General features: G+C 44.0%; 3 protein-coding genes across 4 annotated transcripts; 1 reads left to right on the top strand and 2 right to left on the bottom strand.

The window, feature by feature from the left end:
• Window positions 1-14,737: 14,737 nt before the first annotated feature.
• Window positions 14,738-28,207, bottom strand: SNRNP40 (small nuclear ribonucleoprotein U5 subunit 40). Its single transcript, XM_054999339.1, has 11 exons — window positions 28,153-28,207; window positions 27,108-27,497; window positions 25,250-25,379; window positions 24,311-24,404; window positions 22,558-22,723; window positions 21,569-21,691; window positions 20,767-20,887; window positions 19,378-19,460; window positions 18,895-18,956; window positions 17,327-17,430; window positions 14,738-15,169 (listed from the first exon to the last, which is right to left on the bottom strand). The coding sequence occupies exons 2-11, from the start codon at window positions 27,252-27,254 to the stop codon at window positions 15,120-15,122; spliced, it is 1,080 nt and encodes a 359-aa protein (XP_054855314.1). The 5' UTR covers window positions 27,255-27,497; window positions 28,153-28,207; the 3' UTR covers window positions 14,738-15,119.
• Window positions 28,208-28,541: 334 nt separating this feature from the next.
• Window positions 28,542-44,619, top strand: ZCCHC17 (zinc finger CCHC-type containing 17). 2 transcript variants are annotated; one of them, XM_054999748.1, is made up of 8 exons: window positions 28,542-28,744; window positions 32,676-32,827; window positions 33,189-33,246; window positions 33,451-33,551; window positions 36,065-36,156; window positions 37,150-37,250; window positions 39,187-39,323; window positions 42,299-44,619. In XM_054999748.1, exons 2-8 carry the CDS (start codon window positions 32,786-32,788, stop codon window positions 42,479-42,481), a joined length of 714 nt encoding a protein of 237 aa, XP_054855723.1. In that variant the 5' UTR covers window positions 28,542-28,744; window positions 32,676-32,785; the 3' UTR covers window positions 42,482-44,619. The 2 variants fall into 2 exon arrangements, with proteins under 2 accessions (XP_054855723.1, XP_054855724.1); XM_054999749.1 differs by lacking the exon at window positions 28,542-28,744 and adding an exon at window positions 28,759-28,944.
• A 565-nt stretch (window positions 44,620-45,184) lies between these two features.
• On the bottom strand, window positions 45,185-56,737 carry FABP3 (fatty acid binding protein 3). Its single transcript, XM_054999334.1, has 4 exons — window positions 56,531-56,737; window positions 49,134-49,306; window positions 45,650-45,751; window positions 45,185-45,474 (listed from the first exon to the last, which is right to left on the bottom strand). Exons 1-4 carry the CDS (start codon window positions 56,601-56,603, stop codon window positions 45,421-45,423), a joined length of 402 nt encoding a protein of 133 aa, XP_054855309.1. The 5' UTR covers window positions 56,604-56,737; the 3' UTR covers window positions 45,185-45,420.
• Between the last annotated feature and the right edge of the window lie 13,946 nt (window positions 56,738-70,683).

The following is a 70,683-nucleotide window of genomic DNA, read 5'->3' on the forward strand; positions in this document are numbered from 1 at the left end:
TCACCAGGCAAGAGCCTGGCACACTTTTTCTGAAACACAGAACAGTGGTCAGATTGGAGAAAAGTGCTTAAAATAAGTCATAACAACACATGTTACTGTGGCATTATGAAGAGCCACATGTCCTGGTCCACTGAGTGAGTATCACTAGTCTGGATGTTGCAGGGATTATGGGGCCATGACTCTGTTCATTCGACATATTAATTCATTTAAAAGACTTACCAGGCTCATTCTCCATCTCAGGAATCCACCTGAAGACTTCTGTAACGTTCTCCTGTGATCTAATTGGCGGGGGGGGGGGGGCAATTAGAACATTGGCATTATACTTCCAGAGAAAGAATAAGAGGATCGCCTTTTAAGACAGCAATTACCACAGGATGTTATTGACCTCCATGCCATGAAAAACTTCAGCTGCCCATTTCTACTCGGTGAACCTCCATTCAGGGGACTGGACACTTTACCCTTGTCCCTTTGGCAATCTTACTCATCCATCTTGCTTGCTGGGTGAACTCAGGCCAGTCGCACACTAAGGGCCAAGCTACAAGTGACGAATGACACTTGAACGGCAAGTGGCTCGAGTGGAGAGCAAGTGGAGGGCAAGTGAACAGGGAGGAATACACTTGCTGTCCCAGTGTCACTCGTCACTTGTAGTTTGGCCCTGAGAGCCAAGCTACAAGTGACGAATGACACTTGCTTGGCAAGTGAACAGACTCACGTGTATTCTTCCCTGTTCACTTGCCATTCACTTGCTTTCCACTTGATCGAGTGGAGTACAAGCGGAGCGCAAGTGAACAGGGAGGAATACACGTGAGTCTGTTCACTTGCCAGGCAAGTCTCATTCGTCACTTGTAGCTTGGCTCTCATTCTCTCTCCCTCACCCAAAGCTACAAAAGGGAACCTGCCCCCTTCTCAGCAAATGCTTTTATTTATATTACGTGGTATAAACCCAGATTTGAACCCCTGCTCTGCTATGGAAGCATATGGCAAGCTTCTGTGGGAAAGTGGAAATCCAACCACTATGCCAAGCTGGGTAGCAAGCCCTGAACTTCCTGTGAGGGACTGTATAATGGGGGTGGGGGGGAATAGTCAGTCACTGGCTACTCCAAGCCACTCTCGAGGAGGCGAGCAGATAACAGCAGGCGGGCTCTTGAGGAAGCCGCTCTGAGCAACGCGAGCCATTTATGTCGATCCCTGGACAGATTTAATTTATAGTGGGAAATCTCTTAAGCAAATGCCCCCTTTCAAAGAATCAAGCTGTTTAAGAAAACAATTTTCTCTGCGCCGGGATTATGCATTGAACAGTTTGCGGCTGTATTGCCCCTGGAGGTTTCTGAGCTGCTGTTTGGGATGACAACCAAGACATATCTCTCCTCCCAGGTTGCCAGCTCGAACGTTGCTCCTTCGCTCCAAGCCAGAGCTAGAGGAAGCGGCTTTTAAAATGGACAAGCCAGAGCGGATGCCCATTATTCTGAAGAGATGGTGGTCCCAGGAGAGGGCTGATAAAATGGAAACACTGACAAGAAATCCCATCAAGAATTTAAATGATAAGCAAAGAGTCTAATCCTGCCTTTTATCTACTCCCACGCGACCTCCTCCCACTGCTCCAGCACCAGAATAACTCATGCCAGGCACACAGGCTTGATGTTGTTTAGGGGAGTCATAAGAAAACATCTGCCCACTCAAGATCCCGATAATTGCCCCTGTCTTCCGAAAGACCCTCATACATTCACCGCGTAGGTAATAGAATATCTTATCTCTAGTTGAGAGCCATTAAAAATCAATTGTCCTTTTAACATGAGGTCTGTGGCAGCCATTCTCGCAAGCATGAACATGTTTTCTGGAGATTTAAAAAAAAAACAGGAAAAGGGTAAAGCATAGCTTGTGAGCTTCAAATAAAATTGGACCACAGTGTCAGGAGGCTAAGCAATTGTGGATGCAGTGGACAAGATGGATTTTGGGTCAGATGCAACAAATCTTTTACATTCTTTTACATTACAAATCTTTTTTTTTGGAATTTCAAATATTTTCAGTTTGATTGTTATGCATAGTGCTGGGAGGGAAGGGAGGAAAATGTAATTACTGATGAATTCAGTCAAGACTGAAATAACATTGATTTGCAAGTCTTGCATTCATGAGTGAGCACTAGGGTTGCCAGCTCCAAGTTGGGAAATTCCTGGAGATCTGGGGGGTGAAACCTGGAGAAATCTGGAGAAAGTGGGGTTTGGGGAGGGAAAGGACCTTGGCATGGCATAATTCCATAAGTCCACCCACCAAAGTAGCCATTTTCTCCAGGTGGACTGATCTCTGTGGCCTGGAGACCAGTTGTAATTCCAGGAGATCTCCAGCCACTACCTGGAGGCTGGCAACCCTAGTGAGCACCCTGCTAGTAGGATTGCTGGGGATTGTCCCTGCCCTCAAATGTTCCTTGGGGTTGCCAGCCTAAAGAGGTCAATGTAGAGATCAGTGTAGGTGTCAGAGTAGCTTCACCAGCTAGGCTATTCCGTAAGTAAGGTGGCACTGTAACTTCTCCTTGTAGGGGTTCTATGGGGCTTAGAAAGCAAACCTTCACACTAATTTAAGTTAAGAAAAAAATCTTTTAAAAACCTTTTAACAATTCATATAATGCAACTTAAAAAAAAAACTAAACTCATAAGTGCAACCATACAGAAACTTTAAACCAACAATGTCTTTGAAAAGGTAAACAGTTCAACTTGTCTGATTCCACCAAGTGACAGAGTCCTTTTTCACTATCCTTCCAGTTCGAAGCAACTGCAGCCCAGGCTTCTGTCCTCTTCTTGGGGAATTACAGCCCTGCAAAAATAATACAGTCCCAGTAACACCAACCAAACACAACACACATACACCACTTTAAGTCATATTGTTCACATGCAACATTTGATTACCTTATTCAAGGTGATAGGGGCGTATTCATTATTATTCAGCTCCCCAGCAACCAACTTCTTCCTCAGGTGCCTGGCTCTAGGTACTGACTCCATCCTACTGGGCCCAATTACCTCATAGGGGTTACAGCGCCACTGAAAAAACTTGGTCTCTGGACACCACCTGCTTTCTCTCTGAAGGTGGAGGCACCAAGCTTGTGAGGCAGATCTTAACTGTGGGCTGGGCAATATGAGAGGAAGCAGTCTGGGGCTTTAACGGTAAGAACCATCTCTTTGAATTGTGCCCTGAAACCAATCGGCATCTAGTGCCCATTTATCCATACAGCAGGTGGCTACTGAAAGATTCCACCTTTTAGAAGCTACAGTAATGGCTTCCAATCCTATGGATCCTGTTTATATCTTCAGCCTATGCTAAAATGTCATGAGCTCAAAGCTTGACTACAGCCTGTGAGGGCAGCTCTTGAAGACTGTTCAGAGGTCTCGATGGCCATAAGTCACAAGCCTGAGCTCATAGCATACTCCCCACTTCTGTCGATAGTGGTCCCTCCACATTGCCAGCAAAGGTTTGATTACCTTGGGCTGCTGTGTATGGATAAACCACCTTTGACTGGGCCTTACCTGGTTGTGCCACGGATGCTGTGAGCACTGGATCTCCAGGGACTCTTTGAATTAAACCTGCCTCTCCAGCTCAGCAGTTAATTACTCCTGCAGTCCCTGTCCGGGTGATTTAATTAATAAGATGCACACTGTTCACATTTATTGTTTGGTTGTTATATTTTTATATCAGGTAATTACTCGTAAAGGCAGCTGCCTTGCAAGGGCACAGTCACAAGGGAAGGATTCACTCTCAAGGGCTTCTTTCTTCGGCAACGGCTAATAAAGCCGAAAGATGCTGCAGGCAGAGCAAATATTTCACCGGAGTTTAAAGTCCCACCCAAGAGTGTATAAAGGGGATATACAAGGACAGAGGGCTGAATATTCCTGAAGATAAAATTGGTTGTATAAAACGAACTGTCCCTGTAACACAAACCATTTTTAGGAAACATAAATAGGCAGAAGGAAAAAAACACAGCAGGCTTCTTAAATCTGGGGTGTGTGCGTGTATGTTTGCAACATCTTGTTGATAAATATGATGGCCTCCTACTCATATGGGGAGGGTGGAATCTGTGGCACCATTCCACGGGCTTTTCCCAAAATGGTTTTTTAAAAAACTTTTACAATCCTACAGCTGCAATTTAGAGGAGGCTGGAGTATCTTTCCCCTTGCCTCCATTTTCTTAGTGAAAATTGCTTCCCTTGGGCAAAATTTTCTCAAATGTATAGATACTTGAAAATCTGCAAATAATAACCTAGTAGGGGTTCCTGCTGATATTCAGCCTTGAGAAAGCGTTTGTAGCATGCAAAGCACTTCACCTTGTTCTAATCTTTAAAACATTCCTGTAAGGTAGGCCAGCAGCATTATCTCTATGCTACAAAAGTAGGACCAACAGGGGCTCATGAATCTATCAAGCTGCCTTCTACCATGTCAGACCATCTATCTTAATGTCATCTAATATGACAAGCAGTTTCATTGCAGGTGGTCAGACAGAGGAAGGTCTCTCTCAGCATCTTCAACCTGAGATCCTTTGGTTATAGACACAAAGGATCAAACCTGAGAATTTTTGCATGCCAAGAATGTGCTCAACCACTGAGCCATAGTTCCCCTCTGATAAATAAATCGTTATGTAGGCCCCAGAAACCTAATTAAAGGATTCCATGTTTGGGCCGTGAGCAGAGTCTATCGTATGGCACAGGAAGTGTGATCATAGGTGGTTGTGAGCTGGTTATGCTGGCTGGTATGTATGCAGGAATGAAAATAATAAAAGCATACACTTGGTTTATATTTAGAAAAGAAATGAGAGTTCTTTATTGCAGGAACTCCATACTTTGATAGGAAAGGAGGAGAGACAGATCCTAACTACCTATCTAGTCTAAGGATGGGCATGGATGGCAAGGCAAGGCCTGTATCCATGCTGCTAAGATGAAGGGAGGAGAAGATAGGTGTTGCCTGGAACAATGCCAGGAAGAGAAGAGGTGAGAGGGAGGAAGTCAAGAGGAGGAAATCCTGAGAATAGCAATCTGCATATTAAACAACAGTCAGAGCAGTAAACAATAGTAAACAATGAACAGAGTGCCCTGACCTCTCTATCTTTCTAACTCTTTAGTTTGTCCCCTTCTGAAACCTGAGGAAAGAGACAGGGCTGGATCCTCCTCTTCCAACACCCGCTCTCTCCTGCTGCCCTTAATATTCTGAAGAATACAGGATGTTGCTAAGTTTTTCCCAACTCTGACGGTACGACCCTCACTCTTGCTCCCTAATCTCCTTTGGCCCCAAAACCTTTGCTTGAGTTAATGTCAACTTGACGTCATCAGCTTTCTCATGAACGTATGAAGCTGCATTCTGTTGACTCAGACCATTGGTTTATCTGCTGCAGCATCGCGTTGACTCTGATTGGCCTTGGCACTCCAGGATCTCAGACAGTGAAAAGTCTTCTGCAAGACCTGTGTCTTGAGATTGTCTAACTGGCACTACTTGGACTTGAACCTGGGACTTTCTGCATGTACTTTACTTTCTGCCAAGCATGTACTTTACTGGGAGCCCAGAAGAGAGCGATGCAGCAGTAAGCAGAACAAGAAAAGGCAAAAAAGCAATTGGTGCCGTGGGAAAAAAATATTTTTGAAAAGAGTATTTTCTTCTAAGCTTGGCCACCATGGGAACATTCAAGCATCATTACTATGCAAGTTAGCTATACTTTTTGTTTAACTTATGGTCCCTCTGTGAGACTAGCCTTTATTTCTAAGTACTGTGATTCCAATAATATACATTCTAAAGCATGTTTTTATAATAGATCTGTGAAGAAATAGATAATGATTTAATGCAATGTGCGTTGGTTTCTGGCTCCCAGGACATCATTGTAGTAACTATTTTTTGTTCACAAGCTCAGTCATTACTGTTTTTACAGAATTTGTTTTTAAACATGTTTTTTTAATGATACGTCTTTTTTTTAAGGTTTGTCAATATTTATATGGTGGTGGAAAGTGCCGTCTAGGTGACTTATGGCGACCCCTGCTGTGGTTTTCAAGCAAGAGACTAAAAGAGATGGTTTGCCATGGCCTACCTCTACAACCGTGGGCTTCTTTGGAGGGCTTCCATCCAATTATTAACCATGATTGACCGTGTTTATATATGCCATGACTTAGATAGCTCAGGCAAGCCTGATCTCAGAAGCTAAGCAGGGCTGGCCTTGGTTATTAATTGGATGGAGACTCCAAAGTAAAACTAGGGTCTCTATGCAGAGGCAGGCAACAAGCCACCTCTGTTAGTCTCTTGTCTTGAAAACTCCAGCAGGATCACCATAAGTCTTTTATGACTTAATGGCACTTTCCTCCTCTCATATATTTAAATTGTGCAGGGGATCCTCGAAGTCTAATTAATTTTTTTCCTACTGCAACAATCACTTTTTGCTTTTAATTTATGCTCCAGCTCCAGCTCCTTCCATCTGCAGTCTAGGGTTTCCTAATAAGCTCATGGAAACAATGAGTGACAAACCAGGGGGTTCCTGACAGGTAGCTCTTTGCCACCAGCTGTGGTGCCAACCTGGCCTGGAGATCTCACAGAATTACAACTGATCTCCAGGCTACAGAGATCAGTTCCCCTGGAAAAAATGGCTACTTTGGAGGGTGGAGTCTATGACATTATGCCCTGTTGAGGCCCTCATACCCCCAAATGCCACATTCATCAGGCTTCACCCCCAAATCTCCAGGAATTTCCCAACTCAGAGTTGGCAACCCTACCACCACCTCTCATTTTTCACTCTGTCCTCCAATTCTTTCTCATCTAAATCTATAAACAATTTTACATGGGAAAAGTATAGTTTCAACATGCCCTTGGAAACTTTACAGAGCAACGTAATAAAGGATGGAATTGGGCATGCTAGTTTATCTTCACAACAACCCTGTGAGGAAGGTTATAGCCAAGAGTGTTTGATTGGCCTAATATCATCCAGCAACCTTCCATGGCAAAGAGCGGATTCAAACTCATTTCCCAGATTCTAGTCTAACACTCTAACCACTACACAACACTGACTTAGGGGAAACAGGTAGAGCTCTCCTATTGATCAGAAATGTATGAAAAAGTAATATTAGAACAACTCTGTTCTACGGTTTCTTTAAAGCAAGTTTTCCACAATTGGGATGGAGGAACATGTAATAACAATCCTTATATAGTCGCCATGACTTCATGACAAATTGTTTCCCTCAGAGCTCTGATCTGCCCTCTCTCCATTAGCATAATAAAGATATAAATATTGACAGTATCTTATGGGATTTATTTTGCTGGGGAAACTATAACTTATCTTGTACTGGAGGAGACTAAACGGTACATACCCAAATTCTTCCTGATGAAGAAGCAGTCAAAAGGACGGGAGAGTTATCGATCAACAGCTTGTCGATATTTTCAATTACAACATCCTCTCCTCAGAAAACATGGCAACTGAAGAGCGAGAACTTATGTCTGAAACCTTAATTAGTAGCAAATACATTAGGGCATCGGTAAATAAGCCCGGTCAATCTCATTCTAAAAGCTAATGCAAGGGGTTACTGATAAACAGAAGTTTTGGTTAGAAGGAGATAAGGAATTACATGAAGCTATTCTGAGCACCTCCAGTGTTCTATGGAAATGAGTCATGAATAATCTTTCTGGTATGAATATTAAAGAAAATTACTTTGTAAGTATAATATCAATAGTGAATGAATGTCTCTGGCAGCTGGTAGTGATAATGTTGCAGTTCTAACTTGATGTATTCTAATTCATGTGTTCAATTATGTTTTAAATTGCATGTGTTTATATTTTGTAAGCATTCCCCCCCACCCAAAGGGGGAAATAACTAACAAACAACACACCAAATGGTAATCCAGAATGGTAGAGGAACTGATAAAATCTGCTACAAGAAGATATATGATCTCAGTAAAACAATTCTGCCTGAATAAACACATGTTAAAACTCTGATCTGGATAGCCCAGGTGAGGCTGATCTCATCAGATCTCAGAAGCTAAGCAGGGTCAGCCTTAGTAATTGGATGGGAGACCTCCAAGGAAGACTGAAGTTGCAGAGGCAGGCAATGACAAAACACCTCTGTTAGTCTTTTGCCAAGAAAATCCTGCCAGGGGGCGTCATAAGTCAGCTATGACATGAGGGCACTTTCCACTACCACCATATAAGTTAAAAACATAAAATATAATACAAACCAAAGCAAGCAAATATTTAGATTAAGATCATGTCAACCAAACATGTTTCAATGAAATAGTGTTCAGTAGTCTCTAAATACTGATATTTATCCATAAAGTATATATACATATACCTTAAAATATCAGAAGTATAAACAATACCGTGTTGGACTAAGCTCCTTCAGGCTTTGTTTTGGAAAACCATGATATACTATTTCCACTGCATAATATATTTACAAGGTAACTAAAATGTTATTGATAGTTGGTGGAGTATGTTGTCAAAAAGGTAATTGCCAGCTATATTTAAAACAAAGCAGTGGAATTAATGGTACTGGAATAGCCTGTAGGCACTGAAGAGTGTATACACATATCGTAAGTGCCACCAATTCAAAACAAACGTAATCAGTTTAATCAGGTGTAGTCCTTAAAGGATCTCAGTGCTAGTACATTATTTGGGATGCTGGCTGCTTGACAGTGTGAAGAGAATCAGGCATATGAGGAAAGCATCCATCCTCCCTGCTCCCAGTAACTATTGGCATCACAGTTTTGTAAGTATTTTGGATAGCTACAGCCACCCATCATGCTGACCAAACATGTACCCCCATTGAGTGGTTTAGATATTTATACCCCACTTTTCTCTTCAGTGGGGACTCCAAATGGGTTACATAGTCCTTGTCTCCTCCCATTTTATCCTCACAACAAACTGTGTGGTAAGTTATGCCTGAGAGTGAGACCAGCCCAGGGCCACCCAGAACGCTCCACAGCAGGGCAGGAATTCAAACCTGGGCATGCCAGATGCTAGCCCAACCAGTACAGCATAAAATTAATTTCACTGGGTTGTTGCGAGAATAAAATGGAGGCGGGAACCATGTCAACTGTTTTGAGTCCTCGTAGTGGGGAAAGGCAGGGTATAAAAGAAGTAATAAACAGCCTGTGTGGTGTGGTGCTTAAAGACTAGACCCAGGTTCGAATCCCCACTCTGCCTGGGAAGCTGGCTGGGTGACTTAAGGCAGTCACACATTCTCGGCCTGACCCGCCTCAAAGGGTTGTTAGAGGAGAACTATGAAGGAGAAGAGAGCAATGTGTGAATTTGTTGATCCTCTTGGATGAGTGTTTCTGTGTGTGTCGCACATTGCTATAAGTAGACAGATGGTTATTAATAGCAATACAGGCACTGTTAATTACATTTCTCTTAGTTACTGGCATTCTTTGCTGACATGAAAATCTTCCGTACAGAAACAACGCTTCAGCAGATTTGTGTGACGCTGTCACCTCTGATAAAGATTAAGCAGATTTCCTGCACGTTTATCTACTGGTCTGGAACCACAGTGGACATCTTTAGGGCATATGCCACTTGCCGCTGATTGAGGGTAGCTCTGGGAAACCCTTGGTTATTTCCTCCTAGGATTTTTCTTATGGGAAAAAGACAAGACATCTTCATTAAACTCTTCCACAAAGCTGCAATTTGGGGGTGGTTTTTGAATCTCTCATCCTTGCTGTTCTGTTTCCTCCAGTCCCAATGTTGATTTGGTGTCTGTTGTGCAACCTGAACTTGTGATTTGTTGTTTTGGTACCTACTCCCATAGGAAGCTATACGACCTCTAAGGCCATTTTCAGGGGCCCTGCTCCAGCCACCCCTGCCACCTGAGGTTAGACAGATGGCAACTCAAGAAAGGGCTACCTTGATTGTGGCACCGAAGTTACGGAATTCCCTCTGCAGGGAGATGTATCCATTCCCTTCTACCGTCTTTCACTGTAGACGAAGACTTTTCTGTTTTGTTTGGCGTCCCGTCACTGACACTTCTTTCCTTTTGTGTTTTGTTTTAAATATGTATGTAATTTTTTAAAAAAGAAATGTTTTAATGATTTTGAGTGTTTGCCAATTTAAAGGGCCCTAAGTTGGGTGGAAATGTGGCAGGAAAATATTTTAAATACGTCACTTTCCGTTTCATGTTGACTTCCCCACAAATGTGCACATTTTTCCAAAGGTGTTTGCGCATTGATAAATCTGCGATACATATGACACTCCAAAACACTGTATTAAATGTATATAAAAACCAAACACACACACACAAAATAAATGAATCCACAAAACCAATGATAAAAGGTGCAGATCCAAAAACCCTTCACAAAAAGATAAACGAATATGTATTTTTTGTAAAAGGACTGCTTATTCTTTCTGACTGCTTTCAGACCAATATTCCTTCTTCTGCAGCTGGCTCCTATTCACTATAAAGAAAGAAGGCACAAAGATCAGAGCCGTGGAAAACTCTGTTTCGCTCTGATCAATTGCTATTTGCAACGATTAGCAGTTTTCACCAGGGACATCTTAACTCCATTGGCATAAGAAGACACATCCAACAAGTTCCACCTTGACGACCATTATGACAGCATGGAACAGGCAATCCTGCTTCCAGCCATGGGATTGCCCGACATATCAGATCAAATATGAGTGCCAGATGATAGGCCTTTATTCTGATCAGCAAGAATCCCTGCCTCTAAGGGTAACGACCATAGCAGAACCCCTCCTTAGCACTAATAGAACAAAGCCACTGGAGAGAATTGTGCTTTCGTTGGAAGGACAAATATTTGTGCCTGCCAAATATGCTCCACTCATGCCCCGGCCTGTTGTGGAAGTCTTGTAGACAGGACTGGGGAGGCCAGCAGTCTTTGAGAGCTTTCTCAGCCGATTCTGATCTTTTATCTGGACCGCATGCAAGGCAGCAAGCAATAAACAGAACCTAGGATCTATGCCTTCTTTCTGAATCTCAACGGTTCATCAGCCCCAAGGGCCTCTGACTTACAGGCAGGACTGCTGCAGCTGCTTCCTGAGCAGAAAACTAGATCTTTCTTATCTTTCTAAGAGGGGACTGTTGAATTCCTTCTTCGGAAAGGTCAATTAAAATCCATCTTCTACATTCCAATACAGCTGCCCTGGATGTGTGATCAAGTGGAACATAAGAGGATGCCTGCTGAATCAAACTAGTAGTCCACCTAGTCCAGGATGCTGTTTCATACAAACATGGCATGGAAGTCAAGACGGTCTCCTGATGCTGCTTCCTCATACTGATAATTCAGAGATTTGCTGCCTCTGGACATAGAAGTTACCATGGCTAGGAGACACCAATAGCTATCTGCTCTGTGAATCCAATTTCTTCTTAAAGACATCTGTGCTTGTGGCCATCAATACACCCTCCGGCAGTGAATACAATGTTGCTAAAAATCCAGAAATGTTATTACTATCTTTACATTTAGATGATGTTAATAGAAATGATAAGATATTGTTGTATTATATGATAGTAGCAGCAAGAATTTTATATGCTCAATATTGGAAAAAAGAAGAAGTACCGAATATTGAAGAATGGACAAGGAAGCTGTTGTACATGGCCAACATGGACAAATTAACTAGAAATCTGAAAGAGCAAGGTCCAGAAATTTTTCTGGAAGACTGGAAGTAGTTTAAGAAATATTTGGAAAAGAAATGCGATGTTAAAGGACAATTGTGGTCTTTGGAGGGATTTTAAATTTTATTAAGTAAGATTTTAACGAAGGGAATATATATAAGATCTCTACAATAGGTAACATAATATAATTGTATTATAGTGAAATAATAATCTCTATGAATAAACGGGGGGTTCGAGTGTTGTTGGAAGTCAATAGAGAAAAGGGGGAGGGGAGGGGGTGGGGTTATATATTTAGAAAGGTTTAATTTGGGTAAGTTGTACGTATTAACCAACTATTTTATTTCACCTCATCCAATAAAATCTATTTAATAAAAATACACCCACCGGCAGTGAATTCCACAACATAATTACTTGTCAAGCAAAATACTTCCTTCTTGAACCTACCGCCTGTCAAGTTTGTTGGGTGCCCTCGAATTGTAGTATTCTAGGAGAGGAAGAAAAAGTTCCTGCTATCCACTTTCTCTACCCCATGCATCATTTTATAAACCTGTCACATCCTCACTTAGTCATCTCCTGTTTAAACTGGTCTTTAGCTTTTCTTCACAGGAAAGGTGCTCCAACCCCTTAAAAAGAATTAAAATCTGAAAATATATTATATTATGTGGTGTAGTGGCTAATTAGGACCTGGGAAAGCCAGGCTTGAATTCCCATTCTGCCATGGAAACTCCCTAACCTTGGGTGTCACTTTCCCTGCTTAACCTGTGATGCAGAGTGGTTGTGAGGACAAAACGAAGAAGGGCAATTTTGTAATCTGTTTGGGGTAGAATTATCTAAACAAATATATTGGAGTCAAAGCCAATTGCTCTTAACATTAGGGCATTTCAAAATCCTTCAGTGAGATTTAGAGTAAAGATAGCTTTGCCCATCCCTTAACAAGAGACTCAAAGGGTTTGGTAGATTCACTTATACTATTAATTTAAAATATTTATATGCTGCCTCTGTAAAATTGTAACCAAGGCAGCTACGATGATGTTCACAAACACTTTAAAGGATGTTCCATGTCTAGCATCGGGGCGGATTGCGCAACATCACGGGGCCAGGTTTTTCTGTTTAGGGGCAAGGCAAGGACATCATCAGTTCTTTTTAGGTTAAGCTGCGTTGGCATCATTTGTGGTCCTGATTAGAGGAGACGAACAGTATCCCCGAGCCTCCAAGGGTCAGAGCACTGATTGCTCAGTACAAGCGAAATATCTGCAAAGATGTACCGGTGGGGAGAACAATCTGAAAATCTTCTCCACCAGGATTCTCTGAGATGTCAGCTCCAGGTTGATTTCTCCTCATTCTTCCTCCCCCGCCCCCCGCTACAATGACTCTAATCTACTCTCAATAAATATGCTCCTAGATCTTGCATATATGGTTCTGCTGCTTTTGTGATTGTCACAGGGCAGCCCCTGAATATGATCTGATGTTATCCAGAGATCTGTATAAATCTATGGCTCTGCCTTCGCCCATGCTGCAATCTCTCTTCCTTATATAATACTCATCCATAAACATGATCCACTCTCCATTCTGAGGCATATAAACTGAACTTTCATATGCTAACAAGCAACCAACATGTTGATACAGCTTCCTACTCGCTTTCCCATCTCTTTCCATTAAAGAACACACATCCCCACCTGACACTGTTTGGCAAGTTACTGAAGCATCTGAATACTTGGAATATTCATGAACATTTCATAACTCTTCATCAACTGAACCAGTGAATAGGAAGAGCTCATTTGACATACTGAAGCTGATGGCATGAACGCTTAGAACATTTCAACCTAAGTTTCTTTCTAAGGGTTTAATTGTTTCATCTTATTTAGGGGCAAATTGGTAAAGGCTATCTTTTATGCAAGTCCATTTACACTTCTTTTGTATCTCTTTGGCCACAACAGTACACTTCATTCTCAAAAACTCGCTTTGGACATTACGAATAGATATCTATATATCTTCCTCTCTATTTCACAGCATGGAAGAAGAGGTTCTTGCTTTCCAAAAGTCTAAGTATCTTCAAAGGACAAAAAGCTTCTTACCCTTAAAAGCCAATTGATGAAATAGATTGTTCACCCTGATAAAATTGATTCACCTCTTAAATGGGACTACGTGATGTTTCATGAACAAGAGACACAGAAATACGATGGAGCACCGTCCTCTCAGAGTGCATCTGTGAATCATTACTTAAGTGAAGCACGTCCACTTTTGGATGTGAGCTTTTTCTATTAAAAAGAACTGCGCTGGCTCTGCCAAGTGGTTTCTGAGCCCTCTGAAGTCAATGTGGGAAGCTCTGCCCCATATTTCCATGACTTTCAGCAATAAAAGCAGGAGGCTGTGAAGGGCAGAGCTTTCTCTAGCTGCGGAGTAGCACCTTTAAGACTAACCAATTTTATTGTAGCATAAGCTTTCGAGAATCAAGTTCTCTTCGTCAGATGCCTGATCAGGCATCAGACGAAGAGAACTTGATTCTCGAAAGCTTATGCTACAATAAAATTGGTTAGTCTTAAAGGTGCTACTGGACTCTTTTTGATTTTGCTACCACAGACTAACACGGCTAACTCCTCTGCATCTAGCTGCGGAGTATCTCCATATCTGTTTGCTAAGTTTTTGGCATCAGATCACCTTTTCACCCCAAGCATTTTGTGGGTGTGTTTTAAACTGCTCCGGCACCTGCTCTTTTCTTCCAGGGCCATTCCAGCTCTTTTGTCTTCTGCTGCCGCTATTTTTATTGACTATTTACACTACTAACTTTAAGTTATGACACTTTTTAAAGCCCTCAGATTGAGTGTGTTTTACTTTTGTGTATGTTTGCAGTTATTATTGCGAAGCATCTCAAAAGCTGAGAGGATAGGAGACAAAACGAATGAATTAAATATTACCAAAATTGATGTATGTAGCTATCCTTTAGGGCTCAGTTTTTATACCTGACTTAAAAAGATCTTTGTGCAGTATCAGAGATGCACATTTACCTTGTAGCAAATTCCCATTTGTGTATACCCTTTTATACTGCTCTCTCTTGTATGATTATCTTCCATGTCATATTCTTTTGTGCAACGTACAACTATCCCTCTGGTGCAGACAGCCATACAAAATGTCAAGCAGCATATATAAAAAAATTTATCTACACAGCTTTTTTGTAAAAGATTTCATTTTTTCCCCAGTTTATAAAAAACAAAAACAAATCGACTTGGAAGGAAGCATACAATATTAAACGCCAACATTTTATACTTGTCAGGTGATTTCGATAGTGACTCCAAAGCATGCTTTCCAGTAGAAATAGGAAATCCATTCAAGTTCATCTTGTAAAGCCTAGCAGTTCTCAGACTCCAAACCATTTATCTTTTCTACGGCATGGTCAAGGAGGGACCCTCTAAAAGGTAGCAGGTTAACTCTTCATATGAAGTACTTTTCTTGCAGTCTCTTCATCTTCTGTTACCATACAGAGAGCAATCCGAATTGGTTAGGGAGCAATCCAATTCTGCACACCCAAGGCATAAACATCATGGCCATCACCTGCTTCACTGGATCTCTCCCATATACAGCCTTTTGTCACTAGATGCCGAAAGAACTGGCAGGAAGAAATAAAAATATGTTTTCAAAAAATCTGAAGGTTTAGTTACGGCCATTCTGTTCTTTTAGATCTCTCTTGCTTTGATCTTTCTTAAATTAACTTCCTAACAAACCTGTCTCATATAGTACAGCTGCTAGGAAGATATGTCACCAGTCAGTCGTTATGGTGATGTAAGGCTAGGAATGAGAAACCCAGATTCAAATTGATGATTTGACATCAGCTTCACTGGGTGATCTGAGGTTGATCATTCCTTAACCTTAGAAATCTGTTGAGAGAGTACGGAGGAGGAGGGATGAACCATGTATGCCACCTCGAGTTCCTTAAAGAAAGGGCAGGATAAACAAAAGCAACCTCCACAAAATCAGTCCATCCAAATGCAATCACAAAGTGCTCATACACAATTCCAGAAGAAACTTACCGGTTTTTCCTCACTCAAGCTGTAAATGCAGGCAATTTCACTATCTTTGCCCACTGTATGAACGTTAGTGTATGTTTTTAAACAACGCTATGACCTTTTTTTTTTTTTTTTGCAAAACCATGTTCTTAACAATGTTACCCAATAGAGGGTACAATTTCTTCTAAAGCATCTTATGCCAACAAATGAAGGAAGAGAGGCGACTAGACACACAATTCCAATTCATGACCCCCCCACCCATTTAGATTTATGACTTGAAGCATACAAGTTTCTCAAGACAGAGTCTCTATACACGAAATGAATTGCACAAGGATGCTCAAGTGAAGGGAGACGCAATGTTAGCCTGGAATCGTGGTGTAAAAAGATTAGAAGGCTCTGTCAATTTCACCTCCCCTTGAGGGAAGCAAAGAGGAAATAAACCCTTTGAAGACTGATCTTTGCCCTGCTGGCTCTAGAGTGGTGAAAATGAAAGCGCCTTCCAATCTGTCTTTTTACGCTACGATTCCCAGCTAACACTGTCTCTCCCTTCACTTGAGCATTCTCATATAACTTGTCTCATTTAGAGACTCAGTTTCAGGTGGAAGGTTGAGTTGGTCTGCAGAAAAGCAGCAAGATTTGAGTGCATTAGTACCTTAAAGACCAACAAGATTTCCAAGGTATACGCTTTAGAGAGCCAAGAACCCTTTGTCAGATATCTGATGGAGCTTGACTCTTGAACACTTACATCCTGAAAAGCTCTCAAGAATGAGCAACTCCAGCACTGGGACAAAGTCCATGGCCAGGGGGGTGGGGGGGGGGGAGAATAGGGGCAAAACTGCGTACTGGCCTTCTCTGACTACAATCTACACACCCTTAACCTTGGAGAAAGCCTTGTTGAACTCAATGGGACTTGGGTCTAAGTAAATATGGACAATTCTGCAGAAAAGCAAAGAATGGCTACTTGCTGAAAGGGAGTTCATCCGCATGCATCAAGAGAACCAAGGCTAGTGCTTAGCAATGAGAAAACAACTGAACTCAGCAATGTGCTGTATTAAGAAGTTATTTTTAAGTTATTTTATTTAATACTGATACTATCTTATGGCAAAAGGGTAGACCAAAATGTCTTTGAAGTATGACTGCAATTCTTATACTTGGCAATGGTAGTATGCTTGTGCCAGGTGGCACATCTAAGCAGTGTAAGGAAAAACCTGCCAGAAGCATTCAACTACTATTGCAGTGATGCAAGAAGACACCTGGAAATTGGGAAACCCTTCAGAAGTCTAAGTGCAAGATCTTAGGGGGTAGATGCAACCCACTTGCTGTCGGCAGCAAACAGTCTCAAAAGAGAAAAGAAAGCAAATAAAGACAAACAGAAGGAAATCAAGAGCCTTGTCCCTTCTGCCCCATGAGACCCAATGCAAGCCTGGCAGGAACATTTAACATGGGCATGGCTAGAGGCACAAGCCAAAGGGCACTCAGATCATGGCTCATCACCGGTGGCCACGAGTAAGCTGAATTCATGAAACCAGTACTAGCTCGGGATGTTGGAGCATCAGGATCAGCCTTGGTTAGTAATTAGATGGGAGACCTCCAACGAAAACCAAAGTTGCAGAGGAAGGCAATGGCAAACCCCTCTGTTAGTCTTTTGCAATGAAAACCCCAGCAGGGGTCACTAGAAATCAACTATAACTTGAGAGCACTCTCCACTACCACACGTGGAAAAGGAGAGTGCAAATGTTTTATTTAAAAAAATGACTTACTGATTGGTTCCTCTGGATGAAAAGCCACTTCGTTTATTGAACCAGCGTGACCTGGCAGCTTGTAAAGGATTCTTCTGGAGGTTGTATCCCACACATAAACGAACCTGCAAAAAGGTCCTGGCATGAGAAAAGTCTTCCTATTCAAAGCTAAAAGCCAAGATACAGCTCCCATCAAACCCAGTTACCCACCCACCCCCTTTCAAGATAGACCAATGGCTTGGTTCAGCATGAGGCAACAGCCTGATTGCAAAGTGATGGGTTACCATGGCCACAGTGCCCTTAAGCAAGAGGACAACGCAACGTCTGGCAAAAGCTGCATTTTCCAAACAGAGCAGAGACTCAAACATTACTAGTTTGACCTATGATGCAACTATGTCCAGATCTGTAAATCAAACTCCTCTGCTCTTTAATATTCCCTTCCATTGATATATCACAACTAGAGATGGGCACAAACCGAAATACGAACCAAAATTAAGCACGAACCAGGCCGGTTCGTGAACCACGGTTCGTCAGACCCCATTTCTGACGAACTTTAGGCTGGTTCGGTTTTTGGTTCGTGACTGCAGACAGCCTGGTGCCAATCAATCAGTTTCCTAGGCAACAGGGGATGGACTTCTTGCAGACCTTCTGCTGGCCCGGAAGTGACCTTCTGCTGACCCAGAACTGATGATTTTCTGACCTGGAATTGATGATTTCACGAACCAAATGAACCGGTTCGCGAACCAGGGGCAGGTTCGTGAAAGTTCGTGGTTTGTGAAATTTGACGAACCACATGGTTCAGTTTTTTTCCAGTTCGTGCCCATCTCTAATAACAACCAGCAAAGGCTGTTTTGCAATCAAGCTTTCTTTTATACAGATGAATTAGTCTCAGAAGAGTTGTTTTAATTTGGTCAGTTAAATAACTCTAGCTATTGAACCAATCCACAGAGCAGGAAGAGGCCCTTTTCCAACTTGGAACTATGCTTACAAACTCAAATGAAAAAGAAACACACACACAACTTCTAGCCAAGTGATTTTGCAGACAACCCAAAAATATGATACGTTCTGGGGCACAAAATATATTTTTCCTCTTCCTGTACTAGGTTTCTGTTACTCTCCAACACATTTGTAGATGGATTTCATTTGTTCTTGAAGATTTTGATACTAATGATAAGTAACTCATATGGCATCAATACTTAAAAGTATTATTATACAAGGAAGATGCAATTCCCAATTGCACCTTATTAACACACACAAAGCTGCCCACTGAATCAGACCATTGGTCCATCAAGGCCAGAATTGTCTACTCAGACTGGCAGCAGCTCTCCAAGGTCTCAGGTGGAGGTCTCTCACATCATCTCCTACCTGATCCTTTTAACTGAAGATGCTGGGGATTGAATCGGGGACCTTCTGCATGCCAAGGAGATGCTCTACCACTCAGCCACAGCCCCTTCCCTGAGCATATAACAGCAGTCTGTAATACATGTGACTGTATATTTAACTTTCAGGGCTACTACAAGCTCTAACTGTGTTTAATAGTGGCTTATGGTTTCAGATGAAAATAGTTGGACCGTAAAGGGTATTTTTACCTGTCTGCCGATCCAGCCGCTATTTTGCTTCCGTCTGGTGACCAAGAACATCGCAGAAGATTCTGATGAAAAAGAAAGCACCCTGTCAGTCCAAAACAAATCTTCATTTCCTCATTTTGTGTGAAATACAGTCACCAGAAGCTTTTCATGTCAACAGTAGTGCAGCAATGTTTTTCTTCTGGAAGCTTAGTCTGCAGTTATACGGCTTTTTATTGCCCAAAATTTCCAGTATCTTGTAATTTTACACGGAATAGATTGTGAATGTCAAGACACTTAATTTATAGACAATTAGAGCTGCACTTGGGGGGAAAAAAATCTTGTTGCAGCAGCTTTAATTGGAATTCCACCTCACACATTAATCTTAGGTGCAGCACTTATTAAAGGGTTTGCAGGGTTTTGAAATTTTAAAAGCCATTTACTTATAAATTAATTCTCAGCTGCCGCCCATAAACAAGGAGCATTTCAGCAGGCAACCGCACTCACCTTTTCAAAATTATGCACATTCCCTTGAAGTATCTTCACACATCTCTCTTTAGGGGCGAAGGGCCGGACATCCCAGATGCGAACTGTAACAGGGCACGTAATAGCAGTTAAGCGTTGCTTTAACTACATGATATTAACGAGGAATTCAGTAGAGGTGATGTTCAGTGAACCACTAGAATTTTTATTTAATGTTAGAGTCATCTAGCCACAAGTTACAACTACTGCGGGATAATAACTGACTCTCAACAATTTCCAGGATTATACCTTGTTACAAGGATAATTTAACACCCAAAACAACCACTATCAAAGAAGGGGATGCTTACTCAAGTCTACAGGACCCCTCTCAAGGGGCAGAAATTTCAAGTTCATTCATTGTAAAGAAAACAAAAAACCAAAACCAGTGAATAAACCAAACAGTGATCCCCCCCACATCACTATTTTGAGGAGCAGGACGAACATTTTAAAGATGGGAGGTTCAAATCAAAGGCATAAGCAAATGAATGAATTTCGACTGATGCTGCTAATTTACCATTCGATAGACAACAGCTGCCAGATGTTTTCTGATCACTGGTTGTATCTTCAGACTACATGTTCACAATTCTCAGTGTAAAAATTTCCTTTGGCATTTCAGTATAGGTTACAAGCAACTGAAGGACTTGCTATCTATAGAGCGCTATGACTATGGTAGTGAAGCCTCAGATAACTGATCTGGCTGTGCAGACCTGGCAAGGAATGTTCCTCTGTTGAGGCCCAGACTAATGCACAGTCCAGCTCATGTGGAACTAGGGGAAGTTGTCCATTTGGCTGGGATTAAAAACCCAAACAGGGGATGGCAGAAGAAACATAGGGAAATATAGGGTCAGGCAGCCCAGAGACAAGGAGGCTGTGGGAAGTGTGCAAGACTGGAAATAGACAAAAGAACCTTGAATGTAACTTAAGGGAGGAGACCAGGTAGACGGAGAAATGAGGCAAGGAGGAACTAATTGGATAGTGGACCTAGAAAATGGCAAAGCGTTTAAACACAGGGAAGTGATGAATCCTTTGGAGGGCAAAGAAACAGGTCAAGAGATATGGTGGGAAATACTGCCAGTTGCAGCATCTAAGGTAATTGCCAAGATAACCTAAGGGGGCAATGAAAGTCAAAAAGCAGTGGGTGGGCAGGCAGTGAATTTTATACATTGATTTGATCTAGCCAGGCATTTTTTTCCCTTCAAGCTTCTAATTCTGATGCATCATATCTTGCAGTTTGAATAAGCAACTACCCGAAAGCTTAAGCCACTTGGTTGATCTCTCCTCAAACACACCAATTTGTGACCATTGACTAGAAACTTCTGCAGACTGCCTCTGTGCTGTACATGCTCCTTCTGTTTGAACAGAGAAAGAAAATACCTGTATTGTCCATTGCATTGGAAAGCAAGTAAGATCCTTCTGAACTGAGACTGAGTCCGGTGACGGAGTCAGCATGTCCTCTCATTGTATACGTTAGCTTGTTCTGTCGAAGGTCCCACACCTGTGAATGCATAGGAATACTAGTACAGTAGTGCTTAGATAAGATACACGCACAAAAAACTGTAGAATCACTTATTTAGACCTCTGGAAATTTCAGCTTCCATTCTGCACATGGAGCAAGGCTTACTGCTCTTCAGACTTACTGGGCACTTTGCAATGGGTTACCAACACTGGGCCTGAAAAACAACCATCACGTGCCTAGCAATGAACTCAATCATACAGTTAGACAAGAAAGACAGGAAGAGAGTGCCCTGATGTTCTGTCTGCAAAGAAACCTTTAAATGGCAGCAAGCAGTATGCCTGAAAAGGTATGCAGCCAATGACACGTCCTGGAAAAGACAAACCTCAGAGCCAAATCGAAGCGTTGCACGTTTTTTATAGGCAAAACACGAAACTGCTTTGTCATGCCTCCTGCTTTTACAGGGGGACAGGTGCCCCATTTCAAGTTATTCCCTGTTCCAGAAACTGCCGGCTCACAGCCACCCCTTGCTTCTCTTCCTCAGAAAAAAAAACCAAGAAAGCCACTAGACTTCTTGTTATTTTGTCTGGCAACAGCTTTCTAAAACAGCAGGGGCAGGCAAGTGTTAGGGCTCTTTAAAATCAATTTGCGTTTAGTGCAAGAACTCCAAGGAAAAATGAGATTGAATTATTGTGGGACTCTCTATGATAAACGTCAGGTTACCTTGATATCGTTGTCGATGCCGCCAGATATTATCTGGTCACTGGTATCGTTGAAAGTGACAGCTAAAACTTGGTAAGTATTTTGAAAAGTCTGAACAGCAGCTTTTTTTCTGATGTCCCATAGCTGGGGGGAAATAATGAAAAAAGGGAAGTATAAAGTAGTAATTAACAAAAAGTCAATGGGGAAAAATTAAGAAATGCACAGTAACAGTAACTTGCAATAGTTACTAAAAACTAAATTTTTATCCTAATCTTCACTGACCAGGCTCATGGAGTAGAACAGCAGCCATTTAACTACTGGGAGCTATGCTTGCTGCCTGCTCCACGGATCCCACTGAATATTAAGTACCGTCTTCACTAAAGGACAATGGAACACTGGAAAATGGCTTTCATTCATAAGAGACAATAAATGCTGGACTAAATGGGACAGTGCTTTGAAAGATAATCTCTCTGTACTTTGTAAGGGACAACATGGGATTCTGCTTTCTTCTCCAAATCTGAATGAAAGACCAACCATCTGCGGCATTCTTTGCAGTTTACTTCTCACACCCCTTCTCCTGAAAAAGGTGCTGTATATAATCTAATCCAATAAACATTTTTTCTGAAAAAGGTGCTGTGAATAGCCAAAGCCAGAAACAAAATCTGAGCTGGAGCCAGACTGAATGGGCAATGTCCACGGATTCCTCCTTCCTGCTGCAGAACGCACACACACCCCATTCATGTCATTGCTCAGGTCCCCTATCCACAAATATTTCATGGAAATCTGTGGGCTGTTTTTGGAGGAGGGAGGCAGAGAAGTTCTATTCTACCATTAGAAAATTTAGTCGGAATCCAACCCCCTGTTTGCATTAATATCAGAAAGGTTGCATGTTTGACCTAAGTTAACATTACAAAGGAGCCAGGTTGGACAAAGACAAGCACTTATTAACTATACATGCTCATTCTCCGTTTTGACAGTTTTATGCTTTTGTAAAATTACTCTGTACCAACCTTTACTGTCCCGTCATCGCTGCCTGTGCAAACCAACTGAGGCCCACGCCGCGCCGGATAACAAGAGTTCACAAACGATGTGTGCCCTTTGAGCCTTTTTACTCTCTCGCCTGTCTCACTATCCCACACTGCTACTGTTTTATCCGTGGAGGCAGAGAATAGCATGCTAGGAGAAGAGACAAAGATTATGAGGTGCTGAAGACAGCTACTTCACAAGCATCGGATCATGCTCAGTAATAAACTAGGCAAGGCACAGTTATTAGAGACCAATACAAAAAGATGGCAGACAGTACCATTGTCAGACAGAGGTTTGAACAGCTTCTTAGGCAATAACTTTAGTATTGGAGACATCAAGAGGTGCAGAGGAAAGAGCGCTGCTTCTGAAACTAAGTCCAATTGCAGCACTTGGTCCAATCACCTCAAAATACCTCCATGAGTTTCCTGCAGAGTGAGTGGAGCATATGGAACAGAACCCACAAACACTCGGCCACTTTAGGAACACAGGCCTAGAAAAGCTGTATCTCCCGCACTCTCAAATGATACTGCGAGCTAGCAGGTAGATTTCTGAATTATTTCATATTTAAAGTTAGGATTTTTGGGACTTAATGTACATCACCTTGCATTTACATTCAACTTCATTAGCTACTTCGTGGTCAGCTCACCTGCTCTGCAGTGATCAGCATGCAGCTCTTCAGTTACACGGGGCAGAAAAGTTTCCAACACTATATTTTTCCACGGAAAAATTTCTGCCCCACATATGTAAATATTTACTGCTATCAGGGCTAAATATGGGATACGGAACATGGACAAAGCCCAGTGCTTCTTCTGCCAACATTATTTAAATGCTATGAACACTTACATATTTACATTTATATCTGAACTGGAAAATTTTCCATTTACCTGGCCACCATGCTGCTCTTCCCCAATTAGAGATCATTCCTGAATTAAATAGTGCCACTCCCAGCAGCTTGTTCTCTCCACTGCAAGAACTGCTCATTTACTCTCATATTTCTGTGGTGTAGCTGATTTTTAACCCTTAATAGGACCTGTCCACTCACCCCATGCAAGTTTACACAGGAACCTTGGGTGAGGGACCTTGTCAAGAGCTTTTTGGAAACCCAAGGGTATGATGCCTAACGAATTAGCCTTGTCCACATTCTTTTTAACCCTCTCAAAGGACTCAAAAACTGGCAAGACAGAACTTTCCTTTGCAATGCTGATTCTTCCACTAAGTGGGCCTTGGTGCAATTTATTAAGAGGTAAAAAAAGTAAAGGTAGTCCCCTGTTAAGCACCAAGTCATTACTGACCCACAGGGGGACGTTGTATCATGACATTTTCTTGGTAGACTTTTGTTATGGGGTGGTTTGCCATTGCCTTCCCCAGTCATCTACACTTTACCCCCAGTAAACTGGGGACTCATTTTACCGACCATCGGAAGGATGGAAAGCTGAGTCAACCTTGAGCCAGCTACCTGAACCCGGCTTCCGCCAGGATCGAACTCAGGTCGTGAGCAGAGCTTGGGATGCAGTACTGCAGCTTACCACTCTGCGCTACGGGGCTCTTGTGTTTAACACATCTCCCTGGATCCCTTTTTGAAAACATTACTGAGAAAGACTAGAAGAAATGAGCAATAAGCAGAATACCAACAGCCAAAGTTCCATCCTGTACACCCGGTGAGTCATTCCTAGATAACTAAATAGAGCAGGAAGTCCATGAGACAAATGATAGCCTACGGTCCTTTGCAATACCAACCTGCCATCAGTGTTGTAGTGCAGCTCCATAACAGCTCCACTATGTCCTTTCAGGGTGGCATAATTATCGCAATCACCATACACATTCCATAGCACTGAAAACAAGTCAGATTGAGAAAAAATACTAGTTACTACGTCACGTTTGCAGAAAAGCCTTTAATGCCTCCTTTCCTAAAGATAAAAGTTTTGTAAGGGGCAATGGAAGTCTTAAAATAGCTGCAGCCTTCAGAAACATTTTTAAAAAAATCTTCCGCATCTAACAGATACGTGACCTGAGCAATCTTCCTTCCTGTACCAGTTATAACAGAAAGAAATGCTCAGTGATCCCAAACAGAACTGTATTATGGTCATGCACATACCCAATCTTGCTTGTCTCTGGTATATCAGTGTATGCCATAAATAAAAAGGCAAGATCACAGGCCAAGAAAGAGGAGGGAAAAAGAAAAAAAGAGATACCCTATTAACCCAGTAAATCACTAGGAAAACATAGGTTGAACACAAAACAAAACAATAGAACATAGCATACGAAGTTACACCACAAACGAGGAACTACAGAAATTCTCTGGTTCAAGAGCCTCTTTTGCCATTCCAATCTGATGTGCCTTTTGTATTCACAGTTACAACAGTCTTACACAACTTCCATTAGACATTACATGCTGCCCATGGTAGCTTTTGGGGGGGGGGGGATACAGCAAGCTGAACACAACCAGCTCACAGAGTACGGTCTTCATTCTTCCAGCTGTTCTTTGTGTCTGTTCAAGCACAGGTGGATTTTATACACAACAATCCTGACATGGCACCAACCACCTTATGAAAGGGTTGCTGGCTTTGTATTACACAAGGCTACTAACTCAGACACATGCAAAAAAAGCTGGAACCAAGTCACAGACACAGCAATTTCACATGCAGAAATATCAAGGTTTTAAAAAAGCAAACTTACAGATCAGCCTGTCAAATCCAGCTGATGCTAAGGTGGCTCCATTAGGATGAAACTTGCAACAGTACACTTCACCTTCATGCCCGGAAAGCAACATGATGGGTGCCTGGAGGGAGGAACATCTTGGTGGACCCTAAAACACAGGAAATGCAAAATATTGAAGAAGATGTAACCAAACATCTAAGTGCCAAGAAGACTAGAGAAAACTGTTCCCTTTACATCGAATTAAACTAGTCCACTACAATTCAAAATGCCTTCAAGGGGTATAAAGACACTTTAGCTAATCTCTGAAGAAAAGCAAGCATTCTAAAATTAAAATTACTTCTGTGCTGTGAACCAAACCTAAATAGGATAAAAACTCAGAAGTTAATGCAAAACTATGCTGTTTACCTAGAACTCAATGCCCATTCTTGAATCCCACGTGTTACCAACTTTGCCAACATTTATAAGACACACTAACTTAGCATATGCAACCGTGCTCTTGAACCTGGAGAGGATGGTTAGGCAGGAGAAGAGATTGCATATGGCATGGAAACATACAGGCAAGAAAAAGGGAGCCTATACTATGATTCTTTGCATGCTTACCTGAAAACAAGTGCAATGGGACTCCCTCACAAGATTACACCTTGAATTTTCTGTTTTCTTATTTTAACAGATCAGTTCAAAAGTTAAAATTTATTGAAAAAGAGCACTTTTTTTTACAGAATCATTCTCTTAGCCCCCCCCCCTTGTGTTGCTAGAAGTCACTCTGAACACCTGCTGAGAAGCAGGATTCAAACATGTTTTTTAAAAAATACCATTTCAGGAACACAAATAGCTAAGGAAAAATAAACAACTTTAAGCTAATATGCACACGAAGAGAAGGTATGAAATTGTAAAACTTTCCAAACGTGACAGCAACAGTAAACGCACACTTTAAAGTATTTTATAGATGTCATACAATTAAAGCATCGCCTCCCACCCATTTATTGCTACAAACTACACTGAACACATGCAGGATAGAAAGATATATGTATTTTTAAACCCAATTCTAGAGATCAGTTAACAAGGGCTCACATGCTGAGATCTCCTTGATTATAACTGATCTCCAGATTATAGAGATCAATTTGCCTGGGAAAATGGCTGCTTTGGAAGATGAACTCTAAGGCATTATACTCTGCTAAGGACTCTCCCCTCTCCAAAACCCACCCTCTCCAGACCCCATTCCCAAATCTCCAGGGATTTCCAAACCCAGACGTGGCAACCTTAACCCTGCAAGGTAGGTTAGGCTGGCCCAAGATCCTCCAAGGAACTCCCACGTCAAAAATGAGGATTCAAACTTGGGCCTCCCACATCCTAACCTGAGCCTAACCACTACACAACGCTGCTGCTGTTCTTAAGTTCAGGCCAAAAAAACCCCAGCACAGAAAGGAATTGAAACGAAACTTGAAACAATTCTTCCCTGCTGAGCTGTTTTTCAAGTGGCAGGGAGTCCCTCGTGCAAAAAAATACTTTTAAGAGACGAAGCCCTGCAATTCACAGTCCTTCCCACTTGGCCTTACTACCTAAAGCGGCCAAGAACTTCCTCAGTAGAACTTCCACTCTTAAAGGGTTGCTAGGTCCAGGTTGGGAAATTCCTGGAGATTTGTGGGTAGAGCCTGGGGAGGGCATAGTTTGGGAAGGAGAGGGACGTCAGCGGGGTACAACGCCACAGAATCCACCCTCCAAAGCAGCCATTTTCTCCAGGGAAACTGATCTCTGTCTCCTGGAGATCAGTTATAATTCCGGGAATTCTCATGCCACCACCTGGAGGTTGGCAACTCCAGCAGAGACAGAGGCCCAGGCCTCCTTCGCAGGCCGGCCAGGAGCCTCCGAGACTCACCGTCTGCAACAAGGCGCCCGGCGGCGGCTGCCCTCCGGCGGGTCCCGCTCCCAGGATCAGCTCATGGCGGGGCTTCTTGGCCGCGGACGCCGCCGCTACCAACGCCATCTCCGGGCCGGGCGCTTTGCGCTTCTGCGGGTCGATCATCGCTTCGCCCCCTCAGACACAGCAACAGGCCTTTCTCCAGGCCTCAACGGTCTGTGAGAGGAACAAACCGAGCTCTGCTGCTTTCCGATTCGCTATCTAAAGCGAAAGCCCCGCCCACTCTCTCCGTTACACCAATGGAAAATCGGGAAAGAAACTCAGCCGCGTTCCTTTTCCGGACCATCAGCAAGAGGCGCTCTGATTGGTTTTTCACGCTTGCCGAATGGCGGCCAAAGAGGGCAAGACCTAGAGATAGAGGATAAAAGAGTGATGGTTAAACTTCCGGGGCAAACTGGAACCCTGCTTTAACATCCTGGGTGGAATCCTTTTTTGTTGCTAATCTTTAGATGTAAATAGAAAGAAGCATTTCACTGGTTAACGGCATGAGCCGAATCTGAGTCAACAAATCATTTTCAGTGCAATCCTATACAGAGTTACTCCAGTCTACGCTTGTAGAATTCAGTGGGTTTAGACTAGAGTAACTCTGCATAGGATTTCACTATTAAAAAAGGAATCAATCGTACTCCCCAATACAGTTGTTTGTAAGAGGAATACTGGAAACCTTTAATTTTTGCAGATATTAAGATGTATCGCATTTTTATTAAGATTTTAAAGATAGCCTATGGGAGTTCTGGGGAACCTTTAAAAACTGACAGCTTAAGATGTCTCATATTTTCCTTAAATGAAAGTTTACTACCTCCTGTGAGGTCTTGAAAGACCGATGGTTTTATTGGAGCCCACAAAAGCTTCAAGGCATTTTTTAAAATTAAGATTTTGATTTTTCCCTCGCAGCCCACCCCAGCATGTCTTTGCAAATTATCAACCCACAATAGAAAAGCCAGAAATGAAACACCCCACACTCCCGCCCAGCGCATATGCACATAACCCTTAAAGAACATACGTTGGAAAACAGTGCTGGTGCACGCGCGTCTCACTTCGAATAGCTTCTGCTCTGTTACAGCATTTCTTCAACTCTATTGGATTCCTGCTGGTTTTAAATCTTTGCACATTTGCATTTGTAGACCCTATGCCGTTGTTCATGGAGATGCCTTTGAAACTGACTCACTGAAATTGACTCTGCCTTGAATCTCTGTGAGAAAAGCTGTAAATTGCAGTACAGGGATTCCGATAGGGCGCTCTCAAGCAGAGCCATCGAAGGGGGCGGGGAATAAACGTCGGTTTTAGCCGGACGTTTAGAATGTAGTTTGAGGTCTTTTTTAAACCGTCCCTATGATTACTGGGGGGGGCAGTGACGCGGCGCACGGCACGATGGGTAAATAACCCCAACGGTTCTTCCGGAGGCGGTTTTTCTTCCCCGTTGGCCGAGGAAAGCTGGAAGTTTAATGCGGGGCGGCTGGCTTGGTTCGGGCCTTCGTTCCTCTGGACGTCGCCAGCCGAGCCAGCGCCTGCTTTTCGCTCTCCGTTGCCTGGAGAGGAGGGCCGCGTCTCCTTCCCCAGCCGGCCCGCTCCGCTCCGCCTGTTTGCTGCGGAAGGTGAGGCGGCGGGGGCATCTCGTAAGGTTGCCATCCTCCAGGGCGGTCCTGGAAATCTCCCGGAATAACAGCTGGTCCCAGGCGACAGGGGTCAGTTCCTCGGAGGGAAATAACTGCGTTGGAGGATGGACTCTACGGCATCACATTGCTGCTGAGCTCTTTCCCAAGTTTTGCCCCCAAATCTCCAGGAATTCCTCAAGGTGCAGTTGGCAGCCTTGGCTGCAGTGGCATCCTAAGCGCAGCTCTGCCTAGTCGGACTTAGTTGCATGGAAGGGAATTTTTTTTTGCCTTATTAATAGATGCTTAATGGGTCGCTGTTGATCAGATGATGTGGTTTATCTCCCTGCTGTAAAAAGCCTGCCCATTTCCACACATTGACAGTGCAATCCTAAGCAGAGTTACTCCACTGACTTCAGTGGGCTTAGACTGGAGTAACTCTGTTTAGGATTGCACTGCAAGTTTCTGTCGAAGGGACAGGTTTTCTCCAGGCCTCTTGGCGGCCCTTCCTAAAGTCCAGCATCTTTCACACAGTGGCCAATCCAAATGCCACCCTCCTGCTCCTGAAAAGCAGCCCGTTTTGCACCTTTGTGCTGACTTTCTTCTTGTAGGCACTGTTTAAATTTTAATAATAACAACAGCAACAACAACATTCAATTTATATGCTACCCTTCAGGACAACTTAACATCCACTTCGAGCGGTTTACAAAGTATGCCATTATTAATAACAACAGCAACAACATTTGATTTATATACCGCCCTGCAGGACAATTTAATGCCCACTCAGAGTGATTTACAAAGTGTGTTGTTATTATCCTCATGACAATCACCCTGTGAAGTGGGTGGGGCTGAGAGAGCTCTGAGAGAGCTGTGACTGAACCAAGGTCACCCAGCTGGCTTAAAGCAGAGGAGTGGGGAATCAAACCTGGTTCTCCAGATTAGAGTCCTGCTGCTCTTAACCACCACACTAAACTGGCTGTCAACATAGGGAGGGAGATATTAAAAATGCCCCATACTGTAGTCTGAAGGAGGTCCTTTCTGTCACATCAAAAACAACGCCGTCACTCTGACATGTGTATATCAGTCTTGAGTAGGATCATCTTGTAGGATTCTTCTGGGGTTTGAGGATCAATGTGGCTATTTCTTTTTCATTTAGTATTTTATGCTTTTTAAGATGCCCTGGTCCTCTTCTAGAGTGTTTTGAACATAAAAGGCCCTGCTGGATCAGACCCAATGGTCTGTCCAACGTTCTGGCTCACCCTGGTCAACTAGTTACTCTGGAGGAGCAATAATAGGGCCAAGATCTTTTCTCTGATGTTGCCTCCTGAACCGGGATTCAGAGGATTATTGCCTCTGGATGTGGAGGTTCTCTTTAGTCCCTGTGGCTAGTTTCTGCCTTGCAATCTTTTAAAAAAGCACATCATGGCAAAAAGTATCTTTAAGAATGAAGAGAAATTTTGGATTCTTTGAATGAGTGTTTTGGGCCTTTATACAGGAGGAGCCCTGGCAATGTATCCCTCCTGTCCCAGATTTCTTTACAGGATTAGGGAAGGATGTCTGTTTTTGAGTAAGGCTTTGCGCTTGACATGCCCCTCTGTCCTTCGCATCTCAATCAAGCAAGCAAGCCTTTATTGGCATATATAAAATATAAAATTTATATTCGCGTCTGATTTCTCTTTGTATCTTCAGGCATGTTACATGTGCATGACATAAACCACGCATATGCAGCCATAAACCACGCATATGCAGCCCTAACTGTTAGTTCTGATTAAAAATAGCATGAGTCTGACATAAAACTTGAAGAGTAAAGAATTTCCTGTTAGAAGATTTTTTTCCATTAAAGAAGCCAGCTTTGAAGTGCATGATACTTTTTAAAAAACAAGCCATAAATATAGTACTGAAATAAAATGACTGGGAGAAAACTGGGCTCGTTTTTGTTGTGAGCTGGAAGTGAGGGGTGACCTTACTGGGTGGTTGGCAAGTACTTGCTAGCTAATTGTTTGCAGTCTTGTTACAAAGTTAATGTTTTTCTGGAATTATGTGTCCGGGGTCTGGGTCCCAGCCCCCAGACTTGGTAGGAGGGAACAGCAGGTCAGCCGGGCTGACAGGCAAACAGAGGGGGCAGCCAGCAGACAGCAGGTCAACTGGTCAGCCAGCTGACAGCAGGTCAACTGGTCAGCCAACTGACAGCAGGTCAACTGGTCTGACTGGCAGGCAGAGGGGGCAGCCGGGGGACAGCAGGTCAACCCCTCCCACAGGCAAATGGAGCCAGAACCTGCCGGTGCCAGGGGCAAGGGGCAAAAGCCCAGGGCCTCAGGAGGCAGGGGGAGACAGAGAGAGGCCAGCGAGTCCCACTCCCCTAGGGAAGGAAAGGGGACTAAGCAAGGCGGAAGGGGGCAAGGGCAGAGGGATTGGGAGCCCAGCAGTCACCCACCCAAAGACCTTACCTGAGGAGGAGAAGCAGCAGCAGCCCCAACAACCCAAAGCCACGCCCCAGCTAGAAAGTAGTAGCCTGGCCCAGGAGTTGCCAAAAGCCAAGCCACTCCAGGTGGGGCTATTGGAGGCACTCTGCAGGAAGCCCTGGGCAACCAGCCAAGGAGCCGCAGCTGGACCCACCTTCAGCCATCAGCTCAGCCAGGGAGGCCGGGCTGCTAGCCAGGGGACTGCAGCTGGACAGGCCTTCAGCAATCAGCCAAGGCAGGGAGGCTGGGCAGCCAGGGAACAAGGCACAGCTGGTGCTGGTCAGTGGGGCCAGATCAGCTACCCCAGCTGCAACTGCTTGGTGCAGCCCAAGACCAGGCTGGAAGAGGGGTGGGGCAGTAGAAGGAAGCCCTATAAAAACTGGCTGGGAAGAGCCCTGTGGTGGTGGGTGTGAGTAAGGAGTGATGATGTGGCGTGAGAGTGGTGCGATGCAAGCGTGGAGGTTTGGAGGAGAGCTCTGGGAGGAAGGCGTGAAAGAGGATGCAGAGGGTAAGCAGGCCAGGTTGAGCAGGCCAGCGAGTGGACTGAGAGGGAGTCTGGGTGAGGTATACTGCCCCTCCTTCCACAGAGCAGGGTCCTGCAGAATCCCTGGCCCCCCTATGATGTCAGGAGCAGACCGCCCAGTGCCACGCCCAGCGGCAGCGGTGGCAAGCCCTGACATTATGTAGTGCTAAAAATGTGTAAAATATTGCCCCCAACAATAAATCTCACTTAGACAATGTTAAAACAACATACCTGATCTTTTTGGATTGGCTTCTGACAGCAAGTGTAAACAAAACTTGAATCTGAAATCTAGTGAAACTGAGCAGCTCAGTTGGATTTCCAAAGGAAGGGATTTCTGCACCTTAGAATTCCACCTGATGTACCCTAACATTGTGGTTTAGCACTAGACCACTGTTTCCACTGAATCCGAAAAGCTACATTGATGTATGGAAGGAATTGGTTTTTCAGATATCTGCAGTCTAAACCATGCACACTTTAATAGATTATTAACACCTCAAATCATGCTTGGAATTGTTCTTATCGCAGTGATGCCATGGCTGGGTTTATTAGGTGCATGTCTGGGACCTTAACATCTTTGACCTCTTTACAGAGAACTGCCAAGACAATCTTACTTAATAAATATTTACATTTAATGATACAGGAGTCATTGCTTGTTGAATGAGGCTTTCGTTGTTTATAAACAGAAAATATTTTTAGCTGTCAAGTAACAATCTAAATTCAAATCTTGGAATTTATATGTAAGTGTTATGGTTTACTCTATATTGCACCCCAGTATGTAAATAAACAGTGTGTGGTTAATTGGAGGCCTTGTAAAACAACTGGGACTTCTGCAAATTTTAGCCTAGGAGAACTGACAAGTATTTGAAGTATGAGCATGATGGTAATGACTCAAAAAAGCTAGCTTAAAATAATTGTACTATTTTTTTCATTTAATGTTGCATAATTTCAGTCATGAGAGATATTTGTTGCTGAGGGTTAACAAAGCGTCCGGAAGAAAAGCTGGCCAGGTGATTTATGTGACACAGATCTTCTTTCAAGAAATCTGCATAATTTAAGACAATGGAAGTACTTCCAGAACTCTATGATATTTTTCAAGGAGAGGTATGTGTTGAAATTACTTTGTTTTCAGAATGATAGGAAGATGCATAGTATAGATTTTTGTTTCTCACTTTGAATTTCACAGCTTCAAAGTCATGATAGAAATTTATTCCTCAATAATCCCGTAACCTGCAGTTGGATAGTTCTGAAATGGTTTTCTCTTAATTCGCCTAAGCAAATTAAACGGTTCTAGCTTGTTTCCTAAAGTCCAAGTATGATGATAGCTGTTGTTGGCCAAATACTGTAATTTTCAACACAAACTAAGGAAGAAAGGAGTCGGGTGATGGCAACCATAGTACAAGATTGGGAAAGGGCTCAATGACCCTATTTTTCAGCTGAGAAGTGTAACTACTTATCATTACAGGTTGCCTCTGTGACAGAATATGGAGCATTTATAAAAATTCCAGGATGCAGAAAACAAGGTTTGTTTATCTTATCAGATTAATTGCATAGTGATTCCGTTTATTCATCTAAGTATCCTAAGTGGTAGAAAACTGATCAGACATTAAAACCGATAAATCTGGGCACTCCATGTTAACTCACTGTTGGGTAATTCTGAAACTTTTTTCTTGATTTCATCTGTCAGATAAATATTTAGCAAATCTACCCTCCTTATTTCTTCTTAGGTCTTGTCCACAAAAGTCATATGTCAAGCTGCCGGGTAGACAAACCGTCAGAGATGGTGGATGTTGGAGAAAAAGTATGGGTGAAAGTTATAGGAAAAGAGGTAACGTTGCTGCTACCTTTTTAAGGGCTGTAAAGAAAAATTATTCAGTAGTCCTAAACATTTTGAGTTTGAAATGGCTCCCATGGAATGCAGTCAAGGTCACTATAGCAAAAGCATGCAAGCTGGGAAACTAAATTCTCTTGTTTTGTATATATAGGCTGTATTGGTAATACGGCCCTAACCTGGATGGCCCAGGCTGGTCGAATCTGGTCAGATCATGGAAGCTTAGTAGGGTTGGCCCTTGTTATCTCTTGAATGAAAGACCACCAGGGAAGTCCAGGGTCACTGTGCAGGAGCAAGCAGTGGCCAACCACCTCTGAATGTCTCTTCCCTTGAAAATTTTCTGAGGTCATCATATGTCTCTGTGACTTGATGGCACTTTACGCGTACATTGATAATGCAGTCCTCTGGATGATGCTGTTGAATGTAAAAACCCCACTACTATTACAGGTCTTTCAGATAGGAGACTTGGATGGAAATCCCAACTTTAAATACTACAAAATCCTGAATTAATAGCTATTTATCATTGACTATCTTGCAGTGCTTCAAAACACATTGTGGTAATTGGTCTGGAAATCCACCTCCAGAGTTTGGGCTTTGTATGGAGGCCGTTTCATCTGTCTGAGAGTTACGTTCATAGCATTAGGCAGGTCTACAAATTTCGGCTTGCAACAGGGGCCAACTCTTATTTTTGTTGCCACTAGCCCTCCCTGAATCCTCTGGTGAGAATTTGTTGGCAAGGCTGAACTCTTACTTGGCATGGGAAAAGTTAGAAACTGTAAATGGCTCAAGTTCCTCCTAGCCTTTTAAAATATCTTTAGAGGGTGGGGTGGGTTTGGTCTTAGTTTGTATATAGTGGTTAGGAGGAGAAGGTTGGCAAAATGGAGTCTGTATTCATGACCTGATAACTGTTTGGCTTTGCTACTCAGCTTTCCCCATACTGCTAAGTTATCCCTCCACATCAGGAGGTGACTGTTCACAGGTTGAAACCTATCTGAACAAAGAGGAGAATATGAAGCTGCTTCACACTGTAAACAGAAAGCCTCTACACTGCCATATGAAGCATTGTGTCGGCAGAATACGTGGCAAGCTTATCCTAATGGGATTTTTACCTTCTGAAATGGCTCTTATCAACCTACATTTTGCTGAAGCAGGGGCAGCAGTAAAGATTTTCTGCTGCTAGTCATAGATCCAGAGGAGGTAGCCGTGTTAGTCTAGTTGCAAAATAGTAAAGAGTCCAGTAGTACCTTTAAAACTAACCAACTTTATTGTAGCATAAGCTTTCGAGAATCACAGCTCTCTGCATCTGATGAAGAGAGCTGTGGTTCTCAAAAGCTTATGCTACAATAAAGTTGGTTAAAGGTGCTACTGGACTCTTTACTATTCTGCTGCAAGTGTAACTGTATTTTAAAAGTGATCTCTGCTACAGCTGGGTATATTGAGAGTCAAGTTTACTGCAAGCCACTTGCCTCCAGGGAGTTTTCTTGTCTGCCTCACTTCCTATCTGGGAGGTTTGTTTTGGCAAAATAGAAGAATATGCCTATAAGTTGCTGTGTAAATTGAAACCTGCTGCGCTGCAAGTTAGTGGAGCCCTCAACAAAATCAGTGAGAGTTGTAAGTAGAGCGTCATGGACCCAGTTGGCTCCATTGTTTGTTTTGTTGAAATATTTATACCTGACCTTTCCCACCATTGATGGTGACTCAAGGCAGTTAACTTAGGAACTCACACTCTGAAGATGGAGATAGGAAAGCCAAGAGTCTTTGCAGTTTAGCCATTTCAGCTTTGTGGTTTCCAAATCCCAGTACCCAAATCCCTAGTTTTTTCTGTGGAGCCATTTATTATTTGAGAAAAGTCTGTGGTTACTGTGGAAGCTAATACATGTTCTTAGTTGTGTGGCTATTCTATTGAAATCCTGCAAAGAAATTCAACTGAGAGGTCACAACACAACTTCTACAACTAACTTGGGTAACTCAGCCATGGAGTTGGTAGCACATCAAAGCAGAATCATAACCCAAGTAACGCACAAAAGCAGAATCACAACCCAGGTCCATTGCTGTCAACTGGTATGCTACGTGCCAGATGAAATAGACATGGGATCCTTTCTAGAGGTTCACTGCCACTCATTGCTCCTACCATAACCTCTGCCCCCAAACGGTTTGTTGGTGAACACAGCATAGCTATTCAGCTTTGGATCATATGGGCAAATGCTAGTCTGAACTTCTTTATCTAGCTGGCCTTTTGTGGTATGTTTTGGATAATAGTTTTGTTTTTCATCATGAGGTGCTCGATCTCTTATGTATGCTAATGTTGTAATTAAGGGTAGAGATCTGCTGAGGCAGTACAAGAGGTGCCACTAGCTTGACCCTCAATCTGCACTTTAGTTTTCCTTCCCTCTTAGTAGTTCTGTAACTTGCCCATCACAATCCTGCAGTTGATTTGTACCATGAGGTTAGAGAAATGTACAAAAACATCCAAGGACACAATACTTAACTACATTTCCATTTTTTTTCAGAAGAAAGATGACAAACTGAAACTGTCTCTTTCCATGAAAGTTGTTAACCAAGGAACTGGAAAGGACCTGGATCCCAATAATGTTGCCCTTGAGTAAGTGATTTTTTTTAATGCAGCAGTTAGTTAAAAATGTCCTTTTTTTATTCCTTGTCTTTGACCCAGAAGTTCTCCCACTGTGGGTAGTAATGCAAAGGGCTCTAATGTTACTTTCCTCTAGGTAGAAATCTAAGCTTTTGCGACACTCTTGCTTTGTTGAAGAGATGCAGGAGGTAGAGCGATAAAATCCAGATTCCTAGTCAATTTTTTTTTACTTTCTTTCCTAGCAAAAGACTGTATTTGTGATGGAACTAGACAAAATTTTCCAAACGTTTTCAGGTCTGGCACAAATTGCATTTGCCTTTCGTTTCCTGATAAACTATGAACTGTTTTAGTTGTTCATTTCAGGATAATGCACTAGAACAAGGAGATGGTAAAAGTCAGCTGTTAAACATACTTGGTGTTCTGTAGTAGAGAAAGTTGGCCTGCTTATGCAAAAGAAATGTAATGCAGTGTCCATTTTCTAGCTATGGCTAAACCCTGCAGAGAAAGTGTTTAAAAGAGCCATTGTATGGGGTATGGAATCCTATATAAAATGGGACTCTTGTGGCAACTTAAGTCTTAACAAAAAATTGTCCTGTGTAAGCTTTCTTAAGTCAGAGCTCACTTCTCCAGATGCATGGAAGCGTATATCCATTAGGTTGATATTCACAACAGAAAGGGAAGGAGGGAAAGGGTAAAATATCTGGCATTATCATGTTTGAAATCCTGTTTTTCAAGGCAACTACAAGCAGTAGTTTGCTAGTTCAAATCCATTGGTTTGCCAGTATATTACGGCATCTAATTAGGTTGCTATGCATGAAAAGAAACTCAAGGGGGATGCAGGAGTTGCAAAATGAGCCTAGGGTTTCTTTCAAGCAGCAACATGTAGTTCACTGTTATATCTGAACCAAAACTTGTAGAATTTTCTCATCAATTTAAGTGGAGTTTCTCCCCATTGTTATGGATGGCGATGTCTGTGATTGACAATTTTCTTGTGTCTGTGTATAGTCAAGATGCACGGAAAAAACGTTCATTCAAAGACTACACCAGTCAGAAGATCACTCTTGAAGCTGTTTTGAACACAGTCTGCAAAAAGTGCGGTTGCCCAGGTATGTTGAGACTATTCCCATTTAAATAGTGTTTCTGTTAGATGGCATTTTGATTATTTATAGAAATTTCTCCCCCAGTCCGTGGCCCCTAAGAGAAACATGCAATAAATGAGTTAAAAGAAATCATAACCATAAGACACATACATATACATATACATATACACACACAAACACACACTTTTATATATATAAGCACAGAGTAAAACATGAACACCTGCACTTTTAAAATATATATATATATATATATACACATATACATATATATACACACACACACACACACTTTTATATATATATATATATTTTAAAAGTGCAGGTGTTCATGTTTTACTCTGTGTTTGTGATGGAGAGAACAAAGTGGTGTTATATAGCCTGCGGGGGGCTGAGCAAATCCCCAGTCATCTGCACAAATGGCCAGGTGACTGTCGATCCCAGCTAACTCCAGTGCCCTTTGAAAGATAAAAGGGAGAGGTGGAGAGAATGTGGATGCTGCCCAGCAGTTCTGAGTTTTATATTTGCTTAAGGTGATATTTATTACTGAGAACATCACTGAATTTATGGTCTCTGTAAACAAAACAAAGAATTGGGAGTGGGGAGGGAGACTTGGAGTTTGCTGTCAAGTCTTTCTGGACTTGTGATTATGAAATTAACTGTTGCACAACTCTGGGTGCTTGTTCTTGAACAGAGAAGGGAAGGCCCACAAGCTCTTCTGTTCCCGCTTCTGTCAACCCCCTGCTCCCACGTCTCTGATCTTTGTGGTTGCAGAGATAAGTTTGGAAACATGGCAGAAGCTTTCAAAAAACCCCTGCTGGTTCTTATATCCTGTTGTAGGGTTAAAGCCCCCTCACTTCCTACTTCGGGTGCTGAAAACAGCCACACCAACAGTCAGGCAGGAGTGGAGCTTGACCCTCTTGCTTAATTTGTGTTGAGCTCTGCCTTCACCGAGGTCCTGACTCTCTAACCCTTGGGCTGGTCTTTGGGGTGTACTCATGTCTCAGTGAGTAAATCCAGACTCTACTTGAATAAAATATATTTAATTAGTTTTTAGAGAGTATTGCAAAGCATGAAAGCATACAAACAAATCAGGCAACAGATACAAAACAACTTTACTGTTATCAAACTAAAATCTGTCTATCTAAACCTTTAAGAGCTGACTAGCTTAAGCTTCACTGGTTGGCGTCCAGCAGCTGTTCATCTTACCCATCTGGTAGCAAGTAGGCCGTCTCCGTGTTGAGTTGGTGCAACATGGAGGCTTGCGAAGGTGAAAAATAAAGAATGGTAGGTGTCTTATATGTCGTCAGAAGCCATCTTTGTAACCCTCAGCACATCACCAGGCAATATGGGAGCTGATCAGGGCAAAGCAACTAATTGGCATTACTGCTATGAGGATATTCAGGGAGGATAGATGGAACTCTCTGAAACTGGTCTTCGAGGCCATTTCACTAGAGACTCGGAGACTGCTTGCAGGTGTTGTTGATTAGCTGCACCAGCATGTTTCAGCTAAGCTTGGGCCTGCAAATATTTACTACGTTGACCCACATTGAACCAATGTTCAGCCATCCTTGCTGGAATCCCATGGGTTAGGTCCAACGTCCACACACCTTTTGAATCCGTTCCAGTTCTAGAATTCTAAAGCAGTAATTATGTGAAAGAAAGGATGACAAATATTCAAATATTTATTTCATAACTAATTTTACTTTCAATCTCATCCTTTCTTCAAGAACCTCAGAGTGGCATACATAGTTTCTCTCCCCCCAGCCACACGGCAATTGATATATTAATATTTTACAGACTGTCTGGAAAGATGAAACACAATTTCAGACTTGAAGTATTCATCATAGGACAAAATGATTTATTTTACTAAACATCTGGTACAAGTGATTTAGGATTGCCTTGTATGTGTTTTTAAAAAGCAATACTAATTGTTTTGCCAAAGGTCATTTTGCAAAAGAGTGTTTCATGCAGCCAGGAGGCACAAAGTACACTCTTATACCAGAGGATGAAGAGGAAATCCCTCCAGGAGACGAAAAGAAAAACCTTCAGTCTGAGAATTCTATAAAGAAAAGAAAAAAGGTAAAATCCTAAGTATTGCAGGTGTGACCTCTCAGAGATGGTTTTATCTGAGCGGTTAATACTTTGTTGCCTGATTCTTGGAGGCCACAATTTAAAAGGCACATGAAGTGTGTGCTACTTGTTCTGAAGCCAATGTATACAGAGTAGTTTTTTTATCATATTGCATAGTAGCTGCAGATTCAGAAGGGTCCCTGTGTGTGCATGCGTATTCATGGGCTTCCAGACCCAATAGCAGGCAAGAGCGGTTACTTTAGTGCCTTGCTTGTGGATGTTTCCTGGAAGCCTCCTTTGAGTCCCTGGAAACAGCATGCTCAGCAAGCAGTCCGTCAAGGGTACTCATATGTTTTTATGATTTTCCAGACTGAGTCTCTGCTGCGCTAACTTCTTCAGCCCACATCCTTGAGAGCAAAATAAGAGTCTGTGTAGCTTTTGTAGTCAGGTGCTTCAGTCCTTCGATAGGAGGACAGAGGAATCTACATTCCTGTATAACCCTTTTTCTCAGGCAGAACCAGATGTAAGATCCACATTTCAGATTACTGGTGCTAGTAATCAGAAGGATGAAACAATTATTTGCTTAACCTGTATTCTTTTTTACTGTCCATGTTAATAAAATTTAGGGGTATGACTTACAATGAACAACTGTCCAGCATACAGTAAACCTACAAAAGAAAACTACTAGTACTTCTTTGCCCTTTTCCTGCTTTGGAGTAGACATGGGCACGAACGGGAAAAAAAAAACCCCGAACACCCTGTTCGTCGTTCGTTGCCATCCATGAACAACGAACATGGACGAACATGAACTGTTTCTGGACATGTTCGTTGTCATGGGGGCCAGAATCACCCCCCAACCCCCCCACACTTAGCTCCCTTCCCCTCAAACCCACTTACCTGACCCTTTAAAGATCCCTTTAAACTATCAGCTGGCAGGGGGCGATTCCCCCCTGCTGCCTTCCAGCTGATAGTTTAAAGGGCCCTGTCCTGGCAAAAACAGCAGTGTTTGCTGGCAGCTAGTTTGAGGGGTTACAGACTGACCTTCCTAATGTCCAATACCCACCAAATTTGCAGGGAACACAGTCCTTACTGTCCTCTGAAGACCCCCCAAGTTTCAGAGAGATTGCACCCCGGGAAAGGCATTTTCTCTTCACAGTGGCAAAAACGGGACTCTGCTGGAAGTACTTTAAAGGTTTAAAGCCAGAAGGAAAGCCAGAAGGAGTTCAGACAGAGTTCAGTCCCTCCCTGCCTCTGGTTGCCAAGGGGATTGATTGCAGGTGCCAGACTGTCTGGCTTGACAAATGGTGAAACGAGGCTTGCAACGACCCCTGGTCGTTTAGGATGGGGCCTCACGAACAGCTTGTTCACGAACAGCAGATTGGGCTGTTCGTGGGTTTTTTCTGTTCGTAATGCTGTTCGTGCCCATGTCTACTTTGAAGTTTGTTTCTTGTAAGCAGAATGTATGAAGCCCCAAGAAATGGGAGGTGGAATTTGTATAGGTATCCTCAGAAAGGATACATCCTTAATTAGAAATCATCCTTCTGAAAAATAATCTGCTGAAGTATAGTGTTACTGAATGATTCACTGTTGTGCTTTGACTGTTAGAATCCGATGGACTGCGTTGATAACGGTTTCATGAATGGCTTTATTGTATTTTCTAGAAGCGTAAGCACATTGCTTTAGAAAGGTCTGGTTGGTCTTCTGATCTGTTAGCTCTGAAACAGTATATTCTGCATCTAAAACATTCCCAGTGTCCGCATCTTGCCTGTTTTTTTCCATCAACACTGTTGCAAGAGGATATTCCATAGCCTCCCTAAGGAGCTTTGAACAAAGTTAAAATAATGTTTGTAGTTACTGGGGGTCATTTCACACATGACTTTTTAAAAAAAAGTTCTTGTATAATATTTTTCTTCTATAGTGAAATGCTTGATGTGTTGATGGAACAAAAGTACGCCTTCAGTTATATTTATCATACCCACACAGGGAGCTGGCATATTTACCACAGCTTCTTGCTGTGTGTAAACACATGGTGAAGTAGATCTTACGAGGAACATGGGACTGGGAGTGAAATTACTTGAAGAGTACATGCATAGGAAGGAAAGAATCTAGATAGAGGTGGACTCCTTAATCCACACACTGAAAATGATCAGAGCGGCCTTTCTTCCAGTTTTTCAGACAGCTTTTGAAATTAACCAAGTTTTAGACTTCTGGCCTTAAAAGGCTGAAAGAGAAAGGCAAGCCTCAAGCTGCTAGGCCTCAAGCTGCTAGCAAATAAGATTTGTTCTTTAAGTATAAAAAGGCAAAAATGTATCATGATTTCTGACGTCTTTTGCAAAAGCGACTCCCCCCCCCCTTTCAAAACAGTCTTGTATCCTGACTTCATGCATGTAGTTTGGCATCAGTTTCAGGGTTTTCTCTCTCCTTTTCCTCCCTATCCATCTTCCCTTTTTTTGTGGTCTCTGGGATTCAGTGCTCCACATTGGTCTGAAGAAGGGAGCTCTGACTCTCAAAAGCTGACACTCTGAAAATCTTATTGGTCTCTAAGGTGCCACTGGACTCAAATCCTGCTGTTCTGCATGTCACCAGTTGATGAAATTTGCTTTATTTTTGGAGGAAGCAGGACTGAAGTTGGTTTCTGTTCAGGTACTTCAGAAACCCACTTAAATCAGAGGGCCTTACCTTCTAATTGGAACCAGAAAAACTGGAGTAGCTACTTAAGCAAACCTAGCCAGAGGGCAGCAGGTACAGCAAAATTAAAGATTGCTCTAAATGTAGCTAGGTGGGCTAGATTTTTATGGTGAGCAGGATTTGGGTTCTGTTGCGCAGTACATTAGACTGTGTTGCAAGCAGCTGTCTCTGTTTTCATTCAGTTAACACACACACAAAAAGCTTTTGCTATAACATGCAGTTCTTATCTTAATCAGTGAGTATACAAAAACACTTCCTATTGCATATGGTTTTGATTGACGGACTCCCTCTGACAGGAAAAGAAGAAGAAAAAGAAGCACAAAAGTAAAATCCCTTCTGAATCAGATAATTCTGACAGCTGTAATTCAGACACCGGTGGTGATCAGCCAGCCAGGAAGAAGGCAAAACATATTGAAAAGGCGAGCACCTCTCAGAAGAGAAAGAAAAAGAAGCACCATAAGAAAAAGCACAAAGAATGAGGAGCAGATGCTGAGCAACAGGCCCTGCTGATACAGCATGCCCCCCACCCCCCTTTTCCTCTTGGCTTCCCGGACTCATCAGTCAGAGAAATGAACAGCTGAGACAGTGCCTCTTGCGTTAAGGCGAAAGGATTTTCCTTCTCTGAATAGCAGCATTGTTTCCTATGACATTTCACAAAAGCTGTCTCTTTTTCTGCTACAGAGAAGGAAAGGGGGAGCCGGTTGCGTCTGAGCATTCCTCAGCCCAGATGTGCTTATTCATCTGGAGCTCTTCTCATTCCGTAACGTGTTTCTGCCAGGCAAGATGCCAGGGCTGCAGCCAGTCCTTTGGAACAACCCTGAGACATCTACAAGGAGCGCGCAAGGCATGAGCGGGCAGCATGGCCCCTTTAGACGAGATGACAGCTGGGTGTCGATTCAGCATCTAGCAGCCCCTCCGCATGCCATTAGAAGGAGCTGTGGACACATCCTCTGAGCTGACAGTCTTAGGTGCGGGCTGATTGGTGCAGAACAATCACTCCACTGCATTTGCCACGATCCCATTTGTCAGCACTACTGAAGGGCGGGGGAATTCATCACCCTTCTTATGTAGAGACAATCAGGTTTTTTAAAAAAGAGTCACGTGGTTATTGCTAACAATTTAAGTTATGAAATAAAACAATTTTTTGTTTTTGGACTCAGTTCTTCTGTGTGCCTTATTCTGGGTCATAGCAGAAGTGGTTAAATTAATGAAGGGCTTCCTTCAGTTGGGTTCAAAGTATTCTTTTGGAGCGTACCAATTTGCCAGTTGCACCCCCTTTCCCCCTGTTAATCTGTCATTTCTGTGGTATTCAACAACACAGCAGATTGAGCAGTTGCTTTCAGTGCCAAAGAACTAAGATTACTGAATTTGACGTACGCTCATGCTGTGAGAGAATGATCTTTGACGTTTTCCTGAGGAAATGTTTTGCTATTATGTAACCACATCTTCCATTATTAGACATGGCACCCTCGGGGATCTGAGCCTATGCTGTGATGCAGCATGATCTGAAGGTGCCAAACTGTTTTATTCGCTTTTTGAATACAAATTGAAATTTTTTTGCTAGGCATGAGGGTCAGACAGTTTAAGCTTGGCAACTTACAGTTTAAACAAGGCCATGTACTGTTTGTGTTTACCCAAAAAAATAAATAAATCTAAATTTGGAACCAAGACTGATTTTGTTTATGTTTTGCAACTTATTCTGTGCTATTCAAAAATAGGCAGGAATATATGCAGATCATTTAAACCACACTTGAACGAATGGAAACTTGATTTCCCATTTGCATTTGATGCACCTTAGGTTGAAAAGTAATCTCTGCAGCCAGTCTCCATAGCCATCTCTGTATTGCAACCCTGGACTTTCTTGGTGTTCTCCCATCCAAGTACTAATCAGCGCTGATTTTGCTTAGCTTCTGAGATCTGACAAGATCAGCCTAGCCTGGGACATCCAAATCAGAGCCATGAGGACTGTAGTCTGCAACGGTTACACAGATAATTTATGCACACGTGCGTGTGCACGCATGTGCATGCGTGCACCCCCCCTCCTTTCTTTCCTCCTTAATAAAAACTCCATCAACCCCTACTATTTGAGGATAGTAGCTTTGCCTTCTCTTTGAGCACTGTATGGGAATAAATGGCAGTGTTGCCTGAAATTGCTGAATGTTAGAGCTTTAATGAAACCCAGATGTTTAATATCTTCTAGTAGCTTCAGAGGCCTCATTTTGACAACCTAAAGTTGGATTTGCAAATAATACATCACTGTTAGTATCCATTTACAAGGTGTAGCATTTCTTGCCATCTTGTGGTGTATAAGTTGAAAGAGGAAGATTAAAACTACATGCACAGCGTATGAGTATATAATGTCTGTCTTGTTTATGTAGCACAAAGAATGAGGGAGGATCCTTAATTAAAGTTTTCATGGTTTTTTTGGAGCCTGGATGAATGTGTAAAATTATAACTCGTCTTAAAGTGAAACTTTTTGTTGCTAGAATGCTCTTTTTTTTATGTACACCAAACTCCTTCTCCTGTGGTAGTATCAATTTCTAAGCCCTCATGTGTTTTTCCTTGTATCCCACATTTTTTCAGTCCCAGCTCTGAATTGCTTTGATAAAATAACCAGAACCGATAAAAATAAACTTGTGTTTTAAAACTAGCCTTCCTGCCCACCTCTCTTATTTTTCCGCTGTCCACCCAAATAATTTAGCTACAGGCTTTACAGGCGCATGCATTGGAGAATTTAAATGGCTGTCTCCTTTCTCCTGCTTTGTTAGCCAAGGCACTTTCTTTTCTTAAAAAACGAAACCCCAGCCTTTCACAATGGAAGTCATCTCTCCCTCTCCCCAAGCCTCTGTGCCTCTTGACTGCCCCCAAACTCTCCTTCCTCTGTAGTTTGGGATCTTCAGAAAGTTCCTTGATTCCAATTAACAAAAGAAAAGTAGTTGGGGGAGTAGCAGTTGAGCAGAGGGGCAAAGGCCACCTTTCCCTCCCTCCTGTCTTAAAACTTTTATTTCAAGAATGCAAACTTGAGAGTGCAGCCTCCACAACTCTAGGACTATTACGATCAAGCCTTCAGACAAGTGTTTGAGAGTATTTGTATCAGGTAGGTAAACTTGAGGTCCACCATATTATACTGCCCGGAACCCCAAATGCAGCATCAATGAAAAGCACACACACACACACCCAGGTGCCATTGTGTAACAACTTCAATTTATTCCACACTGTGTTTCCCCTCCCAGTGTAATTTTTTCAAAAAGTCAAGAAAACCCCCAAAGATCAGGGTGCTAGGTAGTTGTGAGGAGAGTCAGATACTGAATGGGTTCAAAAGTCCAAGAACTATACAAAACACTGGACAAAAAATGCAGGCAATCTGGCAAATAAGGTTGGCGTTGAATGACTGGTGGTCGAAAGCTGATGGAAGCACTTACTGTGCTTTCTGATAAGTACGAGTGCAGACCACATCGCCCATGGTCAGAGTCTGAAAAAGAAGCAGGCAAAAATGATTTCAGAATTCCCACTTCAGTTTGGTATAACAGGTGGCCGGATTTAAAAGGTCGTTAGAAACTACCCCCTAAGCAGTTTTCTCCTCAAATCTTTAACTTATTTGCACAGGGCACAGGTTTTACTAAACAGATGTACTTTGACCTTCTTACCAAAATCAGTTTTCCATCCTTCAGTTCCCGGACTAGCGTGGTCTCCTTTCCGTTCCATTTCTGCACATGAACAAGTTTTCCTCCATCTAATGTGACAAGGGACTAGAGAAAGAGACAGTCTATCGTCACAGGGCTAGTGGCTTATAATTTAAACACAGAATTTAAACCAACCTTGCAGGTAAGCCCACAATCACTAGCCTTCATCAATCCATGCTTATTATAATTATTTTTGGCACATTTGTGCCTAAAAGAAAAAAGAACGAGCTCTTTGTATCCACCTAGTCCCTGGATGGCAATTTGTACTTGCCCTAGGCATATCAAACAAGCAGCTATTTTAAAACCTGAGTTCAATTTGTTCTTTGAGGAAGATGAACAAATGCCTCTGATCTGAAGTTTCAGGAAGTGAACAGTAGTAAATTCATTTCTTGCAAGGCATTTGGCTTTCAGAATTGCAGGTTGCCTTTTGCAACACCAAGCTTCTGTTTCAGATATTTAGCTAGCTCAGCCAAAGTGTTGGAAGGTTAGACTTTCTGCTTTTCATCCCAACGTTGGCTACTGGAATGGAGAAACTCCTAAGTGCTTGTCCAAAATCCACTCCACCCTTATGAAAAATGAAATCCGGCCTTCAAGTCAGAGTTGACTTAGGATGACCCCGGTGGGGTTTTCGTGGCAAGAGACTAATGGAGGTAGTTTGCCATTGCCTGCCTCTGCAACCCTGGCCTTCATTGGAGAACTCCCATCCAATTACTAACCAAGGCCGACCCTGCTTAGCTTCTGAGATCTGACGAGATCAGGCTCTCCTGGCCTATCCAGGTCAGGGCCCACCCTTATGTTCTGCCTTTATTAAAAACTGAACTATTTTAAAACCCTAAAGCAAGGTCGAAATTGCAGGGTGTTTCTTGGCTGACCTATATGTATAGTTCCTGTTATTCTCATGTGCCACCCCCAACCCCCCTGCAATCAACCTGTCCTTTCAGAGATTTGGAAACAGTTCAAGCTAACTGTTGCTAAACTGCAGTGAAGCATGAGCGGATAGCTATGTTCTTTTTGTGGTCTCTGTGTGTGCTCTCACATTGGGTGCGGCAGCTGCAGAGAGTTAATTCTGGGAATATTCCAAAACTAGCATGGAAACTGGTGCCCCTTGAGAGGACACATCCTTTCCGAGAACCACAGTAATTGGTTGCTTTAATCTAAAGCTGGATTCCGGCCCATGTGTTCAGATAGTGGGACTTAGGAGAGTGCTGGGAAACAGAGCTGTGAGTGCTAACCAGTAGATCCAGCGACTGGAACTTTTAACTGATTGGGGACCAAGTTGAAGGCACAAATATTTTATTTTTGAGTCTGTTTTATATTAATGTAACAGGAAACCGAAAGATATTACAGGTAGTCTTTCCTTTAAACAGTAGGTGGCAACGAAATTATAAGTTATCCAATACTTTATTTCCAAAAGGTATTGTCGCTGAAAACTTCTGCAGAGCTTTTGTTGATGATAGAACTGATTTAAACTGTTAAAGCAGAATTTAAAAAAAAATTCTATTGACAGGCCTATGAAAAACATAATCTCCTCTCCCTGAAGAGAGAACCATCAAGCTGTGCTTTACAGTTTGCTGATTCAGGCGCATTGGAAGTCTTCTCTTAAAAATACTCATACCCCACGTTTCCCTTGTGATTCACGCCTTTTGCTTTTTCCTGGGCTCACAGCTTGGAAGTTGAAAGCGTCCTCATAAATTTACAGTATCTTATTTCTTTGGTATTTGGATGAATTAACAATCTGCTTTCTCAGGAATGTGGAAGTCTTCAGGTTTTGAGCCATAAGCACAGGGGTGGGGGGGACACTGAAGACTTCCAAGGCTTATCGCCAAATCTGAAGACAAAGAGCTGCCGTATGAATTGGGGTGGAGGGCAAATAGTTAGTGACAAAGCTCAGTAGCCGTCTATAATAAAAATTCATTCCCCTCCCGAAAACTCTGAAGTTTAAACCCCGTTAAAAGCCATACCAAATAAAACAGTATTTCAGAACCTAAAAACAGACTCCTTCCTTTGGGAGCTCTTTCCACAAAGAGGAAGCCACTGTTGAAAAGGAGCAGGATATGGTAGATGCTAGGCAGGCAACCATAAATGGGGGGGGGGGAGGGGGAACGGGACATCCAAAAAGTGACAGCTAGAGAACCGTCATTGGCAGATGGGCACATATCAGGGAGGGAGATGTGGGCAATAATCTGGTACCACAACCCAGACCTTACATTTTCCCCACTGCAGTTCTCTTGCCTCTAGACCGGCAACTAGTTGCTATAGACAGTTCCCCTAGCAGCTGTTTTGGGCCACGAGGCTGACCCTGATTGGCTAGGCCCAATGGATTGAAGAATGCTCTGTCATTCCTGTGCAGCTTTGGAACCAGAGCCATTGGAGGCCGCAGGTCGTGTTGCTCTGGCTGTTGTTTACCCTCTGGCTGCTCGCCAGGCAAATGATATCCTCTGAAGGTCAAGTGCCCGGCTTGTCCTTAACATGCCTCTGCAGTTCACACACAGACACACGTCCTTCCTGGGGGAAGTCAGTGAGATGCTTCCCTTTGCTACCAGGCCTTTGATGGGGGCATTTTTAATCATTGGGGTTTAAACAAATCTAAATGCATATGTTGGTGAACAAAGGCATGTCTGTGGGAATAAGGTAGAAAGTGTTTTGTAATTTAGTAAAACGAGATCCACTAGTGTTAGTACACCAGACCCAAAAATGGCTTCAAAAGATAAAACTAACAAGTCCTTTATGATGTCTGGATCTGCTCTATACTGTGTCAGGTTATATTTTTATTTGCATTCGTTACTGGGGCTTGCAAAAGCTCTCGGACAGGGAAAGCGCTTTTCCAACGCTTGCTACCCAATCCTCTTGACCAGAGATGCCAGAAATTTAAACCCTGAAACCTTCTGCATGCAGAGTAGCTCCTCTGCCACTAAAACCCAGCTCCTTCCTAAAGAAATATAAGGGCCCTTCAATCTCACCTCCTCCACTATTAGATCAACTGAAGCTCGTCTCATTGTAATGTTTTATTGGCAACATCACTAGTTACTCTTTGCCAAGAATCATGGTTAACAACAAACCCTGATCACCTGAAATGCAGGGGTGAACCACAAAGGATTAGGTCTCGGTTAAGTGGGGACAAAACTAATTCTAGTTGGTCTGCGTACATGAGTAATCAGAGGTAGTGTTCAACAGCAGTTCTTGTCGCAGGAAGGAGAGCGACGGAGCCAAATACTACAGCAGGCTGGGTTTGGGTTCATTTTTCCTAAACCGCATGATGTCGGAACATAGCCCTGGCATTCAAGTCTGGAAAAGAACGTGTCTGCTACCCTTTTTTTTTCTCTTTAACTCATTGCAAGCACTCAAGCCCGTGGCTAATTGCAAGCCTGAGCTAGGCACTCTATTTGCCATGCCCAACTGGCACCGCCTGATTGGCTCACCAAGAAACGCTCAGTAGGATGAGCTTTACCTTGACATGCCTGTCATCTGCAGTTGTCTCATCAAATTCTTCATCCAATTTGAAGTTGATCTCTGTGCTCTTGAAAGTACTCTGAGTCTTGATAGTCACCTTGTCGCCATCAGCTTCAATAATAGTGGTGGGTTTGGTCAGGTTTGCTATTTGTCTGGTGGCAAAGCTCACATCTGCAGGGAAGGTCAAGGAGATCAGAAATCAGCAGTCTGAAGACCTTAAAACAACTTTAGGGGTTGTATATTATTAATTACTCCAAACTTCAGGGAAGCCAACTCCTATATAGCGGTGCTCAGAACCTCCCCCGCCACCAAAAACTGTCTCCTTAAGTGAGTTACAGTAATGACAATTTAGTCCACAAGGATTGTGGGTAGTCACCAAACTTAAATTAAGATCCCTTATCCTATTCTCATCTTACATGCTTTTTTTTAAAGACAGGAATGGAAGTGGAGGGTAGATTGGTTTAGTAACGTCAAGAAGGCGGAGTGTGGCTAACAGGCATTAACCCCAGTAGAAGCCAGACTGGTCTTTCACTTGCTTCTGCTGTTGCTGCTGGGGGAGGAGGTTTCCTAGGTGAAAGTGTCCATCCGGTGTCCTTCCCAGCACTTCTGCATTCTCAGGGCATCAGGCACTTAGAGCAGAGTTTCTAACAACGGCTCATTCTCAGGCTAATGACCGGGGCCACATTGCTTTTCTCTCCCTTTGTGGGAGAATGAATGCACCCGCCCGTGGCCCTTTCTCATCTGGAAGTCTCTGAAGAAAGCTATACAGACCCACTGATTCTTCCTGCCTGCACTGAAGCAACATGAAGGATTGCAAAAAAAAGCCCTTAGACTCACCGTTCTCTATTTCCCTGCTTTCTTCTATACTTGCTTCCCCCTTCTCTCCCTTCCCCCAAGTGAATGTGGAAGCTTCTCTGGGTATTAGGAAAGGGCAGGGGTGGGTTGCCATTAAGACTACCAGGAAACGTCCGAGTGGGCTGAGAAGCCATCCCTGCTCTGGGGCCACTTTGGCCCCAAGTGGAGGGTGGCTGAAGCCCTGGGCCAGGTGGGTGGCAGCTGCTGCCGCCTCCACAAGCTAGCAGACCAAGCCCCATGCCCAGCAGAGAAGGAGACGTACAGCAAGGGAGACATCTGGCCAAGTCCTGCAGTGCTGGCACTTCTTCCCTCCATGTTTTTGTGGGGGTGGGGAGGTGGGCTGGGAATTGTGCCCTTCCTCTCCCCAGGTTTTTTCCCCCTCACAGTCCACCCCGGGGATGGATAGCTTGCATGCCAGTGTGGTGAAGGAAACAGTGTGCTGAGTCAAATCCCCTCCCAAGCCTCTTCAGCCTGACCTACCCTGCAACACTGTTGTAAGGATAAATGGAGGATGGATGGTATAGGGGAGGGGAGACAGCAGGCACATGGCACCAAGCTCCTTGGAAGAAGGATGGGAAAGAATTGGGATAGAAGCCACTGTAGGCAAAGGATACATTGAAAATTAAAAAATGACCCCCCCTCCATTTGACCTCCCCTGCCCCAACCACATACATACAAGTGATCTGACATGGATCTAGTGTCAGCTTTTCTATCACAAAGGGAAGGGTCACCAGAACAGCAAAGCTCAAGATGGGTAGTCTGTCTGTAGCAGCAGAAAAGAGCAAGAGTCCAGTAGCACAGCTCAGCTGTGGCTCATGATAGCTCACACCCTACCACAAATTTTGTTAGCCTTATAGGTGCTACTGGACTCTTGCTCTTTTCTACCAGAACAGTAAAAGCAGTGACAGTTAGGGCTTTTAGCCAGGATTGGACATTACTGGAGATCAAAAAGGTGTTATAGTATTTAGTATGGCATGGCTCGAGGCCTGTTGGCCAAATGAGCAGTATCATTAAAGAAAGAAAAGATTACCAGAGATCCAAAAAGTGGCTCACCAGTAGCTTTTAATTCCTGCAATGAAAGTCGCATTACCTATCTCCTTGATAAATGGCTTTGCTCTAGGCCCATAGAATGATACACTCGTGAATGCCGCATAGTAGATCCATTAAAATCTTTCTGTTCTCTTAAATTATTACAATGTTGCCTATGGCTCATCCTTTTTTTTTTTAAAAGGAATTTCTCCACTTTCTAAACTCAATTTTCCTGATATCCTGTTGCAAATAGCCACTAATGTCCCATTCTACTTTTGTTGCTCTCCAGCCACAGAAGTGGTCTGGAAAAGTGTAATCCTGCCCTGCCCAGCTTTAAATATGAAAATGTTGCAGTCATGACAACGCTGCTTATTTAGGGGAGCTTTCCAGATGGAGCAGCCACAGCGGTGCTGGAAAAGAGAGAAAAAGGACTGGGAGGGGATCAAAAGAGCTTGCCACCATGGAGCCTCAGTACTATAAACAACAGACACCAATAAATGAATTAAGGTCATTTGGTAATCCCTTCTGGATTTCCTCTCTCTGAAATTGAAAACAGAATTGGCGGTGGCAGCACGGGGTGGGATCGGCCTGCTTTGGTTCCCCAAAGGCTTGGTTTGAGGACTTGAAGCAAGAACATGGACAGCTGAGATGAGCTGATACCTCCTGCTTTTAGGTTAGCGGACTTGATGGTTTAATGTACCGTCTTCGAGCAAGGTTTTAGTACACCTTAAAGACGAACGAGATTTTCCGGGGTATAAGGTTTTGAGAGTCAAGCTTCCTTTATCAGATAACTGTATTCGTAACCCTGATTTTCAGCCAGTTTCACTCTCACCCAATGTATAACTTTTGCTCTATGGATACAGATACCAGGTTAAAGTCAGTCACAGCAAAACCAAAGATTCATCCTCCAGCACGTTCAAGAATTGTACTCAAGCCCACAAAAGTGTATTGCTATCCTCAAACGTGTTTGTATTTAAGGCGCCGTAGGACTCTTTTTTAAAAAAAGCGTATGTGTGAATGTTTATTTTGTGGGAAGAAGAGAAGGAACATGGGTACTTCGTTGGTCAGTCATAACAGTTTCCTCCTCTTGCGTTGCTATACACAACCTACTTGGCAACCCTTGTTCCTTGTGAAGCAAAATGTTAGTGCAATTTATATACATTGCCACCTGTAAATTTTAAAAAACGGGGCATAAACTGAGAGTGAATACTGACGCACTATTTCTCACAAACTGTTTTTTTAGAGAGAGGCCAAAGAATTAAGCAAAAAATTGAATTGAATGTCTGAGAGTTAAATCCCCGTGAAAGGCAGTTGCATAGTCTGCCTCTATTATGGGCTAGCTGTATGGAAAAGTTTAAAAACTGCATGAGGAGATTGTGCAATCCATTGTTCCACCCAAACCATACTACAACCCAGTTAATCCCACTCTACCCCCTCCCCCAGCATCTGATTTGGGGACTAGCAAGAGTCAGCAATGTGTCTAGTCAGAAAACTCTGAATGGCGTGGCTCAACTACGTTGTGATCTGCTTGAGAAAAAAACCCGGCTTCGCCCATCAGAATCAAATCTGTTATCTCCCGTGTTTAGCAGTAAGGGTGGAGTTTAGAAAAGTCTCCACCACTTGACAAGGTGGAAAAGTCAAACCTGCTCAGCAAAGCCCAAAGAGGATGGGAGGAGTGGCTTTTTCAAGCAAAGTGGCTCCGTACCAGAGGCAGCCGCTGCTAGGAGGCCTGGATATTTGCAAAGGGTGGGCTGCAGATAAGAGCTGTCCAAGCAACAGGACGTGGAGTGTCTGCAAGCTGCAGGAGCAATTGTGGCAGGGGAGGGGGGAAGAGCTTCTCAGTTGCATTCTTTGGGCTGAGTTTCCCCTAATCTGGTTGCCAGTTCCCCTTTATCTCTTGAAACAATTGCAGGGGGGAGCAATTGGTACCCCCCAGCCAGAGAAACATTGTGGCTGAAGCCAGCTTGAAGGTCACCAATTATAACCTTTAAAACAAGTGGCTGACCTAGATGAAGGGGAAGAACCTTTGCAAGGAGAGGATGGATGGGGGGGGGGGTGAGTCAGGCCTTTCTGCCCCCCCCCAGCAAGCACATCCTGTTGCATCTGGGAACTAGGGACACTGACCTTAAGGGGTTGGGTTATGCCCTCTGGCCTCTAGTTGCTGGCGATAAGCTCTAGTTAGCGGAAGTAAGAAATTTAATATTGTGAGAATGGCTTTAGTTCTTCAGTTGCTGAGAAAGATATATTCTCTGGGTGCTTAGAGGTATCCTTTGCTATGACTTATCTTTGGAAGTAGATCTGAGCAGATTATCAGGGAAGCGTGGGTTGCCATTCCTTGCCTCTGCCACCACCCTAGACTTTTCGCCTTTAGGCACTAGGAGGAATTCCAAAGGTAAAATGCCCAATTATGGTCTCACCCTGCCAGGAACAGCTGTGCCTCTGGAGTTTTTGCCCTCTGCACTAAAGATACAGCCGCCTTGCCATAAAAATAAGGGGAGGGGGCAATCACGGCCCTAGTTCAAAAGCCCACTTCAACCCCAGCTACAGACTGACCCTTATCAACCTTGGAATCTCACTTCCTGCCTTTATCTGCCCTTCTAGGTCCACTTGCCATCCTGTTTTGCAAGCCATGCAGTTGAGCAGACTGGGTTTCAGGGTGTGATGACACCATATCCTCCAACTAACCGGAGCCCTGGCCACCCGATCCATCAGGTGCCAAGGCCCGTCCAACTAAGTCTAGGCTGCCAAGATATCCAGGGGCACCTCCCGCTAGGCCAAAATATGTCAAACGATTTAGCGCCAAGTGACCCTAGGCATGTTGAATTGAATGAATGAAATCCTGTCCTCATGTCATAGCTGATTTAAAGCGACCCTTAGGGAGTTTTCTTGGCAAGAGATTAACATGGCTGGTTTGCCTCTGGTCTTCGTTGGAGGTCTCCCATCCAATTACTAAGGCCGACCTGCTTAGCTTCTGAGATCTGACGCGATCAGGCTCTCCTGGGCTATTCAGGATAGGGAGCAAAAATTAAGCAAGAGGGAATCACAGTGCAATGAAATAAAGAGTCCAGTTGCACCTTTAAGGCTAACCAACTTGACTGTAGCATAAGCTTTCAAGAACCACAGCTCTTCATCAGATGCATACATGGAAAGGGTATTTGCAGATGCATACATGCATCTGATGAAGAGAACTGTGGTTCTCGAAAGCTTATGCTACTGTAAAGTTGGTTAGTCTTAAAGGTGCAATTGGATTCTTTACTATTTTGCTACTACAGACTAACACGGCTAACTCCTCTGGATCGAGCGCAATGAAGCAAACTTTCCCCCAACCCCATTTTACCTCCCTGTAGATGCCTGGCTCATTTTCCTCAGGCCAAATCAATCCTGGTATGGGAGCTTCAGCAGGAGGAGAGGAATGCCTGGAGAGATTGGGGCTGTGGTCTGGAGACCAGAATTCAGATCCTCTCTCTTGCCCGGAAGCTTGCCGGGGGACAGGGTCTGGTCCCCGTCTTGAAGCAAAACCTTCCCCAGAGGGTTGTTGTAAGCACAGGACATCCGGGAGCCTCAGGGAGGCGTTGCATAACCTATCCCAAACTCCGTGAGGTGGACAGTGAAGGTTTTTTAAAAAGGCACACGTCAATACGCTGCAGAGAAGAGGGGAGGTTTTGAACATCTCACCATCCTGTTTCTGATGTAGTGGTTTGGAAAGACAAGGCTAGCATCGGGGAGACCCCGGCTGGAAGGCCCACGCTGCCGCAGAGGCTTGCTGGGGTGCCTGGTGCAAGAGCGTGAGCCGCTGAGCCCTTTCGCTAAAAGCCTGGGTAACAAGACATGTTTTGGCCTGCTGCGTAAAAGAAGAGTAAGGCAGGCAGGGAAACCGAGAGCAGAGAAGGGCTGCCAGCTCCGGGCTGTGAAATTCCTGGGGATCTGGGGGCGGAGCCTGGGGAGGGCTGGGTTTGAGAAGGGTTGCAACCTCAGTGGGATAGAATGCCAATGCAGTTCACCCTCTCCAGCAGCCCTTTTCTTCAGGGGAGCGAAACTCTCTAGCCTGGAGGTCGGTTGTAATCCCGGGAGATCTCCAGGCCCCGCCTGGAGGTTGGCAACCTTACAGCATAGAAAAGGCTCTTCGCTGGGGGGCTAGGCAGTCTGAGAGGAGGCAGGCCTTCCTTTCCCGGATGGTTTTTTTTTTCTTGCTAGCCAGCCCCAGCAGGTCTTTGGAGAGGCGGCTTAGAAATTCCCTAAACAAATAGCAGAACATCAGTTGGCCAATAGCAGTTGACGCAACCTGCTGTAGCTATTAAAGAAGCGGAGGGACCAGAATCTGAAACCCATTGATTAGGAGGAGGAGGAAGATAGGAGGAGGGTATGAGCTTTCCTGAGCCACAGCTCGTTTCTACAGCTACTTCTTCAGAAAGCTCCTACCCTACTACCACAAATGTTGTTAGTCTTTTAGGTGCTGCTGGACTCTTGCTCTTTTCCCCTGCTACAGACAAACAAGGCTACCCATCTTGATGATGATGATGATGATGATGATGATGATGATCGTTCTAGTCTGGGAAGTGAGGAAGGCGCCAAAGCGATTCCGCCCAGAGCTGCGGAAAACCCGGGGCGGTCCCTCTCCAGCCCTTAAGCCCGGGCTCCGCCAGAGGCACAGGGCGGGGCGTCGGCTTACTTCGCCCAACCAGGATGGAGGCGCGGCCCGAGCCCAGTCGAAGAAGAACGGGCCGCCTTGTTCGGCTCCCAGCCACCCCCTTGCTCCATCTCGCTCCGCGCCCTTCTCTCCCTCGGCGGCCCGAGAGGCACCTCTATGGAGCCGGCGGAGCGTCACTCATCTGCACGTTACGCGGGAGACACGCGAACGGCCCCGCTTTCGTGTGCCTTCTGCCGCAGCGGCGGAGGAGAGCGCGCAAATTCGCTCGCAGCGGCGCCTGGCGATGCCTCTCCCCGGGTCTTGACTGCAAGCCGCCTCCCCCCCCCCTCCCGCCCCGCATACGGTAGGCTTCTTCGTGCATCTGCAGAGGATCCCTCCAGCCCCCCCCCCTCCGACCCTCTCCATGGCAATTTTTTTGTCCTTTGCAAGGCTAAACCCAATACCCCCTCCAGGCGTGGCTTGCGCTCCAAGCCTCTCCAGATGGCCCCAAGCGCGGTTTGCCGCAAAGAAAACGCCCCAGGCTCTGCGGTCAGCCATATCCCAGCGGGCATGCAAGTGGCTTCCAGGATGCGCCAAGATCCTTTGGTATTTTGGAAGCTGTCTGCCCACCCATCTATCTATCTATCTATCTATCTATCTATCTATCTATCTATCTATCTATCTATCTATCTATCTATCTATCTATCTATCTATCTATCTATCTATCTATCTATCTATCTATCTATCTATCTATCTATCTATCTCCTCCCTTTGCCTCACAGTGTCAATCATTTGCAAGGTCGACCTTTCTTGGTCATTGCAATGCAAACACCGCCCCCCCCCCATATCTATATCTCTCTTTCCCCCGCCGAGATCGGCCTTACCGATGGCCTTCATGTAGCTATCGAAATTGCAGCTCTCCACCAGGTTCCAAACGCCAACGAAAGCCTCAGCCATGACTAGCCTCGGGAATGGACGTGCAGCGGCAGCGAGAGGAGAGCGAGCAAGGCGGGAGTGGAAAGAGCCCTTTTCTCCCCCTCCCTGTGATGTGTGTGCTCTTTTTCCCAGTGCAGGCGAGGCGGCGGCGGCCTCTTTTAAATAGCTTCTCGGATCACATGAGTGGCGAGAGGCAGTGCCAGAGCTCCCAAGCAGAGCTGTCCGCCAGCCGGCAGGTGAAACTCAGAGGGGCAGCCCCAATGGGAGAGACCGGAGGCTTTCCAGCCCAGCCCCTTTGGCTGGCGCCTGCACAGAGAAGCCTGGAAGCATTTTGGGAGAGCGTATCCGCCTTTGTAGCTCCCCTCCACCCGGCTGCAGCACTCCAAAGCTACAAGACAGGCTCTGTAGAAAGCATTGGGGCGTGACTGGAGGGGGGGGAGAGAGTTATTCCCATTTTGCAGAATCTGGGGCGAAAAGAGAGTTGCCTAGCTGGTGTGCTCAGAGTGGAGTTGAGATTTAAGAACATAAAAAGAGCCCTGCTGGATCAGACCAGTTGGCCATCCGGGCCAGCATCCCATCTCACACAGTGGCTAACCAGTTACTATGGAGGGCCAACAACTGGGCATAGGGTCTGAGATCTCTGCCTGCAGTTGCCTCCTGGCCCTGAGAATCAGAGGTTCACTGCCTTGGAATGTGGAGGTTCTCATTTACTTTGAACCGGGGACCTCCCAGACCGCAGGTTTCCCAGAGCATAGCTGGTTGCAGCATCCAAGCCATGCCTGTTTGCACCTAGGGCCAAGAAAGATGTAAATCGCAGGGTGATACCATATTTCCCACATGCTAAGCCAGTGCGGCAAAAAGATGCACGCATTTGCAGAACAAATTATGCTGATGGAATTCAAATCCCAGTGTGAGTCCTTCGAAGGCACCAAGGGAGTTGTGAGCCGGGAGCTGTGAACCTGGGACTACGGTCCTAAACAAATGCTTCCCACATGAAAGAGAATGGGTTGGGGATGAAGTGGCAGAATGAACTGCCCTGGAGGGATCCTAGGTGGACAGCTGGAATCTCCTGCTGTATTTGGGAGTTTTCACACAATGTTGTGCCCAGTCCCTGGGACTCCTATGTTTTCTCACCATTAGCTATATTAAAGGGGGAATCCTTTAATCTGACTTAGCAGAGAAAGTATGGGCCGAGCATCCGTGTTGGGTAAGCTGCATTCTCAGGATGGTACAGGATAGCATAAAGGACATACCCTTTAAAGGGCTTTTAAAAATTTCCTCGTATGAGCCATGCTGTAGCATAACCCAGCCACAAAAGGACAAAGGGGTAGTTTGGGTCTGCACAGGGCACCAAAGTTGTGCCACATCTTTGCTTTTCTGCACACATGATGCAGAAAAGGGTAGTGGGCCTGGGGGGTGGCAGCGGCGGCAAGTATGGTGGGAACGGCTGCATGCAAAAGCTGTTCTCCCCCTGCTCGCTGCTCCTGCAGCGCTGTGAGGGGCATCCTTCTCCCCCTGTGTAGAAGCAGTCTTTGAACACATTGCATTGCAAGGAGAAAACTAGCCCAGCAGGATGAGAAGGTCCACTGGCTCTCTTTGTTCATTGTGCTGGTTTTCTATTTGCAGGGAGCTTCTAATGGAGGCAAATGCACCACAAGGCATTTGTGGACAGCGTAGTCCATCCCAGCTTGGCATTTGACCCCTGCATTCTCCTGTGTGTGTGAACCAAGCCCCCACGTGTCCGAGATCCAAGCTGACTTAGCACTCAGTCACCGGAGCCCAAGGACCGACCTGGCTCTCCCATGCCTTATAATCTCCACCCCCCCCTCTCCGGCCTCTCAGTACAACCTTCCCTTGGAACTTACTAGCGAGGTCTTCACCTGGCCAAGCGCTTCCTTCTTCCCCTCTTGTTCCTACCACCTGTGGACCTTGACCTCCTGTCCACCCTGGATCGCTCTTATTTCTGCCTGGCTCTGCTACCCTTCAGCTGCTTTTTATGGAATTTGACCTCCTGCTGCACTATTTTTCCCACTGGGCCGACCAGTGGCTCCCTAGGAAACCTGATTGCTTGGCACTGGTCCTTACTCTGGTGCTCCAGCAGCCATTCAAGGGAAGGGAGATGAGAGGGAAAATGCAAAATAGATTTCAACGTGATCTCCAGAGCAATTTTGCCCTTGCTAGTACCTATTTACCAGAAAGGAAGACGACCCTGAATGAAAGGTGACCCCTGTTTAAAAAATGATACACAAAAGCTTTTTTTTTTAAAAAAGAGGAATACTGTACATACTTGTAACTTGCACGCAAATGTTGAACAAACCCGTCTTTTTCTTGATGGTACACCTGGGGGGAAAAATTAGTTTTTCTTCTGGGGAAAATATGGTAAGGGCTGGTGATGTCCGTCACACTTACTGTAAAAATACTGTCCAAGCCAGCCTCCTTGAAATGAATTTTGTGGACTATCAGAATCATGTTTTAACTTTTGTATTGTTCCTCATTTATACCCCACCTTACTCTCCAAGGGGGACCCCAAACAACTTACATTGTTCTCTCCTCCATTTTATCCTCACAACAGCCCTGCAAGGTAAGCTAGGCAGAGAGCAAGTGACTACGCCAAGGTTGCCAGGCAAGTTTTCATGGTGGGGGTGGGGGATAAACAATAGGTCCCCCAGATCCTAACTATAACCCCTACATCGGGGGTCCCCAAACTTTTTGATCCTCTGGGATCAAAATGAACATCTTGTTTAAAAACATTTTCTTGCATACATACAGCTTACCTTCAGTCATGCAGAGAAGATCCTTGTGCTGCGGTGGCAATGTTCTCTTAAAGAACTGCACAGCCTGTCAGATATCCAGTGGTCAGTCAGAAGCCCTGCTGGGCAAAAGACCCACTTGTCCCCTCCCATTTCCTAAAAATACTTGGTGGGTGCCAGGAAAGGTGTTAGCTGGTGCCATGGTGCTCATCAGCATCACCATCACCACACCATGCCGTTCTTTCATGCAGCTCAACTAGAAATAGGGCTCCAAGGTGATCTCCCATTTGAGCACCGAGTAGACCTGCTTAGCTGCAAGCAAGACCATTGGACTCCTTTCTCCCAGGGATGGAGGGGGGGCTGCTGTACGTTCAATTCAAAGCGTGGACCTACCATCTCATCTGGACGTAACCCTCTTTTGAAACAACAGCTACCAGTAACCGACGACGAGTGGAATTGTCACAGATTGTTTCTTCTAGCTGGTCCTCCATGAACTCAGCCGTTCCTCTTGCTAGTCACCAAAGCAAATCTCACAAGCCTACATTTGGAAGATGCTCTCATCACCAGTTTCCTAACAAAACAGGATCATCAGCCAGGAGGAAAACAGGAGCCACCCAAAAAGACTTTAAAAACATTCAAACGTTTGAAACTGGCAACTCCCTGGTGTGAAGGTTGCTTGTGCCCAAGTGAGCTTTGCAGATCCCATTTACAGATTCAGAGTGATGATCTGACGAAGAGAACTGTGATTCTCAAAAGCTTATGCTACAATAAAGTTGGTTAGTCTTAAAGGTGCTACTGGATTCTTTTCGATTTTGCTACTACAGACGAACACGGCTAACTCCTCTGCAGAGTGATGATGAAAACAGTGAACCTCCAACCAAAAAGGTCCACGCCTGAACTTTTTTCCTGATAGATCACCAACAGGGGCAAAGCTGTTGAATTCAGGCCGTTCCTGCAAGGACCCCGGTCTGATACCAGCCTGTTTGTTAAAGAACGATTCCCAGAGTAAGTTCCCTTTCCCAACAGGGTTGCTCCATGTTGACCTGCCAATGCCTTCAAAGGCTGCTGGCTGTTGGCCACTGGTGGATGGAGCAGCCAGATGGACTCAGTCCGTACCACTTGATTCCTGTGGAGGCTGCGATCGCTGGCTTGTCCACACTGCTGGGGATCGTCTTTAAAGTGTTGCAGGATTTTATTTTGTAAGGGAAGGGGCTGAAATCTCCCAGTGGCTCTTGGACCTCTGCCCAGTGGCCTCTTGCCTCTCCCACCTTCCGGGAGGAGAGTCCGATTGGCAGCCTTCAATTCCAAGGGTCTTGTGGACCAATGAAGGGGGCTAGATTCTCAATTCTATGTATTTGTGTAGCACATTTTTGATCATATATGCACGTTTGCAGCATACTTCTGTCTCCTCTCCTCTATTTTGCCCTCACAATAGTTCCATGAAATAAAATGGCAGGGTTTGAATCCACCTTAGAGACCCAAAAGATTTTCAGGGTGTAAGCTTTTGAGAGTCAGAGCTCCCTTCATCAGACATGTGAATGTCAGAAGTTTACACCCTGAAAATCTAGCAGTTTTCTAAAGGACCACTGGCCTCAACTCCTGCCGTTACACTGCAGACCAACATGGCTACCCACTTATACTATCATTGAAGTAGGCAAAGCTGAGGGAGAGAGAGAGAAAGAATCTGACCCAAACACACCCAGAAGTATCGTGGTGCAGAGGGGATTTGAACCTGGGACTTCCAGATCCTAGTCTAACACCCTAACCACTAAACCAAGGTGGCTCTTCTACTTTTAGCATAAGAGTTCTAAGGCAATTGAGGATAAGGCGTGCAGCTGGAAAAAGACAACTCTGGGTAATCCTGCCTCTCCCTAGGACAGGGAGTGAGCAAGGAAGTATGCTCAAAGTGATTTTCATTCCATCAGCTGGAAAATATTTTTTCCTCAGTGGATTTAAGCAGCCAATAACCCCTCTAAACTATGACTAGTTCCCTGCACAGCTAGCTACGTTTTTTGCTCTGACCTCAAGCTGATTTTATGCATCCTGCCTCTTTGGGGTTATAACTTTCACACATTTTGCTTAATAAGGGAGTGAGGGGCTCAAGTTGACTGAAGGAGAGCCACAGTTTAATAAAATAATTAGTGCAGCTACCATAAAGGAATGGAAAGGAGGCTTACAGGTGCAAAACAAGTCTAACAGGTCTTCATTTCTTACATTTTAATTCTGAATAATAATGTGCTTGTAACCCTGCCTTTAGCCCTTTATGTTGTGAAGCTATTTTGTCTCCAAAATGAAAAGGGCTAGAAACTGACTTTTAAAAAATGAAAGCTGGGTATTTAGTGGTATTAATAGATTGTGGCATTAGAGTATTATGACACAATTGTGATCTAGCAATTGCTATTTTTTTTTAAAAGCCCCCCCCCCATTTGAAATGTGGTGCTGGAGGAGAGTTTTCCGGATACCACAGATGGTCAAAAAGACAAATAAGTGGGTTCTAGATCAAATCAAACCTGAGTTCTCCCTAGAAGCTAAAATAACAAAACTGAAGCTATTGTACTTTGGTCACATCATGAGAAGACAAGATTCTCTGGAAAAGTCAATAATGCTAAGAAAAGTGGAAGGCAATAGGAAAAGTGGAAGGCCTAAAACGAGATGGCTTGACTCAATAAAAGAAACCACGTTCTCCAGTTTGCAAGAGCTGAGGATGGCTGCTTCCACACATGTTGAATAATCCACTTTCAATACTCTTTAGTGAACATTTGGAACTGCTTTTCCATGTGTGGAACAAAAAATCCACTTCCAAAGGATTGCTAAAGTGCATTGAAAGTGCATTATTCAACGTGTGTGGAAATGGCCCAAGTCTGTTAAGCAAGACAGCCTTCTGCGGGCGGAGGGGAAATGGTGGCCACAGGGGTGGGTGGGGCCGGGGCAAAGAAAGTGTAGAGGAAACTGGCGTGGATTCTTTGTTGCCACCAGAGCTGCCTGGAGAATCATCTCTGTGTGGAAGCAACTAGGGTGATTGTTTGAATGTGGGTCTCTGCACTAGCTAGAGTCTTTCTAACCAGGACATAAAATGATGGTTAGAAAATAGTCTACTAACCACAGTCTGAACTATGATTTCTCATAATGCATGACCACGGACATTGTAGCTTAATCCTGGTGACCCCCTCACATAGAATCACCAACTACTGAAATTCCCAGCCAGAATAAAGGTTATGAAATCAAGGTTTAACCTGGCTGTTTTCAATAGTTGTCTGATTTGAATAGATTTTGATTTAGTTGTTTTATTGATGATGGTCCATCTTTTGCTAGTAGCCACCACCAAGCCATGCGACTGAGAGATGGGCTTTAATTTTTTAAAACAAACAGCTAAACAAAATGTTCTTTTGTAAGGGTATTTTTCCACTGTTTGTAGAGGACACAAGATTTTTTTTCTTTTTTGTTTCCAATGGGATGTGGAGACAAAGCAGAAAAGTAGAAACGGTGGCGCGTCTTGTATGAAGAGTGGAAAATACCCACACATTATCTCAAAAGGGAATTTCTTTAATCTGTTGATTGTTCATGTCACTTTTGGATATTCCCCTTCCTTCTTTTGGTGAACTGTGTGCCTCTCCTGTTTATGGAGAGACGGTTGTTCGGCAAGGGTTGGAGACTCAGTAGTAAGGCAACTGCTTGGCCCGTAGAAGGTGTCAGTTTCAATTCCTGTCATCTCCCGTTAAATGGATTAGGTAGTATATGATTTGAAAGACTTCTAGTGGACACCCTGTAGAGCTGCTGCCACTTAGAGTAGACAATACAGACTTTGATAGACCAAAGGTCTAATCCAGGAGAAGGCAGTTTTGTACGTTCATGTGCACAGGTTAAATGGAAAAAATTAGAGAGGGGAGGGAAGGTGGCATGCTATACACGGAATTCATCCGCTCTCAGAAGCTTACGCTGCTGTTCGTGTCCTGATGGGTGTTCCATACAGGACACGTATTACACCAATCCTACAGCAGCTTCACTGGCTCCCCGTGGAATTCCGAATCCGTTTCAAGGTGTTGGTTTTAACCTTTAAAGCCCTAAACGGATTGGGACCAGCATACCTGAGGGACCGTCTCTCCTCTTATGTGCCCCGGAGAGCGCTTCATTCAGTGGTTAAGAGCTTACTGCTGATCCTTAGCCCTAGGGAGGCTCGTTTGGCCTTGACCAGGGCCAGGGCCTTTTCAGTCCTGGCCCCAACTTGGTGGAACTCTCTGTTTGAGGACACTCGGGCCCACCAGGATCTTGTATCATTTCGACGGGCCTGCAAGACGGAGATGTTCCACCAGGCTTATGGTTGAGGCCAGCATCAGGACCACCATTGAGCCTCCCACCAGTCTCCGGTATTCAAATACAGCTCATATGTCTGTCTCCTCTTTGTATGCTGGGGGCAGGAATGTGTAGCCAACCATCGGAGGTTTTTGTATATATATGATTTTAATTGCTGGATTTTATTGTAAAATTTGTTTTGCAATTGTATTTTATTACTGTTGTACCCCGTCCTGAGCCCACTTGTGGGGAGGGCGGGTTAAACACCGAATAAACTAAACTAAGCAGAGTTGGTACTTGGATGGGGGACCACCAAAGAAGGCTCTGCAGAGGAAGCCGATGGCAAACCACCTCTGCTTCTTACTTGTTTTGAAAGCTCGTTGTTAGGGCCACAATAAGATGGTTGTAACTTGATGGCGCATATGTACATATGTATAGCAGGGAGGCAAAACTCTAGACTTCATAAACAAAAGCAGGGAGACCAGCATTTTCTAAACCATGTTAACCACGTTCCTTTTTCCCGTTAATCTTTCACTCATTATAATGGATTCCCCCCCAAACAAACGTGCGAATGTCATAGTCCTCACCCCAACTCAAACGGGGGTTGCTTCCATGTGGCAAAGCTTCTCCACATTGCTCTTCTTCGGTGCAAATGCTCAGGCATTCACTTGGTGACTGAGCATCCATCTGGGACTTTTCCTGCATACTTTCTTCCATCAGTTGCCATTTCCCTTGCATTTTTTTTTTTTACTGTTGTGCCACTGAGGGGCTTTTTGAGGACTTAAAGAAAATCACTCTCAGGTCATGCGGTAGGGAAAATGGTGGTTGCAAGGGGATGTTGGTTGGAAAATGGCACCCAACATGGGCGAGGGGGACCTTGGAAAATGTGCACCTTCGCATCCAGACAGCACCGTAATGGGCTTGGACTGCATCTGTCTCGAAAAAGATTGTAACGTACTGCAGTTTGGATGCGATAGCAGAGCAGAACTTCCACGTGGACACAGCCCTGAGTCATTTCCACATGGATTATCTACCCCGGGTTGAACGCTGTTAGGAAGCAGGTTTTTTCCCAGCTTTAGGGACAGGGGCAAAGAAACATCAGGGAAACCTACCACGTGGAAACCCCGTTGCCACTGCTCTTTATTAACAGCCGCATCGGCAACAGGAAAACCACATAAGCCCCTCCCCATGTGGAAACAGCCCTGGATGAGTGCTGATCCTGTCTAAGTGAGGCCTGAAGATTATCTGGAGTTACAACTGATCTCCAGACAACAAAGATCAGTTCTCCTGGAGAAAAGGGCTCCTTTGGAGAGTGCATTATACCCTGCTGAGGTCCTTCCCCAGGTTCTACCCCCAAATCTCCAGGAATTTTCCAACCCAGAGTTGGCAACCCTACCCACCCCCCTAAAAACTTTGCAGGAAATATTGCTGAGAATTTTTATCCCATTCCCAAGGGCAGTGAGGCTATTTGCTAACCTAAATCCACTTAGCGAAAGCAGTGGAGGAGACAAAACAATACCAAAACAGACCTCACCTGATGGCTTATTAATAGTCAGTGAAGACAAGAAGGCATCTATTACTGGATTATAAGCAGCCACTGACTATTGGATTACTGTTCTGGGAGCATATTGCTTTCCCCAGACGGACACCGCAAACACTTCTGCTGCGATGGCAGGCCTCGGTGAACTCCAGTTTGAAAGTCTCCTCTGCTGTTAACAAGCTGGATTATCACATCCTGCTGCCAGAGACGTGTGGGTGTAGAGTCACTGATTTAATTAATTATCCCTTCCTCCCTTTCTTGCAACCTGTGCAATGCTCCCCACCTCTCTAATAATAATAAATCCTTATTCTGGCTGTTATGTCTAGTTGTACCATGTAACGGGCATGGCGGGGGCAGGAGGAGGGCTCCAGCACTTCCCGGTGTCTGGTGACTCCCCTCAGCTCATTCTTAGCTAGGGTTGCCAGCCTCCAGGTAGTGGCTGGAGATCTCCCGGAATTACGTCTCCAGGCCACAGAGATCAGTTCATCTGGAGAAAATGGCTACTCTGGGGGGTGGACTCTATGGAATTACGCCATGCCAAAGTCTTTTCCCTCCCCAAACCCCGTTTTCTCCAGGTTTCTCCAGGTTTTACCCTCCAGATCTCCAGGAATTTCCCAACTTGGAGCTGGCAAGCTCCAGCTTAGCTTATTCACCAGCCTAGCTCATCTGGGAGCTGTAGTTTCCATACTAAGTGGATGCTCGTATAAAATAATGGGCTGGGGAAAGGTTAGACATAGAAATGTTAGTGGTCACTTTAACTTGGAGAACAAAGCTTCGCTGGTCTATTGACCTTCACTTTCACTGAAGACCCACGTTTGTGCGTCTCTTGCTGGATACACAGCCACACAGGCCCTGTGAAGAATGCTCCTCAGAATGTTTTTTTAAGAAATAGCTGCCCCTGGGTTAAGTAGCTCTTATTTCTAGTAAGCATTTTTAGGATTGCACCTGCAGTCCTGTGCACACATACTTGGAATTAAGACCCATTGAACTCAGTAAGACTTCAGCAAACATGCACACAACTGCAGTCTGAATGCAAAAGCAGTTGACTGGGATCAACCAAAATAGCTCCAAATGGTGTCCTGTTTTTTGAGTTCTCCAAGTGGTAGGGTTGCTAATCAGCAGTCTGCTGGTTCCAATCCCACTACCACCACAAGCTCAGTAGGTGGCCTTGGGTAAGCCATTCCTCTCAGCCCCAGCTCCCCAGCTGTATTGTGGGGATAATGATAACACTGACTTTATTCACCACTCTGTGTGGGGCACTAATCTATCTAGAAGAGTATTATGTAAGCACAATTGTTGTTGTTGTTGTTGTTGTTGTTATGACTAACCAGCGGTGGTAGACTTATCCTCCATAAATTTGTCCAACCCTCTTTTAAATCCACCGGAGCCAGTCCCATCCTGCTGTTTCACTCGATTTACTTAATTGATTTACTTAATTGATTTCTATCCTACCTCATCAGAAGAATGCCGGAGGCAACTACTATTAAAAACAATCAACAAATAATTTTTTAAAAATGCTCAACATTCAAAATACCAGTCTTGGAAAGAATCATCACAGCATAAGCATATACTTTTCCTCACCTTTTCTATGGAAATTCACAATGTAGTATGCAGCAATAAAAGCCAAGGAACTGGTGCCTATACTCCTCAAAGATCATGGATTTTAAAAAAACCACAGAATTCTTATCAATGACTCAGCAAAAACAGTGGAGATACTGGAAGGCCAGTTGCCTAAGGCTAAGAACAGACATTGCTCAGCAGTATCCCTTGGAAGAGTGTATGAGAATTCTGGCACCACAGCATGGAAGACTCTGCTGTGCACATCTACAGAATGAACTTCAAGTGGGCAGAAGCCTTCTCAGCCGGCCTGAGTAGGAAGTTGGCAGAGGTTCATAGGTGCAACACTGGCTAATTTCCAGTGGGCCAGCCGGCACCTGCTGACATTCTTGCAGAAATGCTGGACTCGGTGGGCCTTGTTCTGAAGCACTGAAACATTTCCTATCTGCTTAAGCTCAAGGATCACTTAACAGTGGTGCCGTTAAGGGTAAGACTGTGGCTCCGTTACAGAATATCTGCTTCGCACGCAGGAAGTCCCAGATCTCGTTTCTGTAGTTTTCTTTGGTTCAGTGCAACTACTTAGAAGTTATTTTCCGCATCTAGCATAGGCCCCTTTTGTAGAACACTCATAAATACATTGCAGGCTATCTAGATTGGAGTTGATCATTGCTTACCATTGTAGCCCCAGGTCTTGCTTTCAGAATGGATCTGTGAGGCTCCTTGGAGGAGAAGTTACTTTTTAACGTGCTTGTTCATTCCAACAAGATGATTACACCACAAGGCAGCTCCAGAGCAGCAACTCAAAACGACCCTTTCCCCTCCTGCTCTCCTGACGGCTTCCTTGCTCAGCACATTATCCTCCAGGATATCACTTGACCCCTTCGAGGACTGGGAGGCCTGCAACCTGTCCTAAATATTGCTGAGATTGGAAGGCAGGGAGGAGAGAACTTTGTGCAATAAAGGGGTGGCCTGTTTTTGGAATAACAGGCTTTCAGTGTGATCCTCCTATGCGGAGCTACTCCAGTCTAATTTCAATGGATTTAAACCGGAGTGACTGCTAGAATTGTGCTGCTTACATTGGATAGAACAGCTGGCACTGCTTTTCAAGACTCCTGAGTTATGAAACAGATGCATGGAGAAGGCTGGCAAACAGGAGAGCACCATCCACAGCTTAAGTACCAACACACAGTGTGAGTCAACATGATGTAATGGTTAGAGTAGCGGACTGGGATGGGAGAGACCCAAGTTTGAAACCCCACTCGGCCATGAAAGCTCGGTGGCTGACCTTGGGCCAATCACATGCTCTCAACCTAATCTACCTCACAAGGTTGTTGTGAAAATAAAATGGAAGAGAGGAGAATGCTCTTAGCAGCTGTGGGTTCGGGTTAGGGGAAAAGGTAGAGTATAAATGAAGTAAATAAATAAGTGGAGTTCAAGTTAAATTTTTGAAATACATACTGCCCTTACTTCATCATCTCTAATGTTGGAGTAGCAATTGGATTACAGGGCGAGATATTGTCAGCTACGCCAACTTCAGCTGATCTTACTCGCTTATGCTTTAGTGTGACACAGGCCATCAGGCGTCCACCATGTCTTCTGCACTCTCCATGAGACGAACAGGTCAGGTCCCTACACCAAAGAATAAATGGACACAAATAGGACATTGAAAATGGTTGTATTCAGAAACCAGCAGGAAAGCATTTCAGTCTCCCACGGCACACCACCGCTGATTTAAATATTTCCATTCTCCACCCAAAGAACTCCAAAGGGAGACTCCAGCGTGAAAGTGCTGAATCAGAATTGATCAAGAAGTTTGATACCATCTCTCAAAGGCTTAACCAGGACTTGGAATTCCTCAGCCATTACAGGTATTCACCAGCTTAGCAAAACTTGGGGCAGTTGCCAATCACTGCTATTGTGGATGGTCTCTGTATTTTTCTTGATCACGTTTAAATCTTACATAATGACCACTCACCCTGCACGTCTGCATTTCATGGCTCCCTGAGCCTGTTTTTTACAACTTTCCCCCCTCATAGTGAAGACAACATGTATCTAACAAAATGGACCCTAGTCCATCAAAGTTTGTGCTAGGGTTAAAATGTGTTCATCTTTACGGGGCCACAAGACTCCTGTTTAATTCTCCTGCAACAGACTGGCACAACTACAGCTTTAGAGCTTTTCTTAGGAAATCCCCTATTTGAGACACAGTGCCACCCACTGGCTAAGTGGTAGCATTACACTACCCCGCTGTTGGGAAATCGAGAAATCTTTGAGGATCAAACTGCAGCTCATGTTTGTACCTGTGGGATAGAGGGCTTTTTTTTGGCATAAGAGGATAACAGCAACTTCAGAGATGAAAGCTTGTGAAAATAATATGGGGGGAGGAGGCTAAAGACCTCCCCCCTCTGCACTGCTGTGCTGATCAAATTAGAAAACTCTGTTGCTGGTTTAATAGATTTTTTTAAATTAAAAAATCTGGAAATCCATTCATAGATTTCTCATGTGATATTGGGTCCTAAGGATCCTTACTTTAAATAAAATTATGCTAAATGCCACTGCTGCAAGAAATGGCAGCTGTGTGTCTAGTGCCGGTGTGGTGCAGTTGTTGGAATAGGATCTGAGAGTCTTGGGTTCGAATCCCCACTCTAGCATGGAAGCTTGCTGGGTGACCTTGGACTTAGCTTATGCTGTCTCATGGGATTATTGTGAGGATAAAATGGAGGAGAGGAGAACCATGTAAGCTGCTTTGGGTCCCCAAAGGCACAGTGTAAGTGTAAATAAATAAAATAGTTATCCCCTCCATATCCTACCATCATATATTTCACACCCATCACCAGGATCCACTAATAATGTAGGGCAGGGATATGATGTCACCATAACGTCAAGACGTGGACCATTTTACCAAAGCCACAATCATTAGGAAAGATAAGACCACCTGATGAGTGTCAAACCCTGATAAACTATTTGCAGGAGTTGAATGGCTCACAAATGATGGACTTTGGATTAAAGATCCAGAGGAGTTAGCCGTGTTAGTCTGTAGTAGCAAAATCACAAACTGTGATTCTCGAAAGCTTACGCTGCAATAAAATTGGTAAGTCTTAAAGGTGCTACTGGACTCTTTTTGATTTTGGAATAAAGGTGTCTTAATATAACGCCCTTAAGGTAACTAGTTTTTAGGTTCCTTCTGTTGTCCCTAAAAGAGGCCCGATGTCGAGCCACCTCCCATCCCCGCTGCCTTTATTCCTTCCACTGTCCCAAATAACATTTCTCACTTTTATCCCCCCCCCCAACTTTCTTCTGTTTCAGTCGGCATCCCTTGAGGGCTGGGTTCTCCCTGAGGGTTGGATTTAACCGGGCTTTTATCAGTTGCTGACATTCATTATTGAGCATATATGCAGCTACAAAACTCCCTCATTTGAGAAGAGAGATGAGTGAACTGTTTTTGGACCTTGTGAGGCATTGCTCCGAGTTCTCATTTTTATATGGGGAAAACTAGTAGTAAACAAATTTGAAATAAAGTCTTGTTTCAAAATAGGGGTGGGGAAATGACCATACGGTGCAAATGAGACACAACTCCCCATGCGTATTTCATTATAAATTGATTGAAACACTCAAATTTGATTTAAGAAGGTTGCTTTCAGCAGCAGCCGTGGATTTATTGTCTCATCTGTTTTGGCTTTTTTGTTTTCTTTTAAAAAACGAGTTTTTCAAGGCAATTGATTCATAGGGAAATGAACATGTCCTCGAAATCGAATGTGTCTCATTATGCAAAAGTACGATCTTCCTTGGCAGATTTAGATTTTGTACAATTAGAATCTCGCGCTGAGCTTTCCAGAAGCGTCTCAATCTGTTCATCATATGCACGGCAATGTTTTGCTGGCTCTGCTAGGCCTCAAATCAATGGTTGTAAAAGCTGATCCCTGCCAATCAGGCACGTGCTTGTGGAGTAGGAACCAAGCAAATT

Source organism: Eublepharis macularius, chromosome 15 (assembly GCF_028583425.1).
Source record: "Eublepharis macularius isolate TG4126 chromosome 15, MPM_Emac_v1.0, whole genome shotgun sequence".
In the NCBI taxonomy this organism is placed as follows: domain Eukaryota; kingdom Metazoa; phylum Chordata; class Lepidosauria; order Squamata; family Eublepharidae; genus Eublepharis; species Eublepharis macularius.

Coding starts and splice junctions, on each gene's coding strand:
- SNRNP40 (XM_054999339.1), bottom strand. CDS start 27,254: ATGATCGACCCGCAGAAGCGCAAAGCGCCCGGCCCGGAGATGGCGTTG. Junction 24,405..25,249: donor TGGATTTGACAGGCTGATCT/GTAAGTTTGCTT, acceptor ACTTGTTTTCAG/TGCTATGGAATGTGTATGGT. Junction 20,888..21,568: donor GCATCGACAACGATATCAAG/GTAACCTGACGT, acceptor ATGCATTCACAG/GTGTGGGACCTTCGACAGAA.
- FABP3 (XM_054999334.1), bottom strand. CDS start 56,603: ATGGCTGAGGCTTTCGTTGGCGTTTGGAACCTGGTGGAGAGCTGCAAT. Junction 45,752..49,133: donor CAGATGACAGGCATGTCAAG/GTAAAGCTCATC, acceptor CTCTTTCTCTAG/TCCCTTGTCACATTAGATGG. Junction 45,475..45,649: donor AGGATGGAAAACTGATTTTG/GTAAGAAGGTCA, acceptor CTTCTTTTTCAG/ACTCTGACCATGGGCGATGT.
- ZCCHC17 (XM_054999748.1), top strand. CDS start 32,786: ATGGAAGTACTTCCAGAACTCTATGATATTTTTCAAGGAGAG. Junction 33,552..36,064: donor TGAAAGTTATAGGAAAAGAG/GTAACGTTGCTG, acceptor ATTTTTTTTCAG/AAGAAAGATGACAAACTGAA. Junction 37,251..39,186: donor CAAAAAGTGCGGTTGCCCAG/GTATGTTGAGAC, acceptor GTTTTGCCAAAG/GTCATTTTGCAAAAGAGTGT.